This window comes from Carex rostrata, chromosome 2 (genome assembly GCF_964058835.1).
Source record: "Carex rostrata chromosome 2, lpCarRost1.2, whole genome shotgun sequence".
Classification (NCBI taxonomy): Eukaryota; Viridiplantae; Streptophyta; class Magnoliopsida; order Poales; family Cyperaceae; genus Carex; species Carex rostrata.
The window spans coordinates 14,132,974-14,195,623 of NC_135919.1; the positions used below are offsets into that span (position 1 = coordinate 14,132,974).

General features: G+C 33.3%; 7 protein-coding genes across 18 annotated transcripts; 4 read left to right on the forward strand and 3 right to left on the reverse strand.

Moving 5' to 3' along the window:
- The first annotated feature begins 6,792 nt into the window (after positions 1-6,792).
- On the forward strand, positions 6,793-24,449 carry LOC144544001 (CASP-like protein 1D1). Of its 2 annotated transcripts, XR_013508133.1 has the most exons (4): positions 6,793-7,167; positions 7,270-7,396; positions 8,285-8,582; positions 24,309-24,449. XR_013508133.1 is itself a non-coding variant. In XM_078292435.1 (3 exons), exons 1-3 carry the CDS (start codon positions 6,902-6,904, stop codon positions 8,507-8,509), a joined length of 618 nt encoding a protein of 205 aa, XP_078148561.1. In that variant the 5' UTR covers positions 6,797-6,901; the 3' UTR covers positions 8,510-8,733. The 2 variants fall into 2 exon arrangements, 1 of the variants encoding a protein (XP_078148561.1); XM_078292435.1 differs by lacking the exon at positions 24,309-24,449 and having other exon boundaries at positions 6,797-7,167; positions 8,285-8,733.
- Positions 10,967-24,449, forward strand: LOC144543968 (CASP-like protein 1D1). Of its 4 annotated transcripts, XM_078292423.1 has the most exons (4): positions 10,967-11,286; positions 11,389-11,515; positions 12,377-12,627; positions 12,678-12,738. In XM_078292423.1, exons 1-3 carry the CDS (start codon positions 11,021-11,023, stop codon positions 12,599-12,601), a joined length of 618 nt encoding a protein of 205 aa, XP_078148549.1. In that variant the 5' UTR covers positions 10,967-11,020; the 3' UTR covers positions 12,602-12,627; positions 12,678-12,738. The 4 variants fall into 4 exon arrangements, with proteins under 4 accessions (XP_078148549.1, XP_078148541.1, XP_078148559.1 ...); XM_078292415.1 differs by having other exon boundaries at positions 12,377-12,738; XM_078292433.1 differs by lacking the exons at positions 11,389-11,515; positions 12,377-12,627; positions 12,678-12,738 and adding exons at positions 23,649-23,775; positions 23,995-24,449 and having other exon boundaries at positions 10,979-11,286.
- Positions 14,585-18,795, reverse strand: LOC144543948 (kinesin-like protein KIN-8A). 4 transcript variants are annotated; one of them, XR_013508110.1, is made up of 6 exons: positions 18,403-18,795; positions 17,200-17,473; positions 16,824-16,874; positions 16,622-16,711; positions 16,178-16,337; positions 14,585-16,100 (listed from the first exon to the last, which is right to left on the reverse strand). XR_013508110.1 is itself a non-coding variant. In XM_078292409.1 (5 exons), exons 1-4 carry the CDS (start codon positions 18,449-18,451, stop codon positions 16,658-16,660), a joined length of 423 nt encoding a protein of 140 aa, XP_078148535.1. In that variant the 5' UTR covers positions 18,452-18,543; the 3' UTR covers positions 14,585-16,337; positions 16,622-16,657. The 4 variants fall into 4 exon arrangements, 3 of the variants coding, with proteins under 3 accessions (XP_078148535.1, XP_078148522.1, XP_078148531.1); XM_078292409.1 differs by having other exon boundaries at positions 14,585-16,337; positions 17,200-17,468; positions 18,403-18,543; XM_078292396.1 differs by having other exon boundaries at positions 14,587-16,337.
- A 1,896-nt stretch (positions 24,450-26,345) lies between the features above and the next one.
- LOC144544018 (CASP-like protein 1D1) lies at positions 26,346-27,420 on the forward strand. The gene is made up of 3 exons (XM_078292444.1): positions 26,346-26,632; positions 26,725-26,851; positions 26,963-27,420. Exons 1-3 carry the CDS (start codon positions 26,373-26,375, stop codon positions 27,182-27,184), a joined length of 609 nt encoding a protein of 202 aa, XP_078148570.1. The 5' UTR covers positions 26,346-26,372; the 3' UTR covers positions 27,185-27,420.
- A 4,055-nt stretch (positions 27,421-31,475) lies between these two features.
- LOC144544029 (Protein prenylyltransferase superfamily protein) lies at positions 31,476-35,605 on the reverse strand. 3 transcript variants are annotated; one of them, XM_078292456.1, is made up of 10 exons: positions 35,213-35,605; positions 34,486-34,800; positions 34,052-34,162; positions 33,881-33,971; positions 33,691-33,759; positions 33,176-33,253; positions 32,978-33,070; positions 32,659-32,709; positions 32,226-32,417; positions 31,476-31,670 (listed from the first exon to the last, which is right to left on the reverse strand). In XM_078292456.1, the coding sequence occupies exons 1-10, from the start codon at positions 35,272-35,274 to the stop codon at positions 31,551-31,553; spliced, it is 1,182 nt and encodes a 393-aa protein (XP_078148582.1). In that variant the 5' UTR covers positions 35,275-35,605; the 3' UTR covers positions 31,476-31,550. The 3 variants fall into 3 exon arrangements, with proteins under 3 accessions (XP_078148582.1, XP_078148577.1, XP_078148588.1); XM_078292451.1 differs by having other exon boundaries at positions 31,476-31,676; XM_078292462.1 differs by lacking the exon at positions 34,052-34,162 and having other exon boundaries at positions 31,476-31,676; positions 35,213-35,538.
- Positions 35,606-39,867: 4,262 nt separating this feature from the next.
- On the reverse strand, positions 39,868-40,719 carry LOC144548110 (uncharacterized; the record flags this gene model as incomplete). Its single annotated transcript, XM_078296808.1, has 2 exons — positions 39,868-40,145; positions 40,579-40,719. Coding segments are annotated over 2 exons (330 nt in total), but the record flags the coding sequence as incomplete, so codon positions are not given.
- An 8,868-nt stretch (positions 40,720-49,587) lies between these two features.
- On the forward strand, positions 49,588-59,583 carry LOC144544241 (glutamine-dependent NAD(+) synthetase-like). 3 transcript variants are annotated; one of them, XM_078292695.1, is made up of 14 exons: positions 49,588-49,819; positions 50,260-50,466; positions 50,952-51,257; positions 51,772-51,995; positions 52,288-52,391; positions 52,690-52,827; positions 53,142-53,310; positions 53,700-53,835; positions 55,079-55,217; positions 55,301-55,477; positions 58,259-58,426; positions 58,509-58,604; positions 58,691-58,819; positions 59,061-59,583. In XM_078292695.1, exons 2-14 carry the CDS (start codon positions 50,273-50,275, stop codon positions 59,292-59,294), a joined length of 2,214 nt encoding a protein of 737 aa, XP_078148821.1. In that variant the 5' UTR covers positions 49,588-49,819; positions 50,260-50,272; the 3' UTR covers positions 59,295-59,583. The 3 variants fall into 3 exon arrangements, with proteins under 3 accessions (XP_078148821.1, XP_078148812.1, XP_078148828.1); XM_078292686.1 differs by lacking the exon at positions 49,588-49,819 and having other exon boundaries at positions 49,998-50,466; XM_078292702.1 differs by lacking the exon at positions 49,588-49,819 and having other exon boundaries at positions 50,114-50,540.
- Positions 59,584-62,650: the final 3,067 nt, after the last annotated feature.

Sequence of the window (62,650 nt, forward strand, 5' to 3'; positions counted from 1 at the left end):
GCCATAAAATTAATGTATAATTTAGAAGAAAATATTATGAATACTATAAAATTAACGTTTATATTTGAGTGAACATTTTATATGATTAATTTTTATTATGTATTTGATTTCTATAATTGAAAGTCTGCATGCATTCGCCCATGCCCGTAGCAATATGTTTTGTATTTATGGATTTCTGGCTGGTAGCAGGGACTGCCACACGGAATTGCGAATTGATGACATGTAGAATCGTGCATATTTAATATTTTAAGCTATCAACTATCTCAAATCATTGAATCAATTATTAAATATTAAATATTTATTAATAAATATTTACAAATGTGTAAGATATACATATATAATTCAATGTATATAATTAGTTATTTTATTGTGTGATAATTTATTAAAATTTCTATATAATTTTTTATGTTGGATTTTATTTGATAGTATTTGTGTGTGTGTGTGTATATGTATATTGTCATAATGTTATAATTTCAGCTAAGTTATAACGAGTCAGTTTTTGAGATTTCAAAATCAGAACAATTGATCTGAACCGCTCAACATGATCTCCATATTAAAATGTGCTTGGAAACCAAAATTTATATTTTTTGAGATTTTTTTACTATTTTTTAAAATAAGTACAAAATCACTATTTTGGATAGTGAAGAATGATCTAAAAATAATCCTAATTGATACTTAAGTTTCTGGGATGAAGTTTTAAAAATAATCCTAATTGATACTTTAAGTAGAGTTTTAAGCTCCAATATTTTTAACTATGTCACATAATCGATGTTTTCATTCCTTCAATCAGTTTTTTTTTTAATTTTTTATTTCATTTCATTTCTTTATCGAATGGTTCTTTAATCAAGTGTCTTTCTCGTAATTAAAAAAATGTGTTTGGTATGTCGATGATGCTATATTACTTGTGTGTTCTGAATGTTTCTTTAATGTTTTAAGTTTGTTTGTATATAAAATTTTTCCTAATGTAAAATAATTTTCTATATTTATCTGAAAAATTAATATTACAGAGATATTTCTTTTTCCGCAGTAAGTCTGTAAAACAACACTAGTAATTTTATGATTTTTATTATAGTATTTTCATCTCGATTGAAAACTATTACTAATGCTGAGGTGACAATCACATTTTTAATTGCAAAGATATTAAGCAATTACCAATTTACAATTTATCCAAAAATATCACATTATCTTTATATTGGTTTGTAACTGATCTGGAAAAGTAGGACTCAAAATTGAAAAATACATCTCTCATTAAAATTAGAATTAATTACACAAACTAAGACGATATTAAACTAATTGAGAAATAATTGCTGAAGTTACTGATATAACAAAAACAACATTCTTTTATAATTACAAGGATGGACCCTACATTTTTTTTAATCTTTTTTTTGGGAAATTATTTCCAATCTTGTAATATTCACACTTCATCTTGTAAATACCTTTTTCTATATATAAAATTGTTAGAGGCTATTTAAACCTTCTAACTAGGGGTGAAAACGGTATGGCTAATATCCTATCCGTATTCAAAAACTTAGATGTTGGATATCTAATATCCGAATATCCGTGCGGATAAGAATACTGATATAGTTTTACATTTTAATTATCTGTATCCAAATAGTAGATATATATCATATATTTTAATATATATTATGAAAAATTTATCTTATTTACCATTATAATTAGATAAATAACATGAATTTTTTAAAAATTTAATTAATTTTTATATTATTTTAATAAATATTCAATCTGATATCCGCGCCGTTTTCACCCCTAAAAAATTTCTAACCATTAAAAAAAATAATCATACTTCATATAAATAGAATTGGACCGTTCTCTCACCAATTATTTAGCCACGTAATATGAAGAATAATCCCAACGCAAAGTCATAAGAGCCGCTGCGTGGATTCCTGTTTCCGTGCACTAGTCGCGAGTCGTGACACGAGCATATAATAATATGAACAAGATCATACCATTTACATTTGTCTGATTTGTAGCACTACATGATTGATAAGATGTACCGTCGGAGGAGTCTAGTCGTAAAATAATTTAGGATTTACTCCTTCCTTTTCTTTTCAACAAGTGTGATGAAGTGATTTTTTTTATGGTTGGCGGCAAGTTACCGTCAACAAATTTTATAAATAAAAAAGTTATATTTACATAAAATTTGTCTAGAATAATTTAATAAAATATTTACACAGCATACGAATTAAACAATTTGTCTCTCACTAATGACCTGCCATCCAAAGTTGGATTTCCTGTGTTGTTTGCAAAACCAGCATATGCTCCACTCTCCTAATTCCAGAGAATACTCTTCTATTTCTTTTCCTCCATAGTCCCCACACCCCTGCCGCCCAAATGGCGCTCCATCTTATTTTCTGGTTCTTCTGTAGACCCACATGTCCCTTGATCCAAACATCCCTGATGTTCTCTCCCCCCTTGAAGGAGATTCTGAAATGTGCCATGAGGTTAAAACAGAACCGGATCACATAGGTGCAGTTCCACAAGATGTGGTTCTTTGTTTCTACCCTGTTTGAGCCGCAAAACGTGCATCCCTACTGCACCTGACATCCTCGATAGATAAGAACATCTTGTGTCAGGATTTTCCCTTCCAACATTAGCCAGATGAAAGATTTAACTTTCATTGGTATCTTCATCCTCCAAAGGTCCTTCTGCGTCGGACATCGGATACCCGGGTTATGAAGATATTGGTATGCCGATGCACATGTGAACTGGCCCGTCTCTGTCCATCACCATGTTGTCGTGGCTGTGTCAAAGGAGCAGTTGAAGAAAGAAACGAGTTCCGCCATTCCTTTGATGAAGAAAGAACTGTTGATCATGTTTGATTGGATTTGATTTCCTGTCGTGATTCCATATAAATCCCGCACCGTTGATGCCCATAAGCCATCAGGATTTTTATGTATTTTCCAGATGAAGTGATTTTGAAATGCAATCTATATTTATTCCAAGAAACACAGTTCCATATGTTTTAAACCTGAGAAGTTATATTCTTGTTAAAATAATTCAACCAAATTTAATCCAAAATAGATTTCAATATGATTTTTGTAGGTATATATCCGTGAAAACAAAATAATGTGACCGAATTTTTATACTTGAATTTGAATGCTTGATACATGATAAAACTTCTAGCAATTGATCATTGCATAGCTTCTTTAAAATCGAGGAAGTTTAATATTCATCTTTATTTCTGAACTTTTTTTTTTTTGGATAACTTCATAGTTAAATTATGTTTTCTTTTATTGATTATTATTTTCTCCTTGTATAATTTTATATTATACTGCATTTTGATTATTGAAATTAAAATTTTTTATTGCATTTTTAGACGAGAATCTTAGTGAACAAAACTATAAAAATAGAACATGATGAATGAAACAAATAAATATTCGGAAAACAAGTAACCTGAGAAAATAATATTCATTAACAACCAAGTGATCTAAAAAAATAGAATTAATGTTGTAAATTAAAGTAATCAACATAACACAACAACATTCATCCATAACAAAGGATTTAATATTTCTATTATGCAATTGTTTATTATAATAGATCTAACATCCCGAAATTCTTAAATATACCATAACTCCAAAAAAGATAAACCAAACCACCACATTTTCTAAAAATTTCGAATTTTGACACGGCTGCATCCCCAAAATGAGGCCACTTTTCCGCGGGCCGCATCTAGGGGATGCAGCCACCTCCCCCCCCCCCCCCCCCCCCCCCCCTCTTGTGTAGTTCAATCTGAACGGAAAAAAAAAGAGTGGCCGCATCTAGGGGATGTGACCCGAAAAAGGGTGGCCGCACCTAGGGAATGCGGCGGTGTCAAAATTCGAATTTTTCAGAAATTGTAGTTGTTTGGTTTATCTTTTTTGGGAGTATGATATATTTAAAAATTTCAGTCTAACATCTATATAAATAAAAGCACTAAAGGTGAAATAGTACCGAAAAGGAACAAAATAATAAAAGTAAATTATATACATGATCCTTAAAAAGTATTATCATTTTATTATTTTGTTCATTCAAATTTCGAATTTAATATTTTGGTTTTTAAAAGTTTTCAATTTATAATAAGTCAATTGTAAGGTTAATATATATGTTCGAAAATGAATAAATTATTCAGGTGTAAGACGATTCGGAGGCTAATATTATTATCCACATTATTAGAATATAGATGATAATGTTAAATATCCATTTCATTTTCATGACGATATTTGATATTTTTTTTATCAAAAATTGTATTCACATTAAAATCCATTTCATCAAATCAGCACGACATAATATATTATACCATCATGTGAATTTACATCTACTTTTTTTGTATTCAATTTTAATAATAGAATCAGTTTTGTACGTATTGATAATTACAATACCCGAAATGATTATTCTAAATATGTTGTGAATGATTCGTGTAATTTTTGCTTTTAATACGAGGAACACGTTAGCTTAAATATGTCCATAGGCATAGAATAATTAATTCAATGGAATAGTAGATGAGATGTGCGAAGAGAAGACGCAACCCAACTCACGCGTGATCTGTGAACAGTGAACACCCAAATAAAAGCTGTATCTGTCGCCAATCGCCATTCATTCATCATTAATAAAGGTGTTTATATTTTAACGGTTCGAATGATTTAATTTAATCCGTTTCGGGTTGAATCCGATTCGATCCAACCTAATTTATTTAATTATGTTTTGTAGATTTAGTTTGAAATTCATCACTAATTATTAATTGAGTTTTGTTACACACTAACTAATTAAGATCATTATATAAAAATAATATAAGTTGGCATATATAAATTTAAAATAATTAATAAATTAATAATCCAGTTATACAGCTCAGGTTGATCCGTGATCCCTTCAGATTGGATATTTCATATTTCGTCACGATTGGAATCAAGTATGATTACGTAATAAAATATACTAATGCGAGTGTGACTAATATGCTTTCACTAGCACTTTGGCCGAAGTGCTATCGGTTTAATTTTTAAATTTCAAAATTCAAAAAGTCGATCTGAATCGTTAAATGTGATATTTATATTGAAATGTGCTTGGAGACCAAATTTTACATTTTTCTGAATTTTTTCACTATTTATTAAGCCACTTTGAAAATCGCTGATCCAACGGTGGCTTCTGATTTTACTATTTTGTTAAGTCACCGTTGAATTAGCAATATTCAAAGTGACTTAATAAATAGTAAAAAAATTCAGAAAAATGTAAAATTTGGTCTCCAAGCACATTTCAATATAGAGATTACATCTAACGGTTTAGATCGACTTTTTGAATTTTAAAATTTGAAATTTGAACCGGTAGCACTTCGACCGAAGTGCTACCGAAAGCATATTAGTCACACTCATACTAATGTCATCTGAACTCGATCAGACTATAAACGGGTGAGTATCCCCTTCGGTACTCTACGGCGTAGAATAATTTCTAGCAGAATCAAAATCATGTAGGGTCCGCATCAGGGTACCGCACATGATCTGAACTCAACTATAAACACCCGTTTCATTCATCGAATTTTTTTTATCTATGAAAAATATTATAAAATAAGGAAAAAAAAAAAGAAAAAAAGATTTTTTAATTTTTTTGATGCATAGAAGGGCCAATAGATTTTTTTTAACACTTGAAAAGATTAAAGGATCTTTTATAGTATCTTTTATAGCATCGCACTCAAAGCGACTTATTAAAATAAGTAATACAAGATAAATATTATAAAGAAATATTAGAAAGAGCAATCAAATAAAAGACTTTGAATCACAAAAAAAATTGCCCATTCAAAATTTGAATTTGAAAACATTCCACCAATTTTTCTATATAAGATACTATTTCTCAAGAATCCGTATCACCTCAGATACTTGAGGTGCAAGCTATAAATCTAGACCGTTCTTTTCATGTGGTACGAATCTCAAAGCAAACTCTATAGCTCTAACCAGCTCTGAATTGAGTTTGACCCAACTGAGCTTAATCTGGACCATCAAATTTTTTAAAATTGTACCTCAGGGACAGGTACCTGGAGACAGATCCGTATCCTCCCAGGTACCTGACTCAACACAATTGAAACAGACGGCTTAGATTTACTCTCAGCCCGTCGGAATTCGAAATAATAGAAAATACATTATTATTTGTGCTTTGAAATACGTGCCAATTCATTTTCGGACTGTCCAATTCAATTCTACTCAGTCTGAGGGGATACGAATTTCTCAAACCCATTCATCAACTATGTGCTGATAATATTATGTTGTAGAGGTCCTATCATGTGATAATATTATAATGTAGAACTCCCATCATGGCGGCACCCATCAGGGGATCTTCAAATTATTTATAAATATTTATATGAAAAAGCAATATGAACCAAATATGTTCTTTTCCAGAAAAAAAGAAAAGAAAATAGTAGATTCTTCACCTACTACAATTTTTTTTTTAATCCAAACATAATTTTTTTATTTTAATAAAAATTGGAGATCAAAATAGTCAATTAATTATTTAGTATTCATAAAAAGTTTTTCTTTTCAGATTTCAAATATGCAAATTCCTAGACAAAAGACATTACTTTTTCCACTACTTTTACAATTAATTAGATCAAAAATTGATTCTTTAAACATAAAATACTTCATCTGATCCCATCATCAATATTTAATCAAGACGTCAGCCCCGACGAAAATTAGGACTCATGCGACTAATGCAGAGAGTTCGTTGCCACTTGCAAAGAATAGCATCTCCCTTGTTTCTGGATAAGCAAGCAAACTAACTGGTCAGCGTAATTAATAACCGTAGTACTAGTTTGACCATCATCACCAAAACTTGATCTATAAATATATCATTCCTTCTTATCATGTCTCATTAATTTCTTCATAACCAAGAACTAAAACAAAAAATAGCTAGCACTTGAGACATGGCATCCATGGAGACAGAGCCAACTACAACCATGACCGAGTCGAGCAAGACTGTGCAGGAAGCTGGCTACACCCGGTCTGTAGGCCCCCCTCCTAACTATTTTCGTGTAGATTTCCTCCTAAGGCTGCTGCTTCTAGCTTCAGCCGTCTCTGCTTTGGTGGTTCTAGTCACCGGCAAGCAGACAAAACGCATAGCAACCGGACTGCCAGCGCCACTTGCTTTCGTGGAACGTGATGCCAAGTTTAACTATTCTCCTGCCTTCATGTAAGATCATCTTATTTTCATGATTAAATTTGTTTTATATTAATTATATGAGATAAACAAAATTTATTTTTTTGCTAATTTGTGTGTACACCACTTGTGTAGATATTTATTGGTGGCCCTTGCGGTGACATGTATCTACAGCATCATAACTATGCTCAGCTCTTGCGTTTTGATGTCCAAACCAGCACCCGCTGCCAAGGCCTTGTTCTGTTTAATTCTGCTTGACACAGTAAGAGAGAGTGGCATATAAGTCAAAGAAATATATTTGTTTTATGGTAATTGGTAAAATCTTTTGTGATCGTCCCGGATTTGTGTCACGTCCCGTTGAAATGTCAAGTGTCAAGTGTGAATCATTACACCTACTACAAATTTAAAATTTATACGTGCTTCACACTTGACTTGCATAAATATAATTGAGAATGGTGAGGTTTGATGTCCGTCCAGAGATGTTTGATCTGCATCATTGTATTAAGATTTACATGCACTTAATCTGCGTGAATCTTAAAGTTAACCGTGTAAATTTTGATGTGGAATAAAGCGTTCTAATCGGACATCCAACCATCCCCGATTTCATATATAGAAATGCCTCAGGCAACTCAAATTTTGAATTTAGATTCAAACCCTTTGATATATGTTTTGACACAAATATATATAGAAGAGGCTTCTTGTATTCCATTTCAGTCGGATTGCTCCGGCTTCTGATCGGATGATCTGAATTCAAACTCAAAATTTGAGTTATGTCAAAGGATGCTGATTCATGTTTTCTTTTTTAATATTTTATTGAAAATCATGAAATGACAACTGTCCAATCTAATTGTAGGAGTCTCCATCTACTTGCGTGCATGGAGACTATGATTTGAATGATTCTTATCTTTTCATTAACTTCAATATCATTTCCATTGAGTTGTTAATAAAGAGTCAACAATTGTAAATGCCAGTCTAATCAATTTATTGCAAAAAAAGTCTCAGACACTGAAAGAAACTAGCAGATAAATAAAAAAACCTTCACAATTATTGATGTTAGATTTAAACAACAACCCTTATGATTAATCAAAACTTTTCTTTTCACATTTAATTTTGCCCTCTAATTCTGATATGTTGTAAATTTCTCTTGCAGTTGATGGTAGGGATCATGGCATCTGCAACCGGAACAGCCGGCGGCATTGCCTATGTCGGGTTGAAGGGGAACTCTCACACCAACTGGAACAAAATTTGCAACACCTACGACAAGTTCTGCCGGCACATTGGCAGCAGTACGGCCGTCTCCCTCTTGGCATCCATCATTCTGGTCGCGCTCGTTTTGCTTTCTGCATACTCGCTCTCTAAGAGGAGTTACCATTGATTTATGATATCATGTTAATTTGTATATCATCTTTGGACCCCCGTGTGCATTTGTCCGTGTATTTGTTATGTAGGTGTTGACATGATTGAGATAGCATGATGTTGTATTTATATACTTTTTTTTTTGTGAACATATGTTTAGCTGCATGCGTTAGTAATTATTGTTAACTTGTGGACATCCTAGCATTGAATTAATTCTAGATTTGTATTTGGAGTTTTTTCGTATTGGCTTGTTTCTAGAGTTGTTGTTAATCTAATTATATGCTTTCACAATGTCTTGATAGAAGGAATTTACCTCATAGCCGTTGAAAGGACTGAACTTCTAAAAATTAATGTGAACACCACTAAGTTATATATACACCACTAAGTTCATAAAAGCCAAAATAAAATCACAAATATCCTAATTGTTGCATAATTTATAATTACATACCAGTATATATTGTTATAGATACAAAAGATCTCTGCTTTGTTGATTCCACTAACCTCTCCAATTACATGGTCCCCACATGATTAGTTACAAAATTACAACGCCATCATATGGTGAACAAATAGACATATTGAACTTAATTAAAAGAGAGTATATATATACAAAGAGATATGAATAAGCCCCCCTAGAAGAGCATAAATGTAAGCAATAATAACGCTTGCACCTAATGCGTCCACAGATCAATTGCTCTACTTGCATTGTCATCTTCAAAATCATTCTCCATCAAAGACTATTGCAACAAGTTCATGACTTTGAAAATAATTATTTCAACGATAATTTAAAGTTTAGAATTGGATGTGATACGGATATACAATTATGAACATTTAAGAAGAAATTAAATTAAAAAAGTTCGTAAAATTTACTTATAATTTGCAAATAACTCATAAATTCATTTTATTTGTCTTTCTCTGACAACAAAGAAATTCTCAAATTGTTCTCAAATTCTGTTAATACATCTAATATTAAGATGTTATGTTTTGTGTTTTGTTATCGTTAACTGCACTCTAGTAGCAACTTGTAATTTACATCTTATATTTCATATATGAAAGAGGCACTTGATGCCTTTTGTCAAAAAAAAAAAAAATAATTAAGATGTTATGTTATATAAGAGTTTTTATTTGAAGCACTATTGTATGACATTGGGTTGATAGCATCTTGGTAGCTACTACCAAGTTTTCAAAAAAAAAAAAAATAGCAGAAAGTGAAAGTTCTGATATATTTGCAACATAAAACATCACCACAACTAGAAATTTTTTTTAGGAAAAGACTCGTAGCTAGGCTTGCCATTTCGACGAGAATTACATGAAGAGTTGTTGTTGTTACATAGGCAGCATGCATGGAGTCCGTGTTGTAAAAAAAAGATTTTTTATTTTTATTTTTTTGATGCATAGAACCAATAGATTTCTTTTTTTTTACCACTTGAAAAGATTAAAGGATCTTTTATGGAATCTTTTCATTACTTATGTAACATGTTAGCATCACACTCAAAGAGACTTATTAAAACAAGTAATACAAGATAGATATTGTAAAGAAATATTAAAAAAGGAAAACCGAAAATAAAATACTTTGATTCACAAAAATTTTTGCCCATTCATAATTTGAATCTGAAAACATTCCACCAATTCTTCTATATTAGATACTCTTTCTCAGGAATCCGTATCACCCCAGATGCCTGAGGTGCAAGCTATAAACCTAGACCGTTCTTTTCATGTGATACGAATCTCAAAGCAGATCCCCTACAGCTCTAACCGGCTCCAAATTGAGTTTGGCCTAACTGAGATTAATCTGGACTGTCCATTTTTTTAAATTGTACCTCAGGTACCTCGGAGACACGGACTCCTTTCTCAAACCCGTTCATCAACTATATGCGGATAATATCATAATATTACATTGTAGAAGTCCTATCATGTGATAATATTATACTGTAGAACTCCCATCATGGCGGCACCCATCAGGGGATCTTCAAATTATTTATAGATATCTATATGAAAAAGCAATATGAACCAAATATGTTATTTTCCAAAAAAAAAAAAAAAAAAAAAGTAGATTCTTGTCCTACTTCAATTTTTTTTTATCCAAACATAATTTTTTTTATTTTAATAAAAATTGGAGATCAAAATACTCAATTAATTATTTAGTATATTCATAAAAAGTTTTTCGTTTCAGATTTCAAATATGCAAATTCCTAAACAAAAGACATTACTTTTACCACTACTTTTACAATTAGATCAAAAATTGATTCTTTGAACAAAAAATACTTCATCATCAATATTTAATCAACACGGCAGCCCCGACGAAAATTAGGACTCATGCGACTAACGCACTAGAGTTCGTTGCCAATTGCAAAAAATAGCAAGTCGTTCCTTGTTTTCTGGATAAGCAAGCAAATTAACTGGTCAGCGTAATTAATCACTGTAGCACTAGTTTGACCATCATCACCAAAACTTCATCTATAAATATATATATCATGTCTCATTATTTCTTCATAACCAACAACTAAAACAAAAAATAGCTAGCACTTGAGACATGGCATCCATGGAGACAGAGCCAACTACAACCGCGACCGAGTCGAGCCAGACTGTGCAGGAAGCTGGTTACACCCGGTCTGCAGGCCCGCCTCCTAACTATTTTCGTGTAGATTTCCTCCTAAGGCTACTGCTTCTAGCTTCAGCCGTCTCTGCTTTGGTGGTTTTAGTCACCGGCAAGCAGACAAAACGCATAGCAACCGGACAGCAAGCGCCATTTGCCTTCGTGGAACGCGATGCCAAGTTTAACTACTCTCCTGCCTTCATGTAAGATCATCTTATTTTCATGATTAAATTGGTTTTATATTAATTACATGAGATAAACAAATTTTATTTTTTTGTTAATTTGTGTGTACACCACTTGTGTAGATATTTGTTGGTGGCCCTTGCGGTGACATGTCTCTACAGCATCATAACTATGCTTAGCTCTTGCGTTTTCATGTTCAAACCAGCACCCGCCGCCAAGGCTTTGTTCTGTTTAATTCTGCTTGACACGGTAAGAGAGAGGGGCATATAAGTCAAAGAAATATATTTGTTTTATGGTAATTGGTAAAATCTTTTGTGATTGTCCTGGATTTGCGTCATGTCCCGTTGAAATGTCAACTCTGCAAGTGTCAAGTGTGAATCATTACACATACTGCAAATTTAAAATTTATACGTGTTTTACTCTTGACGATGTCCGTCCAGAGATGTTTGATCTGCATCAATTAAGATTTACGTGCACTTAATCTGCGTGAATCTTAAAGTTAACCGTGTAAATTTTGATGTGGAATAAAGCGTTCTAATCGGACATCCAACCATCCCCGATTTCATATATAGAAATGCCTCAGGCAACTCAAATTTTGAATTTAGATTCAAACCATTTGATATATGTTTTGACACAAATATATATAGAAGAGGCTTCTTGTATTCCATTTCAGTCGGATTGCTCCGGCTTCTGATCGGATGATCTGATCAATTCAAACTCAAAATTTGAGTTATGTCAAAGGATGCTGATTCATGTTTTGTTTTTTAATATTTTATTGCAAATCATGAAATGACAACTGTCCAATCTAATTGTAGGAGTCTCCATCTACTTGCGTGCATGGAGACTATGATTTGAATGATTCTTATCTTTTCATTAACTTCAATATCATTTCCATTGAGTTGTTAATAAAGAGTCAACAAATGTAAATGCCAGTCTAATCAATTTATTGCAAAAGTCTCAGACACTGAAAGAAACTAGCAGATAAACCAAAATACCTTCACAATTATTAATGCTAGATTTTAAACAACAACCCTGATGATTAATCAAAACTTTTCTTTTCACATTTAATTTTACCCCCTAATTCTGATATGCTGTAAATTTATCTTGCAGTTGATGGTAGGGATCATGGCATCTGCAACCGGAACAGCCGGCGGCATTGCCTATCTTGGGTTGAAGGGGAACTCTCACACCAACTGGAACAAAATTTGCAACACCTACGACAAGTTCTGTCTGCACATTGGAAGCAGTACAGCCGTCTCCCTCTTCGCATCCATCATTCTGGTCGTGCTCGTTTTGCTTTCTGCATACTCGCTCTCTAAGAGGAGTTACCATTGATTTATGATATCATGTTAATTTGTATATCATCTTTGGACCCCCTCCCCCCCCCCCGGTGTGCATTTGTCTGTGTATTTGTTATGTAGGTGTTGACATGATTGAGATAGCATGATGTTGCATTTATATACATTTTTTGTTGTTGTTAACTTGTGGACATCCTAGCATTGTATTAATTCTAGATTTGTATTTGGAGTTTTTTTTTCATATTGGCTTGTTTCTAGAGTTGTTGTTAATCTAATTATATGCTTTCACAATGTCTTGATAGAAGCAATTTGCCTCATAGCCGTTGAAAAGACTGAACTTCTAAAAATTAATATAAACACCACTAAGTTATAGATACTGTATCTAAGATACACCATTAAGTTCATAAAACCAAAATAAAATCCCAAATATCATAATTGTTTTTTTTTTTAAGGTTGGAGGCGAAGTGCCGCCAACATTTGTATTGATATTAATAAAAAGATATTTCCATATAATCTAGACAATCGAATCAACCCAAATTATGAGCCGATGTATTTAAGTAATCCTAATTGTTGCGTTATTTATAATTACATACCAGTATATATTGTTATAGATACAAAAGATATCTGCTTTGTTTATTCCACCAACCTCTCCAATTACATGGTCCCCACATGATTAGTTACAAAATTACAACGCCATCATATGGTGAGCAAATAGACTTATTGAACTTAATTAAAAGAGAGTATATATATACAAAGAGATATGAATAAGCCCCCCTAGAAGAGCATAAATGTAAGCAATAATAATGCTTGCACCTAATGCGTCCACAGATCAATTGGTCTACTTGCATTGTAATTTTCAAAAACATTCTCCATCAAAAACTATTGCAACAAGTTCATGACTTTGAAAATAATTAATTCAACGATATTTTAAAGTTTAGAATTGGATGTGGTACGGATATACAATTATGAATATTTAAGAAGAAATTAAATTTAAACAGTTCGTAAAAATTACTTATAATTTGCAAATAACTCATAAATTCATTTAATTTGTCTATCTGTATCTGACAACAAAGAAATTCGCAAATTGTTCTCAGATTCTGTTAATACATCTAATATTAAGATGTTATGTTTTGCGTTTTGTTATCGTTAACTGCACTAGTAGCAACTTGTAATTTACATCTTATATTTCATATATGAAACAGGCACCGGATGCCTTCAAAAAAATAAAAATAAATTAAGATGTTATGTTATATAACCATACATCCTCGAGTTTTTATTTAAAGCACTATTGTATGACATTGGGTTGATAGCAGAAAGTTCTGATATATTTGCAACATAAAACATCACCACAACTAGAATTTTTTATTTTTTTAGTAAAAGACCCGTAGGCTTGCCATTTCGACGAGAATTACATGAAGAGTTGCTGTTGTTACATAGGCAGCATGCATGGAGTCCGTGTTGTTAAAAAAAATATATTATTTTTTATTTTTTTGATTCATAGAACCAATAGATTTTTTTTTACCACTTGAAAAGATTAAAGGGTCTTTTATGGAATCTTTTCATTACTTATGTAACATGTTAGCATCGCACTCAAAGCGACTTATTAAAACAAAGAATACATGATAAATATTGTAAAGAAATATTAAAAAAGGGCAACCGAAAATAAAAGACTTTGATTCACAAAAAATTTTGCCCATTCAAAATTTGAATCTGAAAACATTCCACCAATTCTTCTATATAAGATATTCGTTCTCAAGAATCCGTATCACCCCATATGTCTGAGGTACAAGCTATAAATCTGGACCGTTCTTTTTCATGTGATAAGAATCTCAAAGTAGACACAGCTCTAACCGGCTTCGAATTGAGTCCTAACTGAGATTAATCTGGACCGTCCATTTTTTAAAATTGTACCTCAGGTACCTAGGGGACACGGACTCCTTTCTCAAACCCGTTCATCAACTATATGCTGATAATAATACTAGTCAAGTGCCCACGCGTTGCAGTGGGAACTAATATTATCAAATCACAGTAATTATAATATCAACTAATTATAATCTCATAAATCGATAATTGTACCCCATTACAAATAAATCAGGAGAGATCTTACAAACGTTCACAAGATCTTTTTTTTTTTTTTTTTGCATTTAAATGACCGCAGGCTTACATCCATTTTGAATACACATATTTCATTGTAAATATAAAAGATCCCCTAAAATTCATTTAAAAGCTATCATAATCCTTAAACAGCGGGTATGTAAACCCCTCATGATCCCAAAGATTTGTTGTCAGTGTAGAAGCAACACATTGATATCTTCATTTTCAACACCTTCGAGATAGCCTCCCTAATGTTGTTGTGTCAGCTTGCTATGGACAACATTCCATTGCCTTTGCTAATTCGCCAATTTCTTTCTTTTCTCATTCCACTCCATATATTGGTTCACATTTGTATCACAAATCACTTGAATAAACAAAACAAGAAAAAAATATCCCTTAGGAATGCAAAAAAAAAAAAAAACACCCATGGAGATGAGCACCCTTTCCTTCATGCCTATTTCGACCCCTGCTGTAGTGGTATTTCTACTTTTGTTAGCACCTGTAAAATTTAATGTGGTCAATAAAAGTATAGTATCGATGTATAATCAAGATACATGGAGTAGTAACAGCAGGTAATCCAAGGGCATCTAAGACACTCCTTTTAACCTATAAAATGGTAGTATCGAAGTATAATCAAGATACATGGAGTAGTAACAGCAGGTAATCCAAGGGCACTTGACCCTCTTTTTTGTGAATGAAATTTCTGATGAAGCTCACAGAGACTATACCATTTTGTTTAGTTTAGTGAATTATTATGATATCAAGGTCAACATAGTAAAATTAGAGAAGAGAGTTTTGCAGGATTTGCATATACTGTTTTGTATTGTCATAGGATGATGTCCCCGACCTATAATTTTTTAACTCTAAGTTCTGTTTGTTATTCATTTATTTTATGAAGAAAGAGGGTCAGGTCAGACCAGTTATTTTCTCTCATATAATTTTTTTGTACGTGTTTTCCTCTCTTTTTTGTCTACGTGAAAATTTCTGTCAAAATATATACTGCCACGTGTACATATTTGTAGAAAGAAAAAGTTACTTTCACTTGTTTGGAAAATTGTTTACCCTCTGATAGGAATCTATTAAACCAGTCAAAACAGGATCAGATCTATACCAATTCAGCTCAGGCTTGCACCAGCCACTCAGCTGTTGTTTACCAGAAAATCAGCTCTCCATTTTGGTAATATCACAGACAGCTTGTGTACAGCAGCATAGCAGTCTCATACCAGTACTGGTACAGGGGTAAACCAGCATTAATTTCAGTGAGAAACAGTGACTAAAGGAAAGTAGAACAAGCACAAAATTATCTCAAATCGGTCTCTTTAATTGACGAACAATCAAGTTTTTATGCTTACAAACCTGGCACCGCACACACTACATAATCAATCAATGGCTTTACAAAAAGAGATATCAAACCAGAAGAGGAGAACAAGAATCGAAGAAGGCTGCAACAAACCAACTATCGTAGTTAGATTCAACAGCCAGAAAGTATGCGGTGAAGTCTCGCAAACAAAGTACAGACCTTAGACAAGCTTGTACCGGTCTCAGTCTTTAATCTCTATATTCTCTTCTATTCTTTTCTTTCTTTGCTCTCTCACAAACAGTGGTTAGAACTAAGAGGAGGTGCAACTCTCAAGCTTGTTGAAAATGGTTGCACCGATCGTAAACGGACGTCCATTAACCTTAAAAAATAACAGTTACATGACAGCACATGGGGAAACACAACAAGCAGCTCAATTTACCCTCTATTAAAAAAAAGAGGGAGGCATTTCATTTGTTAATAGAGGGTAAATTGGGTAATTTATAAATTTAAAATGAGTTTTAATAGAAAAGTCTATGAATTGGGTAAATTTGTGAGTTTTTGAGGGGTATACATGAAATTTCCCAAAAAAATTAGATTATTATGGCATTATTGTTGTACTGGCATTTATTTCATATGGGGAAGTAAGATGTAGGTAATTATTACCTGTAAGATAGCATGAGAATGTGAGGCCTTGTTGACTCAGGTTGGTTCGGTGGTATGGTTTTGGTTGCCCTGCTGAAGCAACCTAATCACCTGTTTCAGATGCGGTATTTAGTTAGACAAACTACACTATGCACCATCTTTATAAGATTTTCTAAGATATTTTGAAATTTGAATAGAGCAACAAGCTAGGATAATAAATAACCTCATGAGTTAAGAACGCCCTATATTGAGTGAGACCAGCTGCAACAATTCCCTGAAATAATAAAAAACAAGTTTGCATAAACACCCTGAAGAAATAACAGATATACATGTCTACTTGTTGAATCTCCTTCTAATTATGCAAGTAACCGCAAAAGATCAAGCCATTTGCAGACATGACATTATAATTCTAAGTTTGTCTATTTTCTATGCTTCTTTTAACAGTAAATAAGTAGTCACAGATTCCAGAATATACAACAAGGAATATACCAGTTAAACAAAATATAGCTAACAAAATGTACCTGGAAAGCAGGTTAGGTTTTGTAGCATAATGTACCAGTCAAGAAAGCATAATCAAATAGTGCCAAGTTCCAATTTACCTGTTTATCACCACGAAGTACCAGAGGCCGGCCAGGTGACAATAAATCCCTGACAGTCTCATTACACACCTCCAAATAAGAGAGACTGACGGAGTGGGCTTCGTCGAGACTGCGTTCGCGTATCTTCGCAAAGAGGTCCTTGATAGCAAGAACCATCACCCCAGGGTTATCCGTTATACCCAGCATTGTGTATGTCTTCCCAGCTCCTGTAGACCCATAGCAGAATACTGTACCATTTTGACCCTGCAGCACCCGCTCCACCAGTGCTACTGTCCTGCATTATAATGAATTAAGAATAATAAGAAAAAGAAAAAGAAAAAGTTTCTGGTGCAAGACCCTAGAAATTCCTAAAAAAAACATCATACAATATTTCAGCTGCAAAATTCTCCGGCACTCCACAATATAACCCTTAATTTTACTTAAATTTCTCAACAAAAATAGCATTTTTACGTTAATTTCACTTTATATTCACTAATTATAGATAACAACTTAACTATAAAGAGCACCCAATTTTAATCCTTATTCCCATAACTTCGTACTGTAAATCCCATGAGCTCCAATAGGTCTAACACAACTTCACCTCAATTTCACTTGAATATAACTTGTATTCTTATAATAGATTGCCACAAAAGCTGACTCTAAAACAACGGAAAGGAAAAGAAGCAAGATACCAAGAACAAAAATCTTATGCAAACGAAGGCCAGCTGATTTGGGGGTTACCGTTGAGAGTTCCAGTTCAATTGATGAAGAAGAGTTACCGGTCAGCAGGGTCAAGAAGTTGGGGCAGCAAGGAATTAAAACTGACAACTGGGTCCCACTCGCACAGAACCAGAGAGAAACTGGAGAGAAGACGGGAGATGAAAAGTAGTGAACCGTTCAAGCGACATTTTTCAGGTTTTGTTAGAGGTGGTTACGCCAGCTCAAGCGCCTATCGCTGACATGGCAACACCAGAATAATTTCATACTTTCTGTAATCAATTTTATTACTTTTCTTTACTTTTTACTACGCCTATATAAGGCAATTGCTCCTATGGAGTTGTATGCAGAATTTTGATAATGAATTAGTCGAATTGCTTCGAGCATTCGTACGTTGGTTGCAGCTGGCACCTTCGTTTTTATCTCAAATTACTCTTTCTCTTATCTCAAGTTTGATTCTTTCTGTGATTTTATACATAAACGAGATCTAAGCTCGTTGCATCTTACGTGGTAGCATAAACCTCCTCTTGACCAGTTGAGTCGGGAAATGTTGCATCAAAACAGAAATGCCGACCTCGCACTCTCTTCAACCTTAAATAGTCATTTTCTGAAGCAAATTCAGTTAAATAAACCTCCTTTCTGTTAACAATTCTTACACAGCTCCTTGACCCAGCCTCCTCCTCTTTCTTAGAAAGCATGAGATTGATTTCTTAAGCAGAGAGAAAGTCGGTGAGGCGATCGCAGAAAACAAGCAGCAGATCGAGGTCTCTCTCTTTCCGTTTTAAGGAAACTGAAAGTCGGTAAGAATGTAAAGCCGGCGGAGGAGGAGGAGGAGGAGGGAGGTCGACGCACAGCACATGGCGCCGCCTCCATCTCTACGCCTTGTTTTTGTTTTCGCGGGGAAGGAGAGTGAAAAAGGGAGCACAGGGAAGGAAAAAAGAGAGAAAAGTGACGCGTATCGGAGAAGGAGAAAGAAGTGGGAACGCACAGTAACAGAGGAAAAAATGAAAATATGTGGCGAGTCTCAATGGTTAAAGTATGTTTTATATTGAAACGGGTAATCTTATAGTTAATTTTATGCTTCTACACATAAGACTGTATAGAAACAAAAGGTATAAAATCAAACAGTGATCAATCGATGAGATTAATTCAATGTGAGCTGTGATTTTCTCTGAGAAGAAAGCCTCCTCATACCTCTAAAAATTCAGTGTGTTATTATATGAGTACTGATACTGATATTATAGAAGTCCTATCCTGCAATGTTATTAGAACTGAATCGGAGGTCGACCTGATAAAGTTTCGGGTGGTGGTTCTAGACATTTGCTAACGGGTAACCCGTGACCCGTTACGGGTAACGGGTAGGACGGGTAAAGGGGTAGGTCGGGTACGGGTAAAACCCGTAACGGGTAGACGGGTAAAACCCGTAACGGGTAGACGGGTAATTGGGCCAAAACCTATATCCGGTCCGTTTATTACCCGTACCCGTCGCGGGTTGACGGGTACGGGTCCGGTCCGCCCGTTTTTTTTTTTTTTTTTTTTTTTTTTTTCTGTTTTTTCTGTTTTTTTCTGTTTTTTTCAAAAAAATTCAAATTTTTTTGAAGTGAAACGGGTCGGGTACGGGTAACGGGTACGGGTATGCGAGTAGATGGGTACGAGTAACGGGTAACGGGTACGGGTATGCGGGTAGATGGGTACGGGTAGGCGGGTACGGGTTGGCGGGTAGACGGGTACAACGGGTTATTTTTTAAATCATGTTATCCGGTCCGTTTATTACCCGTACCCGTCTACCCGGGCAACGGGTACGGGTACCACGGGTAACGGGTACGGGCCGGGCAAAACGGGTTCTACCCGTTCCGGGTTTAGCAAATGCCTAGGTGGTTCACTGATTAGACTAGTGGATCAACTGGTTCAACTATTGATTTTTTATATGTATATATTTCTGAGATATAAGTATAAATTCACACATACATATTAAATAATATAATATAAAAATAAATTTGTGAATTAATCAAAAGTTTCTTCCACAAATATAATAAAACTACTCATTTTATCGACAAATGACAATGATTTTTTTTTACGGAGAGAAACATATAGCATTCCAATATTTTAAAATTTTGTACAATAAGTTTACTAAAATATTAAGATATATAAATTTAGGGCTTTCAATAATTTTTGTACAATAAGTTTACTAAAATATTAAAGATATATAAATTTAGGGCTTTCAATATCAAATATTGCAAAAATATAAGTATTGTTCAAGTTCTTGAATAAACAAATTGGACTTTCAGTTACAAATTTTATAAAAATGTTAATAATAAGATAATAGCAAATATTGTTTCAAGGTGTGTATGTACACATTATCATGTCTATTTGAATAATTGTGGGGTATATAATTCTTGATTGACTTTGTTATAATATGCGTTTGGATGCTCAAAGAATAGAGCTATTCTCAGAATAGCGGAGCTATTCTTAGAAGAGGGTCATCCAAACGTGAAACGAAGATTAAGAATAGCTCCGGATTAGCTCTATTCCGCTATTCCGTGAAAACGTTGGGTTAGCGATTTAGCACCCGCAAGAATAGCGATTTAGCACCCGCTGGCCTTTGCTATTCCTAACATACAATCCAAATAACATTTCTACAAATCCGGAATAGCCAAAGTTAGTGCTATTCTTGAATCTCTTGGGTTAGCACTATTCTCAATCACTAATCCAAAAATCGCTATTCTTGAGCTATTCCTTGCACTATTAGATGACAGAAAAGTATGCATTTCTTTTTCCTGACATGTGACTAAAAGTCATGCATCTAAGACTCTAGTCTAGTTTATTACGCCAGAGAACATGTGACCTAGCGTTTTTCCTCTTTAGTTTTTACTATTTAGGGCGTGTTCGATTGTATTGGTTTTTATGGGAAAAAACAAAAAATAGCTATTTGTTCCCAAGGCTGTTGGGCAGCTTCGTATTTTTTCACTTAAAATTTCTCATTTTACCTTCCAGCAATACTATTTTCATAGGAAAAAAACAAATTCAGTTGGAGCTCCATTTTTTCTTCCCAATCTCTCTCTTTCCTCTCTTTACTCCACTCACTGCTCTCCACGTCAAAATCAACATTATTTTAGAGACAATCTCTCTCTCATCTCTGTCATAGTTTACAATATAATAATCAATTAATGCAATGAGAAGCTATGTATATAAAAAGTTCCACTTTTTTTTATATAATCTTTGTGGGACTAAACTTAGAGGAGGGTTCAAATGCACATAAATTTTTGTGCACCCTATCTTTTATCTCCGTTTTCAAAATCAAAACAGTCAATCCGAACCGTTAGAAGTGATCTATATATTAAGATGTGCTTGGAGATCAAATTTTACATTTTTTGAAATTTTTTTACTATTTATTAAGCCACTTTGAAAATCACTAATCCAATGGTCCAGAAAATATAAAATCAGCCATTTTCAATGTGGCTTAATAAATAGTAAAAAAATTTCAAAAAATGTAAAATTTGGTCTCCAAGCACATCTTAATATATAGATCGCATCTAATGATTCGGATTGACTATTCGGACTTTGAAAATGAAGAAAAATGATTTGAAATATATGATGCATTTGAGTGCACAAAAATTTGGATGCATTTGAACCGTCCTCCTAAACTTATTAGTCCAGATTCGAACAACATTACATTCTAAATTACATATTTACATTTAAAGACTATAATGATATTACCTTTTTTTTCTTTTATAAAGTATGCAATATAAAGTAGAAAATATCCAGTACACATAAAAAAAAGAGTTAAATTCTAATATTTAATACCAAGATTTCAAATATTATGAGATGGTTCATGCTCCCATATTAAATTGGTCCTTAATTATATTTTTTAAGATCATACAAGTATTGATGCTTTACAATTATCGTCCAAGTTTTAGAAGATATTTATATGTTAAAGATCTAAACTTTTTTATATTCAATTGTACGAGATTATACGAGATTGGATTATACAGGATTGTATGATATAAATATATTTATTTAATTACATTATTTATAATTTTATTAATAAAGAAAATTGTATTATTTATATAATCTATTTACTTATTTGCATTATTTTAATCTAATTAATAAGTAAAGTTATGTTATAAAATAATAATTAATAAGTAATGTTATGTTATGCTATTATTTAATCTATTTATTGAATTGCATTATTGATAATTTTATTAATAAAGAAAATTGTATAATATCAAATATTTTAGAATAAAATAGAATTTCTCATAATTAATCCCATGGTATAACCGAACACTCATTTAAGCACATTCTCATAAATAATCCTGTACTTACCCGCTATTATGGGTTCCCGCTTTTTCAAAAGTGGGTTCCCATCCCCGTTAGATCCCATATCGTATAATCCTGTGACATCCGACCATGGGTTCTTTGGGCCACTGGGTCTGGTTTTAGATAAAACCGGCCGGTTTAATTGAAAATATCTTGTTTGATTGCACATCCGATCTTAGCAACAAACCAAACCGGAAACAAGTCCGGTTTCGGTTTATTCCGGCCGGACCGTCCGGTCCGATCTGGTTTTAATAACAATGCTATAATGTGATAATATTATACTGTAGAATTCATCACGGCGGCACCCATCGAGTCCGCATCGTCTGCATTAGAGTATCTTTTGAGTTAATAGATATCGGCCGTCTGATTGTAAACGGAACCCATCCGGCTCCCGTCTAAAACATAGGGGGTCTTCAATATTAGTGCGTATTTAATTCGCACGAATATTAAAGCTTATCGGACGGTTCTGATGTATTAACTCAAAAGATTCCTTTTTGAGTTAACGCAGAGGATACGAATTCGCACCCATCAGGGGATAAGCAATATGAACCAAATATGTTATTTTCCAAAAAAATTAGTAGATTCTTCTCCTACTTCAATTTTTTTAATCCAAACATGATTTTTTTATTTTAATAAAAATTGGAGATCAAAATACTCAATTAATTATTTAGTATTCATAAAAAAAGAATTCTTTTCAGATTTCAAATATGCAAATTCCTAAACAAAAGACATTACTTTTACCACTATTACAATTAGATCAAAAATTGATTAATTCTTTAAACATAAAATACTTCATCATCAATATTTAATCAAGACGTCAGCTAGCCCCGACGAAAATTAGGACTCATGCTACTAATGCACTAGAGTTCGTTGCCACTTGCAAAAAATAGCATGTTCCTTGTTTCTGGATAAGCAAGCAAACTAACTGGTCAGCGTAATTAATCACCGACGTACTACTTTGACCATCATCACCAAAAATTCCATCTATAAATATATCATGCCTTCTTATCATGTCTCATTAATTTCTTCAGAACCAACAACTAAACAAAAAAATAGCTAGCACTTGAGACATGGCATCCATGGAGACAGAGCCAACTACAACCACGACCGAGTCGAGCAAGACGGTGCAGGAAGCTGGCTACACCCGGTCTGCGGGCCCGCCTCCTAACTATTTTCGTGTAGATTTCCTCCTAAGGCTGCTGCTTCTAGCTTCAGCCGTCTCTGCTTTGGTGGTTCTAGTCACCGGAAAGCAGACAAAACGCATAGCAACCGGACTGCCAGCGCCATTTGCTTTCGTGGAACGTGATGCCAAGTTTAACTATTCTCCTGCCTTCATGTAAGATCATCTTATTTTCATGATTAATTGGTTTTATATTAATTACATGAGATAAACAAAATATATTTTTTGCTAATTGGTGTGTACACCACTTGTGTAGATATTTGTTGGTGGCCCTCGCGGTGACATGTCTCTACAGCATCATAACTATGCTCAGCTCTTGCGTTTTCATGTCCAAACCAGCACCCGCCACCAAGACTTTGTTCTGTTTACTTCTGCTTGACATGGTAAGAGAGAGGGGCATATAAGTCAAAGAAATATATTTGTTTTATTGGTAAAGTCTTTTGTGATCGTCCCGGATTTGCGTTACGTAGCGTTGAAATGTCAACTCTGCAAGTGTCAAGTGTGAATCATTACACCTACTGCAAATTTAAAATTTTACGTGTTTCATACTTGACATAAATTTTTGCCCTCTAATTCTTATATGTTGTAAATTTCTCTTGCAGTTGATGGTAGGGATCATGGCATCTGCAACCGGAACAGCCGGCGGCATTGCCTATCTTGGGTTGAAGGGGAACTCTCACACCAACTGGAACAAAATTTGCAACAAGTACGACAAGTTCTGCCGGCACATTGGCAGCAGTACGGCCGTCTCCCTCTTCGCATCCATCATTCTGGTCGCGCTCGTTTTGCTTTCTGCATACTCGCTCTCTAAGAGGAGTTACCATTGATTTATGATATCATGTTAATTTGTATATCATCTTTGGACCCCCCCCCCCCCCCCCCCCGGTGTGCATTTGTCCGTGTATTTGTTATGTAGGTGTTGACATGATTGAGATAGCATGATGTTGTATTTATATACCTTTTTTTTTTGTGAACATATGTTTAGCTGCATGCGTTAGTAATTATTGTTAACTTGTGGACATCCTAGCATTGAATTAATTCTAGATTTGTATTTGGAGTTTTTTCGTATTGGCTTGTTTCTAGAGTTGTTGTTAATCTAATTATATGCTTTCACAATGTCTTGATAGAAGCAATTTACCTCATGGCCGTTGAAAGGACTGAAATTCTAAAAATTAATATAAACACCACTAAGTTATAGATACGCCACTAAGTTCATAAAAACCAAAATAAAATCCTAAATATCCTAATTGTTGCATAATTTATAATTACATACCAGTATATATATATTGTTATAGATACAAAAGATCTCTGCTTTGCTTATTCCACTAACCTCTTCAATTACATGGTCCCCACATGTTTAGTTACAAAATTACAACGCCATCATATGGTGAACAAATAGACCTATTGAAATTAATTAAAAGAGAGTATATACAAAGAGATGAGAATAAGCCCCCTAGAAGAGCATAAATGTAAGCAATAATAACGCTTGCACCTAATGCGTCCACAGATCAATTGCTCTACTTGCATTGTCATCTTCAAAATCATTCTCCATCAAAGACTATTGCAACAAGTTCATGACTTTGAAAATAATTAATTCAACGATATTTTAAAGTTTAGAATTGGATGTGATACGGATATACAATTATGAGCATTTAAGAATAAATTAAATTAAAAAAGTTCGTAAAATTTACTTATAATTTGCAAATAACTCATAAATTCATTTAATTTGTCTATCTCTGACAACAAACAAATTCGCAAATTGTTCGCAAATTCTGTTAATACATCTAATCTTAAGATGTTATGTTATATAACCATATATCCTCAAGTTTTTATTTAAAACAAACATAAAACATCACCGCAACTAGAAATTTTTTTTTTAGTAAAAGACCTGTAGGCTTGCCATTTCAACGAGAATTACATGAAGAGTTGTTGTTGTCATGTATGGAGTCCGTGTCCCCCAGAGGTACAATTGAAAATAATGGACAGTCCAGATTAATTTCAGCTAGCTCAAACTCAATTCAGACCCTATTGAGACTGTAGGAGGTCTGCTTTGAGATTCATGTCACCTTGAAAGAACGGTTCAGATTCATGACTTGCACCTCAGGTATCTGGGGTGATACTGATTCGCATGCATGAGCATCTCCCAAGCTCATCAGGAGTTCGTGTCGCTCAGCTCTCTGAGGTGCAATTTAAAAAAAAAAAAAACAGACGACTTAGATTAATTCAAGCTGAATCAAACTTAATTCGGTGCCTATTAAAACTATATAGAGTCTGCTTTGAGATTCGTGCCGAGTTGAAAAAACAGTTTGGATTTATCACTTGCAACCTAGGTATTTGAACGAGTGTCTTTTCTGGTATGTGTAAAAAACCGTTGAAATTCTTCTACCTTACGAGTGATGTGTCTACATTTGAAAATTTGAAAATAATTTTATATAGAGTCAAGCGGTCAAAAGACGTTCAAAAAATGAATGTATTAATTAATTTATAATCATTTTAATTTTGACCACTTGACTTTATAATAAATTAATTTAAAACTTTAAAATGTTCTCACGTAAACACATCACTCGTAAAGTAAAAAGATTTCAATGGTTCAAATTTGTTATTTAAAATAAATTCAATAGAATTTATAGTTGAATTCACAAATAAACTTGATGAACTTACCCTAGTTCTACTCTAAAGTGTGTATCCTAGCCACATTTGCAAGTGAATGGGCCTCCCAGTTGTAGTGTCGAAGAATATTTTGAGCACCTTATTTTTCTGAACATGCCCAATTGTCCAGTCCGATTGAATCATGGAATTTAATGGGCCATAACAGATCAGGCCCATCTAACTGTAAGAGGCTGAATTGTTATTTTGAGCACCTCATTTTTCCGAAAGGGAAAAAGATGCAAAGCAGCCTCAGTTCACAAAAATCCAGAAAACTCTCTCTATATATAACCACATCTGTTCTACTGGGAAGAAAAAAAAAAAAGTAGAAGGAATGGCCTCTACAGAGATGACTACCACACAAGATACTCTTAAGACCATGCCAGAATCTGGCTATCCCACTTTTGACAGGCCGCCTCCGAATTACTTCCGTGTCCATTTCTATCTGAGGCTTCTGCTCCTAGCTTCAGCTGTCTCTGCCTTGGTGGTGCTTGTCACCAGTAAGGAGACTAAAGTCATTGCCGTGATCCCTGAACCGACTGGTGCCATGCAGATCACTCGTGATGCAAAATTCAACTATACACCAGCTCTTATGTAAATTAATTTCTCTTAAATCATATAATAACTTAAGTCATATTTGTTCAAATATGGAAATATCTAATTGATGTTTTCTTTGTGCTTTATAGATACCTATTGGTGGCACTTGCAGTTACATCTTTGTACAGCTTCAAAACAATGTTATTCTCTCGCTCTGTCATGTCAAGGCCAGTTCCATCTGCAAAGATTTTTTTCAGTCTAATTCTCTTAGACCTTGTATGTAACACAAATTGAATATCAATGGAAACTTCTTAATTTAGCAAGAGCAACTCAATCAAACAAGTTTCAAATATTTGAAATGAAAAAATTTATTATTTTGTCTTGCAGATTATGGCTTCCATCATGGCTTCGGCAGTAGGCACGGCAGGTGGGGTCGGATATCTGGGTCTGAAAGGCAACACCCACACAAACTGGACCAAATTTTGCAATATCTATGGGAAATTCTGCCGGTATATTGCCGCAAGTATCATTGTGTCACTCGTTGCTTCGATCATCCTTGTTCTTCTCGTTGTTTTATCCGCATATTCTCTATATAAGAGAAGCCATTGATCCTTGACAGAATATATATGCTCAAGGATTATATATATACTTGTAATGTTTAGTAAGTATGAATGGTTATGGTGTTGGTTAATAGTTAGTTGTGAGTTGTGACATATATAGTATTTGAACTTGCAGAGTAGAAAAGGTGTGCTTTGTTATAAATTCATGGACCTTAGTTAACAATGTAATTAAAGTATTTGCATGACAAAATATTGATATATTCTTGCTAGTTTTCAGTTGGTAAATCTAATTTGTTGTCATTTGTTATCCTATGTTACACCTTTTACAGAGGTTTGATATAGGGAATAGTTCTATCAACATGTACAGTATATGTGCACATGAAAATAATTACAAACTCCACGAAATTACATCCCTATTAACCTAATACACTTAATTTTTCATCCAAAGATTCAAATAATTCGGATATATAATTGTTTGTCAGATTATAATTGATTATTGTTAATCTACAATTCGTTATTTATCAAAAGCATATAATACCAGGCAATTAATTAATGATGGAACTGCAAGTAATATTTACATCACTATAACACCTGTTCTAACTCGGAATGAAATCCTTTTCTCTTCAAATTTCCTACTCTTCCTTCCTGCTATCCTCTCTATCTCTCTCCTCTTTATCTCTCTATCTTTTCTCTCCTCTCTCTCTCCTCTTTTAAAGAGAGAGATAGAGACAGCTGCACAGATTCGTATCCTTCTAACTGAGCCTACCACTATAGTCTATATATATTTACATCACCATTAATTTTCAACTAGCGTAGATACCAGAGCACTATATATAACCGCTGCCTGATCCGGTCCAGTTATTATCTCTGAATTCCTATCCAAATCGCTTCTGGTTATTAATTTACATCACTATAACCATATGTACTCATTTATACCAAAAATTATCCATCAACTTGTGAATTTAATGCAACAACCATATTTAATTACTCATTTAATCGTCTCTATAAGTGTTGTAAAAACGGCCTTAACAACTGTTTAATCGGTAACGGCGGTCACGAATACACTTAACGGATGACTGTTTGCGGATGAAAACAATTAATCGGCCGTTTTACCATTTAATCGTCCTTTTATTCTGTTTATTCCAATTTATTTTAGTAAATATTTTTTTTTACATTGACTTTTTTTTATGTGATAGTGTGTGATAATAAGTTTTATAAATCATGTATTGTAGTTTTATTTGTGCTTGGACATACATTCAATATTTTTATATATTTTTTTTTCTTACTTAATTACTTTAAAATTTATTAATTATTCTTTTATTTATTTATCATATATTTTTCTTACTGATTACTGATGTAATTTTTTTAATTAGTACGACATATTCTTGTTATCATGAACTAAATTTAGTGATTTTATGTTGGAATGCTTCATTTATTTCACATAATATGTTATTAGTATTTGAAAAAAGTTTAACTCTTAAATTTATTTTTTCATTAAATAAATGTGTTACTAACACATGTAAAGTGGTTATGCGTTAAAAAAATAAGTGTAGTATCAGGTTATAATAATAAAATTAAGTTAAATTAAGTTTATTTGATAAGTTTAATGAGTTAAATAAATTATGATATATATACATAAATTTAATAAAAACGTTAAATTGTCCACATAATTCTGATTAATCGGTCGCATACCGATTAATCGTTTGGCAGTACCCTGTCTATCCGACGACCGCATACCGTTATTTACAACACTGGTCTGTATATTTCTAGTTGCTTAATCAGTTGCATGTCGTGATACCGGAGAACAACTAATTAAATTAGAATTCTTCTGCTTGATGTGTCCATAATAAAGAAGTAGAAAAGCAAAATTTTAAAAATGAAACAATGGATTATATTTCTGGATTGTAATGATTGATTTGGGTTATGTGCAACCCTATCTACAAATCTTAATAAGAAATTTTCAAAGGAATGAAGATTGAAATCCACGTAAATTAAAAAAGAATAGCATCATTTTGAGAAACCTCGGAACATAGCAACGACGTTGTAATCACAACGTCCGTGACGCATTTTTTTTATGCGGACGATTGTACATATAACGTCCAATTTTTTTTCTTTTTGTAGAATTATTTATCAAATATATTTGCATTTGTGAATTATCTTCTTGAAATATTTGCAGAAGGTCGAATACTTGCGCTTTGTCTTATGCTAAAAAGTAAGAATATTATAAATTTCAAAATGCTTCTTATTTTCTTTTACAGTTCCACCACTTGCCTTAAAATTTATGTTTACTGAAAGTGAAAATTGTTATAAGTAATAATTTTTAAATATATCAAAAATTTCATTCATGAATAATTTGCAAATAACATTTTTTTGAACATAATGTTACTTTAATTGGAAAAAAATGTCTAATTAATTTTTTATTTTATTTCCTAATGACTGAAATAGACATGTTTACATTAAAAAAAATATTAATGTTATGAATAGTAGCGTCCACTCTAAAAAAAACATTAGCACTGTTAACAATAGCATTCGCATAAAAAAAAATGAACACTATAAACAATAATGTGCGTATAGGAGCGGATTTAATAAGGAGATATGATGGTCAATTGAATCACATTCTTTTCAAAAGCATATGATTTTGTTATATAGTTCAAAATAAAATATTATAATTTCTGTAAAATTGACCTTTATATTTTTTGTGAAAGCAAAGTTTCTATAACTTAAAATTCTGTCTCTATCCTGCGCACTTGTAATAATAATAATAAAAAAAAGCGGGTCACATCGTTCAATATTTTTTCCAAAAAATTTCCGAAATGATGCTATTATTATTTTTCTTCAAATGCTACAGATAAGATAATCTAATGTTGAAGCACAACAAAGCGATGTGACTCGAGCTGAGAGGAAAATTCCTTCATAAACTTACAAAGCTTATCCTGGCCACTGATAGGCGGACTTTCTCTCTCGTTCCATTTCCACGAAAGATATTTTGCAACCTTTGTCATACTTTGAGATAAAAACAAAAGCCAGATGGCGAGAATATGGAAAATTCGGTGAAATCGGATTTAATTTTACTTGGTAGGAATAGGAGTCTAGGAGGCAGCTTGAAAAGTAAACAATTATAAGAGTGGTTCCGTTTTAATGTTTTATTGTGGCTGCATGAGTGCGATCGCAATTGTGGCCCACCAAATGCCCCATTATGCTGTCTAAGCCTAACAAAACAAACAACTCTGGAAAACTCTAATTGCTCGAATGAGTGATGCTATGGTACTATACACTGTTCACATTGGTTCACTTTATAGAGTAGAACTAGGGTGTTCTTAAGTTCACCAAGGAGTGTTATTAAGTTCATCAAGTTTTTTGATGAATTTAAGTTTAAAATTTATTGAATTTGTTTCAAATGACGAATTCAGACTGTTAAAATCTGTCTACTTTACAAGTGATGTGTCTACATGTGAAAATTTTAACATTTGAGTTAAATCAGTATCACCAGGTTCTTTGATGAACTCAAGTCTAAAAATCCATTGAATTTGTTTTAAATGACGAATCCGAACTGTTAAAATCTGTCTACTTTACGAGTGATGTGTCTACATGTGAAAATTTTAAACATTTGAGTTAAATTAGTATAAAATCAAGCGGTCAAAATTAGAAGGTTAATAAATTAATTTTAATATGTTCATTTTTTGAATTTTTTTGATCACTTGTCTCTATGCAAAATTAATTTTAAAATTAAAAAAAATAATATGTAGACGCATCACTCGTAAGGTAGACGGGTTTCGACGGTTCGAATTTGTCATTTAAAGCCGATTTAATATATTTTAGACTTGAGTTCACTCCACTTTATATATATATATATATATTTGAGATAGGTAGAAGGTCACTATTTTTATAATGGTTAGATTGATTTTCTACCTATTTAAAAAATAGTAAAAAAAATTTTAAGTACTATAAATTTGATGTACAACTTCATTTTCATATGGTAATCATGTTGAATGATTCAGACCGACAATTTGACTTTGTAAACGGGGATATTGATCCAAAATATGGACCAATGTGAGGTATACATAGTACCACAGCCTCACTCTTGCTTGGATTAGTGGAGTGACCAGAAAACAATTGTTTTGAAGTAAAAAAATGACATATAACAGTGTATTTTTCGTTCAAGAAAAAATAACAGTATATTTTAAAGAAAAAAATTAAAATTATCACAAAATTTAGTATTGGCACTAAACTCTTATTTTTTCATTTGTCATGATAATGATAATAAATTATATTGATGAAAATCCGTGTTTGAACAAATACAAGTTCCTAAGAAATTAGCACGCTTCCTGCAGATATCTATATAAGCACTGAATTGATGCAGAAAGATTTTCACTATTTTTCTTTCAAGAAAACGAAGTTAATTACAAAACCAGGGTTCAAATGCCCATACTTTGCCAAAACAAAGTCTTCTCTGGAGAAATCTTCACCAATAAGGAAGTTACATCCCCAGCTTCTCTTAATCTCCCATGAATTTCATATCGAATCTGGGGAGCTGCCTGCAACTCCAAAAAAATTGTACATATATGAATAAAAAAAAAAAAAAACGAAATAGTGTAAGTGGGAGTTTATATGCAGCGCTATAAAAGAAGCAATATCACCCGTAGTCATAACTAGGAATTATCAAATGTACTGCTATAAACATGACTTGCCTACTGTAAGACAATACCCCTTAACATTCTTTTTAACATGTTCCAAATAAATTAAAGAAAAATTGGTGTTCTTTTGCAGAAATTAAGAAAGGATGTCCATAGAATTTTCAGAGAGCCATGGGGGATAAGATCTATTAATGTTGCATGGTTAAATATCAAAATTTTACATTAGCAGGAAGTAATTTACATAATAACATACTAGTCTTAAAATATTTGGATATTATAATTTCTTTTACTTTCTATTTTTTTGTTGCAGTTATTTGTTGGATTGCAGCATATAATTTTCTTTTTTTACAAGTCTTGGATATATAAGTTATGTCCTTCTTGCATTTAGTTCAAAAAAAGTTCTCAAGATATTTCAAGGCTCTGATGGTACAGCAAGAGATAAAAAAGTTGATGCACCTTTGATAACCAAAGAAAATAAGCAGCAGCAAGGTAAGCCTGAGCTAAGATGTCGTTAAACTCATCTGGTGAGGAAACCAAACAGGTTTTCACAAGTTGCATTTCTCGATCCAAAAACATATTCAATTTTGAGTCATTTGCAAATTTGTTTATCCAGCAGTGTGAAAGGAAACGGCGATGAATCCACAAGGCCTAAAATTAGTCATATGTAAAATGGAGAATATTCAAGCAATTTCAATTATTCTACAACCAAGCTTTTGTTTACAATTATCTTTCAAGTTTCAATGATTTCAGTAAGTGCAATTCTTACCTTATATACTAATTTTCAATTAGTCATATGTAACTATCGCTTATAAGTCTTAGTACAACCCCAAAAAAAAAAAAAAAGTTTTCCGGGACATTTAATAAAATATCATAACGATACAAAACTAACCTCTCTCCCAACATAGCGCCTGATAAGCAACTCATTCCACTCGAGCTCACCCTGACAATACACTTCTGTTAGGTTACAAATTTGGCATTTTCTCATAAAGACTAAAGAATCAATTTTTAAATATTTACAAAGGGCCAATCTAAGGACAGTAACTTTAAAAGAATTTTCGACATCTCTTTTATCTAAGGTCTTCTATAGAGGGACGAGGCACAACATCCAAAGATGTCATAAGTTCCATTTTTCAACATGAGCTCGCTTTGTAAAAATAATTCCAAGTATGTCATTTTTTTTTTTTGGAAGTTGCAATCTCAAGACTTACTTCTAGGAAGGAACAAGTGTGAGATTCTTCATTAAAAGAAGTATCTTCAGCTTTTCCTGTAGAATTGTTTTGCAGTACTCTAACCAGCAAGCGCTGTGCATAGAAGTGCCCAATAATGTGAAATAAAAATATAAAGCATGATATATTCTTTGATTAAAAAAAAGGAGTGCACCTAGCAGGTAATTGTTTGAGACTAACCCTTCTGAAATGGAAGCAGCTATTATCAGCAACATGCAGTTCAGCCCATTTTCTCAACTTGCTCAACTCATCAAGAACCTTTTAAACAAATTAATATTTACAATTAGGCATTTCAAAAAGTAGAGAAATAGTTTTGTCCTTCGCACAAAGTCTTATTATCTATGTTATTTTCTCATTTGAGAAATTATTAGGCATTGATATTTAGAGAATGCGCTAAAGAAAAGGTGGGAATTGGTTGAAACGAAAGAAATTTGTTCTTGACCTGGATAGCGAAGATTTGTACTTGTTACAAGGATAAGGTTTAGAAAATTGACTCATTGATGGTGTTAATATATTTAGAGCAATTAGGACATCTCTATCTTTTTATAACATCCATCTGGTGCTTACTTCCATTATGTTCGTGAGGGACTGACTTTACAAATACTGCAAAAGATGGCTGTTTTTGAATAATATCAACAAATATGGGTGTTCTGTTGCATAAAAAGCAAAACAAAAAAAAAATGCTAGAAAATAACCTGTTGAGTTGTCATGTAACTAACAAGCCAGCACCAATGATTCCATGCACGGTAATTCATCTTGAATTTCTATACAATATGAGAAAATTGGACAAATGATTTTGACTATTATGGAGCAAAATAGAAGGATTTTGCAAACCAGATAACAAACAAAATATTCTTGAAGCTACTTCAATGAGTTGTTTCAAACCTCACATATTTTCTTCACTAGTTCAGATTCATTTCTGATGATTGCCTCTAGATTTTGAAACCTTTTTGCAATGAGCTTAATGATCCATCTCCTGCAGGTCGCAATATAAGGAAAAGATATTACTCCTATACATTGCACATACTGTTTTCCCTTTTAAAGAAAATAGTTTACCTATGGCTCCATGCACATTCACTTTTCGGTGAATAAGAAAGAATTAGTGTAGATAGTTGGAGTTCGTTCAAGAATAATGTTAAGTCATGGTGGTTTGACAGTATTAGCTTCCTGCATGAAAACAAGGGCTCGTAAAAAGATGGAAATGTATGAAACAAAACCAGTTTAGAATTTAGTGTGCATCCTTGTCATATATGGTTTTCTGTACCAATCTATACCAAGTATTTGCTAGCATCAGGCCAGAAGTTACCAGTATGGGTACAAACCAAGTAGTTATATCACAGTAGGGGAGGGCCTTTTTTCTCGAGTATTTATGCCTAAATTAGGGCTTTATCAATGAATCAATATTCCAAAGAAAAAGAAAAAAAAGTGGAGGCAGGTACTAAGATTAACCTCCCGTAACTTATGTCAAAGTTTACAAAAACATTAGCTACCTGGAATTCCAAGCAGTGGGAAAATTGGGGCTTAGAACAACAAGTGCCTTACTATGCCTCAATAGATCTATTTCACTCCCCAGAAACTCCTCAGAACCCTCTTTTGAACATGACCTCACAATTGGCTTATAGTTTCTCCTAGCACATGAATGCTTTTGAACTGCAGCTCTATAGAGGGGAGAAAGAACTTCAAAGGAGATTGCCAATTTGTGATCTTTATTCCAGAAGAAGTGAGTATTAAATTGCAGAGAATGTGAGTCAGAATTGGTATCAAGGGTTGCAAACTGAGTTGGATGTATGAAGCCTATCTCATCTCTGCATATCACAAAACAAAAGATAATTAACACATAACAAGTAAAATTTTGCACATGATTAATCTAGAACTTCAATTTTATTTTGATTATGACTGATTTTGGCATTGCTGCATATCACATAACAAAAGATAATTAATACAACAAATAAAATTTTGCACATAATTAATCAAAAACTTTAATTTATTTTGATTGACTTATTTTGGTGATAAGTTTTAGGCCCAAAAAAAAAATAAACAACCCGCTAATTAAGGTACAGGCGTACAGCTGGACCAGTAGTCCAGTGCAGAAACGTACCTCTACTGGTATACATTCAGCCAAGTGATCATTGTTTATACTATCTTCGTAATGCTCAATGTTTATGAAATACAAAACGAAATTTAAAAAAAAAAAAGATAAATCAAGTGGAGCATTACAGCTGCTCGTCGTTCTCCAAAATTTGCTCCAACTGAAGCAGGAGATCATCGCTTTCCTCCATTTTCCCCAGTCGGGTTATAGCTGAAGAGAGATTGTGAAGAGAAAAGCAACAGCGACCAACAATTAACACAAAATTGCACTCGAGATCGCAATCGGATCACATTAGCCGAGAGAGACTTTCACAAAGATGGATTCTCTAGCTTGATATCGTGTAGCAATCCCTCTCGAAAGTCGAAACCAGTCATTGGAAAGGGTAACCAAGATTAATTGACTCGATGCACTCGAGGTACAGCGGCTTGTTAGATGGTTCCGAACCTCCGACTCCCAGTGCGCAGTGCGCAGTGCGCAGACACGGAGAGGACAGTAGAGACGAAGAGAACTTTTAGGGACTCAAATTAGATCCGAACTCGTCGCAAGATTAAAGGGACTGTGCAATCCACTTCGGGTGGGTTTGATCCGGATCGGACGGTCTAAATTTAACTTCAATTTTTTAGTTTAAATCCAAGTCCGGATTCAATCTCAAATTTGAGTTACCTCATATAGTCATATGACGGCTGCGTATCCTCTGAGATATCTCAACTTTTGCGTGACCGACGTGTCCGGTGCCTATTCGGGGGTGATGTAGGGGGTCAGTATTATGTGTACTTTGAGATTCGTGTATAACGTATTTAAACAGTTGAGATTTTCCATAATGTCACGCAAAGTTTGAGATATCTCAGAGGATACGAATTCGTCATATGACCCGGACTCGAATGGCACCCTCCATTCTCAAAATTACTCTTTCTCCCTCATCATTTCATGATGCAAGTATTAACGGTCCAGATTAATTTGGTACCTCATGTGATTGAAGTAAAATAGTCAAATCAATATTTTTTGCCGTTTAAAAATTCAGTCGAATCAAATTAAAATGACTAACCGAATAATAACTGAACTATTTAAACTAAATTAAATTTCAATTTGTTCGGATGAAACAGATAAGAGAGATTAAATTTTAAAAAAAATCAAAATTCAATACATATATCAGTAATTAGTAATTTTGTAGAAATAGATATCAAAATAATATTAAATACATTGTTTAATTTTATACAAAATATGTAGATGTTTTAATATATTTAAATCAAAATAAAAAAGAGAAGCGATGAATGAACAAACAAAATATAAACCATACTAGAACTATTATAATTCGATAGATTCAGTGTAGTAAGTTTTAAAAGACCTAAACTGAACCGAAGTTTTAAACCAAAATAATTAAAATATTTAATCAAAGCAATTCATTTAAATCTAAAAACTAATTCATTTAAATCAAAATTTTCCAGTTCGATTTATAACCAATCAAATTGGACCGTTTGAACACCCTTTAATGGGCAGAGTTTTTGTTAAAGGGTTTTAAATAAATCAAGCCGGGCTTAAATCGTTCAAACTTCATCAAAATTCAAGTAGGCAAATTTGTACGGTGATTTTCAAAATAAGTAGGATGTGTAAATGAATCAGATATTAACGGGAAATAATGAAATTATATCCATATCAATTTCTATTTATATTTGGATATGAATTTGAACATGGGAGTTTTAAATACTGATGAATATATTGAACGAAAATCGGATCACACAATAAATAAATACGAATATAGTCAGAATGATTTCGAAAGAATACGGATCACCCAATAAATAAATACGAATATAGTTTGAATGTTAAGATGAAATTGTCACATATCTCACTAAAATAGAAACACATGACTCACATTAGTCATGTTTGATTGTGGGATAAAGTTAGTGAGAATTAAATTGAGTATTCTATTTAACTTTTTTTTTTATATTTTACATCTTATTTAATAGGTCTTGCGATTTAAATTAATTTATCTGTTATGGTTTAAATTAATCTATAAGAAGTAAGATGTTATAAGATGAATTTTTATTTATGACAGTGATTTCTAAAATTGAAGTGAGTGTGGATTAAGCTTAATCTATATGAAGAGGTGGAATAAATTATTCTGAATTAACTCACTTGTTATCAAGGGCGGATCCAAGATTTTAATTAGAGGTAAGTACAAAATATTAACAAAAGTACAATTTGTTTTCTAACGAATCAAAGCAGAGTAGTGGATAGGAATCTAAAAAAATCGCGACACGACCAGATATGTCATGACACGACACGGTTGCATCATGGCACATGTGACGGTTACGTGCTATGACTCGCGTGTCCTGTGTTATGACCATCTTTCGAAAATTTGGACACATCATGTGTGATCACGGTGTGATTAACGTGTCCTGATTAGTATTGTAAATAATGGTATGCAGTCGTCGAACATACAGGGTATCACCAAACGATTAATCGGGAATAATCAGCTATAATAAAAAATAATCAGCCGATTAGTCGAAAAATTCCGTAACTGTTTAGTCATTGCCAACGACTAATTGATCAATCAATCGGTATAGACAGACGATTTTTACAACACTTATTCTGACCATTCATATGCCATAACTATTGTTCCAAATTTGATCACAATAAGATACGACACGTGATCCAACTCATGGTATATATTTATGGAAGCAGCTAACAGTCCCCCAACTCCAGTCCCCCAAAAATCCCCCAACTAATTCTGTAAACATCAATACTAAATCCTGTAAACATCAATACTAAATCCTGTAAACTAATTCAACAAATCCTGTCAACATAAAACTTTCAATTCTGTGTGGTCCCCAATAACTTCCACTTTAACTACCACTTTAACCACCACTTTAACCACTTTAACTACTTTAATTAGTACCACTTTTAAACCTTTAACCAGGACCACATCTAGAAGATCTCTAACAGCTTTTCAAAACTAAAAACTAACCATAACTACATTAAAACTTTGTAAACAAAAATATGTAAAAAATATTCAAGTTTTTTTTTTCAAATTTTTTTTCAAATTTTTGTTTTCAAATTTTTTTTTCAAAACTTTATATTCAAACTTTTTATTCGGAATTTTTATTTTCCAAAATTTTTATTCGGAATTTTTTTCAAAAAAATTTTTCAAAATTTTTTTTTGAATTTTTTCTTCAAAATTTTTTTGTCTCCTTCTAGATACTACTTTTAATTATTTTGAATTATGTAAACCTTACTACATAACTCTGTAAATAGTTTCGTTTAATCCTATAAATCGGTAAAAAAAAATTCAATTTTTAATTTTTTTTCAATATTTTATTTTATTTTTCAAATTTTATTTTTTTAAAATGTAAAAAAAAAATTCGAATTTTTTTTTTCAAATTTTTTTTTCCAAATTTTTTTTTTCAATTTTTTTTTCAAATCTCATTCTAGTTACACATAGTATCCTGTGAACATACACATATATTATCCTGTAAACATACATATATTATCCTGTGAACATACACATAATATCCTATTAACATACACATATTATCCTGTGAACATACACATAGTATCATGTGAACATACACATATTATCTTGTAAACATACACATATTATCTTGTAAACATACACATATTATCCTGTGAACATACATATTGTACTTGGAATTATGGCAGTAGAAAGCGCGTCAGAACTAAGCTAAAAAGAGAAGGCTTTTATACACGGGGATTTTCGGAGGACTGTAGCCCGGGGAACGTTACCTTTCAAAGATCCCCCAACTCCAGTCCTCCAAAAATCCCCCAGATATTTTCAAAGATCCTGTAAACTAATGGAGCAAATTCGGTAAACTTCAATACTAAATCCTGTAAACTAATAAGAATGTCATGGAATTAATGCAATATTAGAAATAGGGGTTGAACTTGTCACAATAAAAGTAAAACTTGTACCTAAAATAACAGTTAAACGAATTCTATAGACATAAGTTAGAATCCTATAAATATAATTAAAGAATCCTGTAGATATAATTCACCTTCATAAATAATATTTACTAACTTACTATGTACAAATCAAAACAAACATGAAAAAAAATCTAACATAACACTACTTATAAAAGTATAACATAATAACCAGGCCCAGTACATTTGACAACTCTGCATTGCCAAATAAGGCAGTAATTAAGGATACAATGAAGGATGATCATGTCAGGTCCTTGAACAAAAAAGTTTACATAAAGAAAAAAACAAAAGAAAGAGCAAAGGTTACTCAAAGTGTCGCCTCTCCCCTGCCTGGTTAGCACCTGACTCTCTAATCACCTGCCAAAAAATAGTAAAAAAATTTCAAAAAATATAAAATTGGGTCTCTAAGCACATTTTAATATGTAGAACAAGATGAACGGTTCGGATCAACTGTTTAAACTTTGTAAACGGAGATAGAGATGTGGGGTATGGTTGGAATACAAAACTAATAGTGCATTTTAACCCTACTCTTGATTAATATAACATATTAATAATGAAAAGAAATCTTATATAAAATCTATACGAACATGGTCACTAGTTATAAGCCAAGATTACCATTACACTTTGCATTCTTTTAGCATCTTCGCAATTGACAATTGTGACTGCTAAATGGACAAGTTAAATGAAGTGTAAGAGTTGATACCAACAGGTCCATAAACCAGGAATAATTTAATACCAGTAAGTATATGCTTGAATTGAGTACCCAACAACTATGGTATCCCATCTTGGCATGGTAGTTCACTAATCCTTGATTTGAAATTGAGCACCAAAAGAAAGTGAGAAGATGTGTTAAACAAGCAAATTGATTGAGTTGATTGGGTGTGCAATTAGTCTACAATCTACATACTTCACAGGAATATTTAGTGGCATAGAATTTCAAATTCTGAAATTCAAATGCAGTAACTTCAGCCAAAGAAAAAAGAAAACTGCAATGGAATACCCTTGAAATGCTGTCTCAGTAGCAAGCAAAGCTGCCCTAAGTCTCGAAGCAACATCAGCAACACTTTCACTGCCTTCCGGTGGCATAAAATGATTTTTTTCATAAAGGGCCCACACCTCTGCATACTGTTAAATTGAAACTAATTTTAGCTACGTGTACAAAAAGTTAAAACCAAAAAAATTATCGATAAGATACCACCAGTACACCTTGTCAATAAATCTGTTTTGATTCACGTTTAAAAGAGAGTTTCATGTCTTCTGAACTTCTCAATGTGAACAAATCATTTGCAAACTTCGTTTTTCAAAGAGAACAATCGCTCATTCAAGAAAGGCTGCTGCTGCTACTACTACACGGTGCACTATATATTGAAAGCCAACTCAATGACTCACCTTATCATGTGAAAGGAGCTCAAGTGTCCGAAAATATCATTCACGCAATTCTACAATTTCTTACAAAACATTAACCCAAATCATTACCAACTGACCTCAATTTTGTGCCATAAAAACATATAAAAAGTGAACTCCATAGTGAAATATTTTGAAAACGCATTCAGTCTACACAAATAAAACTCACTTTACAACTGGAGCTATCAATTGAAATTCCCAAAACTCTAGCAACTTCTCTAGCAGTTTCTGTCGTTCTTGAAAATGGGGAATAACAAATCCGGACTCTGTCAATTGTGAAGTTCTTTTCCTCTAACTCCTATGAACTGGGATGAAGTTGGTGCTCAATTAGCAAACAACACAGTATGGTTAAGTCTAACTGACAAACCTGATTCTTCTAGGGGCATAGAATTTCTTACTTTAGATACATGAAACCTAATATGAACATACCGAGAAAGGTCAGCCGATTTGCATGTGCCTGAAATTTGTACCTAAACCCCTTATACAGAGAAGGTCAGGACTTGGGAAATTAGCAGGATCTCGTGCTGCCTCGAGCAACTGTATGTGTGTCAATGCATCTTCAGGTCTCTCCACAGTAAAATCCATTGCATAACTACAGGCATTTCAACAAACAAGTTATAAGCATGATTTTTCTTCTTCTTTAATTTCACATTCTCTTTGACATTTATATAGCGAGAAGGTAATGAAACTCTAATTTAAATTTTACTGTCAAATTCAAAGGGATTGAACTAAAAAACACGAAATATCTGCGAAACATAAAAAAATCTGATGCCTCAAACATGTGAAGCAGGATTTGCCGTGGCAGAAGCAGCTGCAGCATTAAGGAAGGAGAGCAATCCACTAGCGTTGAGGAAGGATTTTCCATGGTAGAAGTCCGGGGATTTTCGGGGGATTAGTAGACGGGGGACAATACCTTTTCTCATAATTTATAAGCAGGCATTGCAGAATACGATAAGAAAATCCCGGCACGTCTGGAGTTTGCATCTGCTGCCATATTACCCAATGAAATGAAATTAGCAGCGTATAGAGCTGCATTGTGTCAGTGACCCAATAACAACTGATGCCCTTGGATTTTATGGCAGCAGTATTGATGGAGCTATGCAAACCAGCCTCTGTCATAGAAGACCTGCCACTAACAGACTACCTAGTGGTGAATTGAATCCAAAACCATGCTATATACACTCTAGCGATGAATCCTGTAAATCTAATGTAAGAATCATGTAATGAACCAGTAAAAACAGACTAAATGCATCAGATTAGAAGAGGATGATCACAGAGTCAGAAGTTAACTTCCTTTTTTGAAGTCAACAAATATCTTTCATCTATTCTCATTTTGACAGGTGATCTAGAATACAACATGCTAAATACCACTGTACAAAATTTTCCATTTATAGGGACTTTGGTGATTTTAAACTGATTTTTTAATATCAAACTGACAAAAACAAAAAAGGTGTAAAATATTGTTCGCTGGCCTATGAACTGCCCCTCACAAATCCATAGGTTTCATAGAGTTCCTAGTCTTCATAAATTTTTGATATTTTTTTAGCATACAATACATTAATTGACCATCATTTTCAGATAAAGAACTAAAAATATGGTGTAGCCAATTGCTCACAATAATTTTCTAAAGTTTAGATGTTTATAATGGGCAAAACAGTCAACATAATATACTCTATGCCAAAATTAATGAAATAAATATATAAAAATCATGAAAAAATCACAAATGTGTATGCAAAGACATCAGGGACATAACTCTAGACTCTACAGTTCATGTGTACAAAAAAAATCTGAGAACTGAACTGAAATATGAAAGATAACCCTTCAATCCCTCGTGCATGCCTCACCTTAAACATTTTTTTATTTCAATTTCAATTAGTGTACTATATGTGTGGTATGGAGTTAACTATGCTATACATGTATGTTAAGAGAATAAATGAAAATAACTTACCAGATGCAAGATTTTACAACGATGCAGAGGGTACATACCAGTGCTGGCTGTGCCTTCCATATTGTGAACAAAATAATATTTGATACCAATTGCAGTCTCCTAGTTATTGTGATACTTAAGATATATTTCATATATTTGTTGTTATAAATTTGATGCTAACTGTTGCACGTGTATGGCTTGATTCAATTAGTTTTGGAATATGATGCCATTATGGGGAAGGGGGGTCAATGATACAACCATAACAATGAATAATGAGCATAAAAGGGTAAGAAGAACACTTGCTATTCAAAGTCAAAGTTTGCCAGTAATAAGAAAGCAAGTCAGATCAAAATTGGATTAGGCTCTATCTCATTTACTTTGGAAATAAATAGAAGCTTAAACACTCTGATATTAAGAAAATTCTGGTGGAATAATTGTTACAATAAAACCAATTCTGATTGAAATAACTACCCTGATTTCTTTGTGAGACCTATATAGGATGATAAAGATGAAGTGCAAAATCAACATAGTGTTGATACTAACACATTATCAACAATCAAATGAGACCTATATAGTATGGAAATTCAGAACTGCAAGCTGTCGTATAAAAATTGTTCAACTTGAGTGATGAATCTACCTTCTGCAATTAAGCATCTCTTTGTAATTCAAAATTGAATTCAACCTCTAAACCTTGAGTTGCTCCTTGAACCGATTGATGAAATTATTGTCTCTGGCATCAACCTCTTCTTCAACCACCTCATGAAATCAGAAAATAGTACATATTAGATAAGTATATTTAAAATGTCATTTACACAAACACCTCATGTGCTCTAGTCTAAAATTGGAAATTTAGAGAGTAAATTACCGTCAACTGTAGATACCTCTTTAGCAATCTGAGCTCAGGTGACGATCTGTTGTCCATTGATCTAAGTGATCTGAGCTCATTGACACTGACAATAATTTCGGCGAGGTACCTGCAATGGAGAAGAGGCTAGGCAGCTAACACAACCTCTGCCTCCTCGGCGCACAACGCCGACACGACACTGTATATCCCACAACTACGCGTCACTTCCTGATCGACTTGGCGCTGCTGGGACCTTGCTTGAACAGGATCGGTGCCATCTGTAGAGAGATAAAGGGAGTAGCGAGACAGAGAGAGAGAGAGAGAGAGCTCCGATCAGTGGTGCCTGGTCTGATCGGTGGTGCCGCGCCCGATTGAGATCAGCGGAGTGGAGAGATTCGAAATGAAAATTTGTACGGGAGAGATCTGGAAAGAAAAGAAAAAGAGGATGGGGATCGGAGATTTTAAAAACCATTAAATCGCCTTAATGAATGAAGAAGGGAGGTTTATCCAGTCGGACCGTTAAAATCAGTTAGGGAGGTTTATCCAGTCGGACCGTTAAAATCCGTTAGAAGTACGTTGAAAGCGCGTCGGGGATTTTCCGGGGACTGATGGCCGGGGGATTATACCTTTTCTCTATATTTATATCCTTAGTAGTTGATATCTTTTTTCTCTTGACGAATCAACGATTTTTCTTAGCGAGGTAGTGAATCTGTCTTTTCTTCTTTTTCTTTCTTTTATGAGAATCAGTTTGAACTGACTTTCTTTTCCACGCAATTTCCTTCTACTGAACCGTAAATTAAATCCTGAGATAGGTATTATATTTTTTCAGGGTAAGACACAGTTATGAAATATTATTAGATTTTGTTTTTTTTTTTGCAAATTGAGGGATAGGCAAGTGCCTACTCCTAAATCTATTTGGGTACGCCAATGCTTGTTACTCTATCTTATTCCTATTTTACTAATCTGATTGCTCAATGTGTGAAATAAAAAGTTATTTCAACTCAGATATTAAAAATTAGCTCGCTTGTAATTCGGACAATTCAGCTCGTAACGAGTTCAAATTAAACCCAACTTTTAAAGAGCCAACAAGTTGCCACCCCCTGTATACACAGTAGCGTAGTCATAACTCTTTCGTAAGTAATAAAGTTATGCCTCCATAGCTTTAAAAAAAGCCCATTTTTGTGATGGCATCACCGCTCAAATCAGATAACGTCACTGAATGATGTCTCTCATAATACAGGGAGGTTGAAAAATAATACGACCATCAGTTTTGGAATCGACATCCTCTATATATCTCAAATTTTGAGTTGATACGTGGAAAATCTTGATCATTCAAATTTTTTACACGACTCTCAGAGCACAATAATACTGACTCCGAGCGTTCTGAATAGGCACCGAAATATCTCGTAGGATCCATACTCTAATTTTGTTTGTAATTTCAACTCAAGTGTGCCGTCTTTTAAGAGAAATCTAAATAACAGTCGAGCCCAAATTTAAGCCTAGGTTTAAGATTCAAATATAATTTACAACTTTATAATTTTATTTTAATAATTCTAGGCATATAATGTCGATGTGGGAATGTTGTATGTTCAGAAATAGATGAATTGATTGGAATATCTATTCTAGCTGACAAATAAAAATTAAGTGAAACGGAACCGAATCTCCTGCCCCCAGAGTCACTGCGGGGTGGGATCAGTTACTATTAAAGGGTTTAATTACTGTTACTGTTTTTAAATTTGGGCCCACCAACAGTAACTCTGGGGACAGGAATTTCCTGCCCCCAGGGGGGCAGACGATTCGGTCCCAAGTGGAACTGTAAAAATAAAAAAGGTGAAATTTTGTTTGAATTTTCGCAGTCAAATCTACTTTTACAAGAAGATCCCTCATCTATTTTCTATTTACTTCATAGGAATGGTAAAATAGAAAAAAAAAAAAAAATCTTTTTTAGAGATGCAATTGATTTATTTACCGATATTCTTTCACTCTTCCACTCTTTACTATTTCATTCCTCTGATTTCAATCGAATACAATCAAAATAGTGTGAAATAAAAATTTATTCAAAATTATTTTATGTCTATAGTTCTCTATGAAATAAATAGAGCACCGCGCTTCTGACTTGGTTCGCACATGGGTTTAATCAAAGCATAAAAATCTAATCCCACGCAAAGATCAATAAAAAGAATTTGCCATGACTTTTTCATAGTCATAGAGCATTTTTTTTATGGCTGACTTTTTCTCAGAACTTGTTCTTTCTTTCATTTATTTTCTTCGTAGTTTCTTTTGGGAAGGCATCAAGTACACATGAAATGGACAGCACCAAAAGTCAAAACGAGGTTAAGGTCCTCTCGATGCTTATTCGGTCGGAGCCGTTCATTCGCATTAAGATTCGTACGCATTTAATAAATACAAATTTTAAAGTTGTTTGCACGAATCATCATGCGAAATATACAAATCTGATCAGACATCGAACCAAATTTAATGTGATGCCCATTGAACAGCCACAGATTCCCCATGCGTATGCTATCATTGCTGGTCTCAACAGATCAGAATTGTTTGCTACAAACTGAACAGTCCCAGTCGGATGTAAACCTTTATAAATCCATGGATCAAGGATTCATTCAGATTCAATCTACACTATCTGATCTAAAATAAACGGCTGGAATATGCTCGGGGTTCTCCGATGATCCCCATGCAATTGGAGAGGATCCGCCAGAAATACTAACTAACTAAACCAGTTCAATATCCATTTATAAAACAATCATCTACTTGCTTAGGTTTCCTCTTCAAGTCAAAAAATTCCCTTAATCTCCAGCCTCACGCCCTCACCGCGCAGATATACAAAAGAGGAAAAGTAAGAATGTCATGTGGGGGATGTTGCGGTTGCTCATGGATCATCAAAGAACCATCTCCAGAAAAGAAGAACGAGATGGTGGAAGCAATGGCAGGGTTTCTCATCCTGATTGGGATCATTATGTTGCTAGTTGCAGTTGTCAGCACTTGTAATAGGCCGAGGGTCAGAGTTTATCGGCCTTATTATGTATTGTACTAGCTAGTTGCTAATTAATGTTGCACAGAGAAATTAATTAATCTCCTTGTTTTGCTTTTTTGAATGTTTCCATTTTGTGATTTTTATTTTTGAAGGTTGATTCTTTGATGTTTCAATAAATTGTGTGATTGCTATTGTGATTATTATGGAAATTTCTTTTTCAGTTTTGAGCTAGATCTCAATTCTTGGGTTTTTTGTAAATCAGAAATGAAGTTCAATGGTTGGTTCGTTTGTGAAGGAAGCTCAGTGAGAACCGGAACTCAGTTACCGATCGAGCTTTCATTTGAGCGGAAAGGGAAGTCCTGAGAGGTGTTATTCCTGCATTTATAGAAAACTATCATTTTGGCTTTACGATCATTTTTTTGAAAGAAAAAAAATTAAAACGCACGGTAGTTCATGTAGCAAAATAATTCATCATCGCTTCTTTAACCTCCATTAATTAATCCCAGCAAGACATACCGTTCCATTGATTACCATAATTTTTTTTGATAATTTTGACAATATTTTTTGAGTGAGTCTATGGTACTATGCATATTACGATTTGTTACCGTGCTACGGCTCTATATTCGAGTTTTCAAATTCTAACGGTCGATCCGAACCGTTCATCTTGTTCTCCATATTAATATGTGTTTGGAGACCAAATTTTATATTTTTTGAAATTTGTTTACTATTTTTTTAGATTTATTGAAAATCACTGTTTTTGGATGGTCCAGAATTTTCAGATCAAGTGATTTTCTAAATATCTAAAAAAATAGTAAAAAAATTTCAAAAAATGTAAAATTTGGTCTCCAAACACATATTAATATGGAGAACAAGATGAACGGTTCGGATCGACCGTTAGGATTTGAAAACTCAAATATAGAGCCGTAGCACGGTAACAATCCGTGATATGCATAGTACCATAGACTCACTCATATTTTTTTATAAAAAAATGAAATTAAATTTCAAGAAGTTCAAAAAATTATGATATGTTATTGGATATATAGATAATTGAATAATCAAATGATTTTATGTAATTTAAGTATGAGTTGAGCTATAGTGCATTGTAATGTATATGCATTTTTGTACATTGGACTGTAAACTGTTAATTTTGATTTTCAAACAATCGATCAAAATTGTTCAACTTGATCTTACATTACGAGTACTTGCTCCATGAGGTATGAATACTTATACGACGAGGTATGAATACTTACTTGACGAGTTTTGAATACTTGTGCGACGGACAACCCGAAAGTTCATAATGAATCTTATTTAAAAGAAAAATTTGTAGAAGACATTCGTGGTTTTAAATTCGCAAAATTTATCACAGATCGTCAAAAATATTTCTGATATTAAATAGAGAAAAAGAATCCATTTCTAAAAACGTGCAAAAGATTGATGTGTCATGAAAGAGATAAAAAAAAGTTGATATGTTCATTTTATTTTATTTTAAAAATACTTGATATCTCAAATATAAATACTTGATATATTAAATACTTGTGTACATAAGTATCTCCATTCTTATATTATGCACGTAGATGTCCTGATCCGCCAACGTCTATAATTGAAAGATGAAATTTCGGATTTAATATCAGCCCTTCAATCAAATAATCTTTTTTTTTTTTATAAAATGCATTTTTTTACGTGTAAAAATCTAAATTTAGATAGAAACATATGCGCCACACGTATTGTCACACGATATATTACAATTAAAATTGAATAGGGAACAAAATTGGAGAGAAAATCAATTTCTCTGTTTTCTTATTTCTCCTCTCCAGCTATTTTTTATTCCTTATTTTTCCTTATTCATATGTTTCATATATCATCTTTACTTCTATATTCAAGGCAATTATAGTAAAATATAACAGTGAATTATTCTTTAGAACTTCACCTCTAACTCATTAATTAATTTATATAGTTGATAGGAGATTTTTTACCTCCTATCATTTTTGTGTAAAATACTTTCTAATATTTTTATCTTGATGCAATTTTTCTTAATTTTTGAAATTATTTAAAAAATGCATATGATTGCTGGGGAGAATATAATTGAGATTATTAGGCACACAATCAATTTGCTTTTCTTTTTAATAATGAATTTCCTACTAACAGTATATGGCTGCTTCTTTTTATTCAAATTTATGAAATTAATTTACATCTATTTTTAGATTTTTAATAGATTTTGTTGAAATGATGATGTTTTTTATTCGTTTTTTTAGTAAATGCAGGGTTACTTTCTTATAAGAAGTCGACATCTCTTTTAGGCATAAAAGCTCTTGCCAATTATGTGCACACAAAGAGGCATAAGTTGGAGATCTATAGTGATGCAGGGTATGTTATTATGTTCCTTAAATATGTTATTTGAACAATTTAATTGTATTAGACATTAATTTTAAAAATTAGTTCATCTTTATTACATTCATCTTATGTTGGTCAGTACTAGACATGTAAGTATAATCATAGGTCAAGGTACTTAAAATCCTAAATCAACAAAACCATCAACAAAAAATGTATGAAGTGTTTTTTTTTTATAAATCTAAATTTCAACTATGTAGGACTCACTTTTAATTGGGTGTGATCTCAATTCTATGAGCCAAGACATCAAGGATATACTTGGCAATTCAGAAGTTATTGCAGTAAATCGAGGTAACAAGATAATTACATTTTTTTTTGAATTTTTTGAATTTGGATATGAGTTCTGATAATTTTCATCATATAATTGCAAAAATAGATTCACTTGGTGTTCAAGGGCAAGAAGGTTCAATCTTATAATGATTTAGATTGGTTATGATTTCTTTTTATTTTTTAAATTTTAATAATTTTTGAATTGATTGATAATTATTTAATGATGTCTTCATTTCTTTCTATTTTTATATCATTTAAAAATATCATTTATCATTTAATATGTCATTTTGTTTGAGATTCTTTTATGAAAATGTCAATATATATATAAAAAACATGTTATTTACGTTTAGATTTCATTTAATATGTCATTTACAAAATATCATTTATCATTTAGTCTATTTTTTACGAAAATATGTTGTATAATTATAATATATTTCTGTTGCAACGCATTTATATTTACCAGCGTTAATTATAATTTTATTAAATATTAAACGGTCGTTCATGTATCAGTGATCATCCCCGATAATTTTGTCATCTCAACTCTCAAGCATTCATGTTTGAGGGACATAATGGAAAATTGTTACATCGACAAAGGCGCTCCCTTTGAAAAAGTACCCGCTTCCTGGAAAGTTACAGTATCGCTGGAGCATCACCACTCTTTGTTCAATAATCAATATCTATCCAATAATCCAATCGAATCGTTGTAACTTGCAAATTGCAATTGATGCTCGGGCCCGAAGAGAAACGATTCGAATTGAATTTCACTCTACAATGTATCCGAATTCAGATCCTCTGCCGCTAACTTGATCGGACCGGTCTTTTTTTCTCTTGATGTTTGTGTCGTCTCCATCGCCTCTATTAATTGAACGGCTGAGGTGGTGTCCGGCTCGCTTCAGTGCTCTACCTCTACGCCTTTTTCTCCATTCTGAGGTGGCGTCCGGCTGACAGTGCATCACTGCTTCCTGTACTTTCATCTGGTTAGTAATTGGTACTATCGAATCCTGTCTCCTTTCTTCCATGCGATATTTGTTTAAAGAACGACAACTACTGAATCACAGAGCTAATTGAATTATGAACGTAATCAAGTACTCCTTCTAATTGAATTATGAATTCAGATTGTATCAAATTCTATTTGTTCTTTAGCTGCTTTGGGTTGTGGGGCTTACTTCCTATCCTTAGTGGGAGTAGTGACTAGCGTTATGACCCAAAGAAGTTTTTGGGGTAAACTCCAACCCTTTAAAGCTTTTTATAAAAGGTCTACGGAAGGGGTTATGTGTGCACCTAGAAGGTTAGGAAAGCCAAGCAGATAAGCTACCTCAACGGCTCAACCTGAAAATAGGCAAGTGATGTGAAGCAATAGAGCTTTTTTTTTTTTTTTTTTTTCATTTTTTTTTTCATTTTTTTTCCTCCGGGGAAGACATACAGGGAAGATGAGGCTACTCAAAGTTGCAACTTGCAACCTCAACCAATGGGCCATGGATTTCGATACCAATTTGAAAAACATAAAAGAGTCAATTAGACAAGCCAAGGAGGCAGGTGCGAAAATCCGGATTGGCCCAGAGCTTGAGATCACTGGTTATGGGTGTGAAGATCATTTTTTAGAGGAAGACACCGTAAATCATGCGTGAGTCCATTTATGATACCTGATATTGATATTGTACAAGTAAGGTCCAGTTCACGGGGAGTGAACATGGTCAGGTATGACTTGCATAATTGGAGATAAATTGAGGTTTAATTGCATAATTGAGGGTTAACTAGGTGAAGTTAGATCAATCGATGCATATTACACAATATGAGCTAAAACTTAAGGTTTTAAGTGATGATTACAGCTCATGTTGGCATAAAATGAGAAAACCCTTCTCTACAAAAGTTGCTTTAAGTTATTGGTTAACCTTTTGTGGCTGAAATCAATGGTTGATTGCACAGCGTGAGGTTAAGTGAAATTAATTGCTTAGAGCAAGATATTTCAGATTTAATTGTTTAATGCAATGTTGATTAGGGCTTAACATATCTTCATGCGGAAATGACACATAATATATATTGATCCATAGATAAATATATAATATTATTTTTGTAAGATCAAGAAGTTCCTTTAAATGTTGAATGCAGCTGGGAATGCCTGGCAGAAATCTTAACCGGTGATTGGACAGAAGGCATTCTTTGTAGCATAGGTATGCCGTTGACATTTGAAAATGTACGGTATAATTGCCAAGTGTTCTGCATGAACCGCCAGATACTCATGATACGGCCAAAAATGACCCTTGCACACGATGGCAATTACCGTGAATTGAGGTGGTTCTCTGCTTGGAAGAAAAAGGAGGAGCTCCTTGACTTTGACCTGCCAGTGGATGTTGCTGAGGCCATTTCTCAGAGCAGTGTTCCTTTTGGCTATGGATATCTCAAGTTTCTCGATGTGTAAGACTAAAAGTGTAGAGAAAATGTCTATTTGAGAACTTAAAGGGCCCTTTTGTATTCTTTGTTTTTCTTTTCTGCAAGTACCAGCGTTTGTTGCACTTTGACATTTTCCAGATGTCGCTTTCAATTAAATATTGAGATTTATGCCCTTTCTGTGATAGGTCAATTTCTTGTATATTTAGAATTGAAATTAAATAAGCCAAGCAAATATTATTTGTTGTATTTTGTTTACATGAACTAATACTGAAGTAATTGCAAACAAAGCCAAAAAAATGTTGATTGCCACCGCAAATATATATGAGAATCCTTATTTTATTTGCAAAAATGGTAAATTTAGGCCTACTAGTTTTGAATATGAGCTATTAGGTGTGTATTTACCTACATGGGTATTAATGTCATACTGTTTATTACTTATATCATCTTGAAAACGAGACTAAAATCCTGATCCTGAGCATATCTACCTACATGGGTAATATTGTCATACTGTTTCTTAATTGCAACTCTTTTGTTTTAGGTTGGTTGCTGCTGAGACTTGTGAGGAGCTATTCACTGCATCACCCCCTAGGGCAGAGCTTTCATATAATGGGGTTGAGGTCTTTGTTAATGCAAGTGGGAGCCACCACCAGCTGAGAAAGCTTAATGTCAGAATCGATGCTATAAAAGCTGCTACTGTTACTTGTGGTGGTGTTTACATGTATGCTAATCAACAAGGATGTGATGGTGGCCGCCTCTATTATGGTGTGTAATTATGTCTGTTTATTTTGGTTTGTTGACATTTTGCCATTTTTTTTTCTTAATCCAGGATATTGGTAGAATGAGGTTGAATTAGATTTAAGTGTAACTCTGAAATATGGTGTGAATTGAGGAAATTTATTTTGTGGAGTCTAATTAACATTGCATAGTCCACTATTTAGTGTTGATTTTAATTTATTTTGGTCTAGAGCTGCAATTATGTGGAATTTAGGACATGCACTGTTGTCAACAGCACAAATTTGTACAATTCTAACTGGTAGGTATGGGTCCTTTTTAGATGGGTGCTGTTGCGTGACCGTGAATGGAGATGTGGTTGCTCAGGGTTCACAGTTTTCCTTGAAGGATGTAGAAGTCTTGACTGCTGTGGTTGATCTTGATGCTGTAAGAATCATGCCTTTTTAACTTAATGTGCACATGTTTCGGGGTGGGGGGGGGGGGGGGGGGGGCTCCTCACTACTTTCAAAAAAACTTTATTTGATAATCTGATGATTTATTTACAGATGCAATACCTACTTCGACTTCCTAAAACATTCTTTTTTCTTTTTCTTTTCTGACTTTTAGTTGATATTTCATCATGTAAGTGTTAAACATGAAGTTCCACAAAAAAAAAGTACATGCTGCACTTTTGTTGTAGTGTTAGTACCCTTTTTTATATCATTTTTTCATATTGTAATTATAGATATCCAGTTATCGAGGATCAAGTAGCAGTTTCAGAGAGCAAGCTAGTCGGAACACTAATACTGTCCCTTACATAAAGGTTCCTGAGAAACTGTGTCAGAAGTTCAGACTTGGTACTTGTCCGACAGCTCCAGTTGAGGTTATCTTTTGCTCTCTTTGAATTTCTAAAATTCTGAGCAACAATTACTGTAGCTGATGCCAACGTTGTACAAGGTTAGGTTCAAACAAGTATAAAAAAATCATTTGATCTGTGCTGTACCAGACTGGTACTTTGCTAATCATGTCGATACCTACTACTGGCATGTTGTATATACATCTACGAAAATCAGCTTTGTTTCTATCCTTATTTTTTGAGCAATCTATACCTGGACTCTAGCTTGCAAACTGCTGTGTTGGTAACAACCAAAGATGTCATACTAAACTTTTTAGCAATGTATGCTTTCATTTGCTTAGGTCAAGTATCACTTGCCGCAAGAAGAGATAGCATTTGGGCCAAGCTGTTGGCTGTGGGATTACTTGCGAAGAAGTGGTGCATCTGGCTTTCTGCTTCCACTATCTGGAGGTGCTGATAGTTCATCTGTTGCTGCAATAGTTGGATGCATGTGCCAGCTCGTCGTAAAAGGTAAGTGATGCAAAATTATGAATAAATCAAACTATTTCTGGATGCATGCTGGTTAAAGTTTGAACACGTGTAGAAATTAGCTGGATAATGTGGAGAAATGTATCAATAACTAAATGGTTTCGAAATTATTCGTGCAACTTCATTGTGTAAACAAGTTCCCGTTTATGTATATAAAATAAAAAGGAAGTTATTGATTATGCATTTCACTAATGCTAATTCTGGATAACGTGTTCACTGCATTTTCTTTACTTCTTTACCTTATTATTTACCTTATATTTTGCGTTGTAGACTAGTAAAATTTGTGACTATTAAGTTGCGGTCAGTATCAGCATGCAATAAGTTCAAATTTATTCATTTAAATTGTGTGGCTTACAAACCAAAATTTACAGATATAGAGAAAGGAGATGAACAAGTTAAGGCTGATGCCTTGAGGATAGGCCAATACAAGAATGGGGAATTCCCAAATAACAGCCAAGAATTCGCTAGCCGCATATTTTATACCGTTTTCATGGGGTCTGAAAACAGGTATGGAGCTAACTTTTTTTTTTTGGTTCATTAGTTGCTGAGGAAAATGATGGTTCCGAGGCACTTAAAAGTCCTTGCAATGTGAATTTATTCTATGCAGGCTTCAATGTTTGCAATTGCAAAATAGAATATAAACTACTGAATATAACTTTGACAATAACAAATATGTACTAGAAAGTACAAAAACAGTGAAATTTTGCAGAAAAACCCTTGGTTCGTACTGGAATACTCATTTTTTTACCAGAAAATATATAAATCAGTTTCTGGTTATTGAAAAGTAGTAAAACAGTATCAAAGTATTTAATTATCTTCATAGAGCCTTAGAATTTTACTAGAACTGCCAAAAATTACAAAGTAGCCCCTATTTACAGACAGCTTCATATCAGAAAAAGAACAGAATTGAATGTATTAGAGAAATCTCTAGCTTGTGCTAAAGAATTTATTTTTTTATGAAACAACCTTTATTTTACTTGGACAGCTCCGAAAACCATACTTGTATTGTAAAGAAGACTGGTTGCAAACTGTTTCAACAGCAAAAGAAGCAACACATTTAATTCTCATAAAGCGCATAGAAAGCCAAAATATAAATCAGAGATATGTTAAATCCTTTATTGTCCTCGATTGAATGGATCAGAGATATGTACCAGCACCCAAGGATTATCCAAAATTGAACTCTTGCCTCTGTGGTCAGAGAACAAAGCCTTTAGCTTCTAAACTTGGGTCTGGAGCTTTTTGTCGCTTGCAAGTATTGGCACTTGCAAAGGCAAGCGTTACTGAGTTGGGCATGTCCAGCTTAACCTCTCCGTTGAGAGGTAGACCCGAATAAGGAGATGCAGCAAGGGTTTGAAGCATTCGAATCTGGTGGTGTTGTAAAAGGACGGGTTTGGTGTGAAGGGGTGGGAAGATAGGAGCTGAAGCCATGAGTAAAATGAAGTTGCGAGGAAATTAACAGGTCTAAATACGGTGAATTGACCTTTCTGAAAACCAAAACAAAGAAGGATATGGTGAATTAGACATGGGTAAAACACCCTTTTGTTATTTTTTATGATCGGTTGATGACCGGCTACAAGGGAAAGTTAACCGGCTGTATCTTGATGGAACCTTTATTTAGAGCCTTTCAAGTAGAAAAACTGACTGAAAAAAGTTAATGACTATTGGAGTAAAGCACTTAATTGTTATCTAGTAAGTTGTTAAAAATCTTTGCATTTTCTAATAATATATATCGTTGTCATTATTTGTTCAGTTCCGAAGCCACTAGATCACGTGCAAAAGTGCTTGCCAATGAAGTTGGCTCACACCACGTGGATGTCGCCATAGATACCATAGTTTTGGCTTTTCTTAGTGTACTTAAGACTCTCTCTGGAAAACTTCCTCGCTACAAGGTATTTCTGCCTTCAAAAGTTTTCAAAGTATAAAAAATTATTCTCAGTGACATAATTATATATGTGATTTGTGAAATGTGTAGGTAGATGGGGGATCAAACACAGAGAACCTCGGTTTGCAAAACATTCAAGCTCGTGTTCGCATGGTTCTTGCCTATATGCTGTCGCTTTTCCTTCCTTGGATGTATAACAAATCTGGGTTTTATCTTGTTTTAGGCTGTTCCAATGTAGATGAAGCATTGCGTGGCTATTTGACTAAGGTATTGCCTTTTTTTTTAAAGAGAAGTCTAATTTTGGTCCCTGAACTTTTGGCAAGGAGGAAAATGTCACACTCCGCGGCCACGGGTCGTAACAGTCCCCCGCCGTAAGCATACAACACCGTGTATGCTTACAAGGCTACTCACATTTCAAACCAAACAACAAGCAATTCAAACAAGTTTCTAATATATATATCAGAGTACACAGTCTGGTCAGCATATAATACAACAAAAGTATCTCATCCGGATACCAACCACGAGGCCTACCCTAAATCTATACAACAAAAGATATCTAGGGTCATATACTGGTAAGCTACTAAGGCCTACTACTCTCGTGCCTCTCCGGAATCAGTCGCACCAATACCTGTAAAATAACGGGGAAGGTGGGGGTGAGAATAAATCCTCAGTGCGAATTTGCCACATTTGAATTATTGGACTTGCAATCAAACTCTATATTCAATAATGAAACCCAAACAACAACAATGCAAACAGTTATATAAGAAAACATAAATAACAGAATGCCACTACTCGACAACAGTTAATCAACCTGAAACACAGTTTACGGAATTTCCAAGATGAATCTCAAACACAACATATATTTTGGCTTAACTCGATTCCTAACTCAGTTCAGTAGGGCTTGTAGCAATTACAGATGTTCTTTCGAGCTGAACCTTTATCAAACCCACATCTGTAGGGTTACTGACACCTACAGATGGCCAACCGCTGGACCCTTTATCTGACACCCATCTGCAACCGCTTGGCTTAACAGTTTATTAAGATCTGGTTCAAATCATGTAAAGAAAATCCACTTTAGAATCGTTTCCAATATTCGTCATATTCAATCGACCGTTCAAATGCATTAACACGTAGGAAAATGCTACCGAGCCATAGACGTTACACAAGTCAACCACGATTTCCAATCACATATCTCATAACATAATCACCCTCCCTCGTCCCAACCGGTACTGGGAATATCGAGGGCCGTTCACCTAAGGCCATTTAGGATCCTGGGAATCCAAGTCAGCATACAGCCCGACTTGGCAAATTCATTGGATCCAAGTGCTTAACTTCGTAAATCCATTCACATACATTCACATACACAGCTCGTGGTGACTTTCAATCAAAATCAGATCACAATAGATCAACATAACCTATAACCATACCAGCATGCAAATCATTCAATTCAGATCAATTCGAGTTTAATTTGATTGGGCTATGCAAATGCTCTACGCAATTCAGTGATGCAATCAATGATATTCAACATGACAAACGAAAACACAGTTTAATTCCTGAAAATAAAGTATCAAACAAGTCCAAGAATCCCGCACCTTAGTATGACGAGCGTACCGCTTAATTTAAGGATCGGACGTCTCGTATTGTCTCGCAAGTTCTTGCTCGACCGAGCCTACACCTATATTATACGTATACTTGGTTTAATTTGGATTCAGTGGTCCATACGTTTACTTAGGGTTTGTACAGTCCTAAATCAATTATTATGTTTTGGTATCGATTCTTTTCGGTTCTTTCTTTCTTACCAAAATCTCACATAACGGTACACAATTCCATCTAGGCCCTCTAGTCTTATACTATTTCACTTTGGTAACCATCAATCACCGTTTCACTACTTTGGTTCTCGGATCAATTCGATTCACCGTTTGGTTAACCCTAATTTGGTCAAAACCTCAAATCAGCCGTTAAATGTTCTAAAAATTCACGATCAAGAGGCAACCCTACCGATTACAAGTCTAATTGGTCGGGTTAAACAAATCAAATCACGATTATGCCAACTTTCAATTTTGGCACGAAACCCTAGAAATCAGATTTCACAAATCGGAAGAAATCGGAAAAAAAGATTGACAAACAAACTAGTAAGGAGTATAGAGGAACTAGTCCTCGAGTAATTTGAACACAAATCTCGAGTTTAAAACGAGAATATGAGAAATCGAGAAAATTCGAGGTTTTGAAAGAAAGAAGGAGAGAAAGAAATACCAAATAGGAGAGTTCGGAGAGATCCTCGGCAGCTTACTCGGTTCCGATTTCGATTTCTCGCAACAATCGGAGGTTTGAAAGGAACGAAAAGTTCTCACGTTCTTTTTCTTCTCTTTGGGCGAAAATCACAAGAAAATGGGGAAAATATGAAGTGGGAGAGAGAGAGAAGCTTCAATTTGAGTTTTAGGGCAAAAATTACCCTGAATGCGGATGCCCCCATCCGCACTGCGGGTGGCTTGATCCGCACTCGATACTTAGAAAGTTTTCAGACCAAATTCAAGAAAAATCCGAGCCTAGTGCGGATGAACCCCACCCGTACTGCGGATGGACCCTTACCCGCACTGCGGATGGACCCTTACCCGCACTGCGGATGGACCCCATCCGCACTCACTACTTAGCCGATTTTGGACCAACACAGAATTTCATGAGTGCGGATGCACCCCACCCGTACTGCGGATGGACCCTTACCCGCACTGCGGATGGACACTTACCCGCACTGCGGATGGACCCCATCCGCACTGAGCCTATAAAGTTCCGAAATCTCGAAATTTCGACGCGATTTCAATTCACAATTAACTTACTTATTTAGGGAAACCTTAATTAAGGTTTAAACTTCCATTTTATTAACACAATTAACTTGATTCTTTCTTTTAAATCATTTTAATTTAATTGTAAAAATTTCATAACGTAACAGAAAAGATCAGGAGTTGAATTTGATCTATTTGATAATTGATACACATGATTGACTGGTTATAAAAAAAAATGTGCTTTTCCATTTTTGCCGGTTGTGGGAAGTATGATTGCAGTGCGGCCGACTTAAATCCCATTGGCAGTGTGAGTAAACAAGATTTGAGATCGTTTCTTCGGTGGGCTGCTGTTCATCTCCACTTTCCTTCTCTTGCTGGAGTCGAAGCTGCCCCTCCAACTGCAGAGCTAGAACCCATACGCTCTGATTACAGTCAGGTCCGTTTGATAATCCTTTTAAATTTACTTCTGGTTTTGTTATTTAACAAACTTAAATAAATGCCGATTCCTGTGCTTTTAGTTAGATGAGGTGGATATGGGCATGACATATGAGGAATTGTCCGTATATGGTAGGCTAAGGAAGATATTCCGATGTGGGCCTGTAGCTATGTACCAGGTAAGTTACCATTTTGTTTTTCATATTTATGATGATTTTGTGTTGAATATTCAATTTGCATTGGGAACATTTTTTTTCTATTGTAGTATCTATGTGCTAAATGGAAAGGGAAGTTCTCTCCATCAGAGGTGGCTGAAAAAGTAAAACATTTTTTTAGATACTACGCCATAAATCGTCACAAGATGACTGTTCTTACACCATCTTACCATGCTGAGGTGAGCTTCTTTACGACTCAAACAGTTGATAAAGTGTTAGAAAATAGATGATCAAAATGAAATCAAATTTAAATATTCCTAATAGGTTTCAACTTCAATGACTTAAATAGAATTCTAGCTCATGACATATCAAATCCAACACACATCTAAATGTTTAAGTTTAAATCTTAGTACCCGCTTCATCATACCAGTAATGTAGCGGGGAAAGTGATTTAAAATGAAACTTTGGTAAATCTTGCAGAGCTATTCGCCAGAGGACAATAGGTTTGATCTGCGGCAATTCTTGTACAACTCTAGATGGCCTTATCAGTTCTGCAAAATTGATGAGCTGGCAAAGGAGGCAGAAACAGATGACGGCCAAGTCGAAAATATCCCTGATGAAGATCTGGTGAGAGGTCCTGATGGGAATTTGGCGCAAGGAAGTGGGATGGGCGTTGTGGTTGTTGGGTCCGGCAACCCAAGTGCCGGTCTCTAAAACTAAAATTGATGGCAACATTTTTTTTTTAAAGAAATCGAAACTCCATTTTTTTTTTCATAAATCTCAGTTGTTGCTGGGTTTCTAACTTACGACCTCCTATACAGAGTGCATTGTCATAGTCGACAACCTTATATGTGGTTTTCTAATGTTGACAAGTTCAAAGACTATTTGTTTATATTGTTTCTTTTTGCTTTTTTCTTTTTAAATATAGGGCTTTTAAAATTTATTTATCAATCAATCCCTGTGAGGGTAATAAATATTCTCTTAACTAAAGAGTTATGGACGGAAAGCTGACATTTTTATTTTTACTCATTTTGTAAAATATTTTAATAAAAATAACCACAATTTTGGTAAAATTTTAAAAATAATCAAACCGTGGAATTTTTCCACGGTTTCTTTGCTAAAATTTCAAAAGTTTCGTTATGTGCCATCTGTATGGTTGCATGCAGTTTTTTTGCTAAAATTTCAAAAAAAAAGTTATATCGTAATCATTTTGTCATGACACTGCATTGTATACATGTTGGACAATAGTGATGCCTTTTTGGCATTCTTCATTTTTATTGTCGGATAAAGAGAGAAATTTTACAAATTGGTCTTTGAACAATTTTTTTTTTTTTAATTCTTAACAAAATATTCTTATTTTGTTGACTCCCCTTGTCTCCTCTCTTTCTCTCTCTCACTCCTCCATATTTACTCTTATTTATTATTTGTTTATGTAAAATATACAATGGTGATTTCATTTTGGTTTTGAATAATTTTTACTTTTTATGTGTACAAATGATTTAGAATAAAAAAATTTAAGTGTGGAATTTTATTTGCTAAAAGTATAATATTAGTGTATATGTAGAATATTTTCAACATATGAATCTTTTAAATAATTATTATAAGACATAGTATGAACTTATTTTATAAAAAAAATATCTAACATATAAATATTTTTAACGTACACATTTTATCTAGTTTATTATGTATAAAATTTCATATTCTTAGATTTCACAACTATAAGAATTTTATCACATCACATATTAAAAATAATTTAGTTAGGTACTTATGCTTCAATAAAAATATACTAATTATGTATAGGATATAATCTTAAAAAATTAAACAATAAATAACCAATGCAAGAAATATTGATTTCGAATACTGTAGTCTATAGCAATGTGGTGTAGATGGTTTGGGATACATTTTTTACACCTTCGAAGTGCATATCTTGTCCGATTAATTACCAGATTCAGCAAAGTTTAGTTTTTAATTTTTCACCATAATGTATTTATTGACGAGTCGTATTACTTGCATTGTAACTGATTCAAAGCTGCTGGCATTATTTCTTGCATTGGTTATTTATTTCTTAATTTCTTAAGATTATATCATATACATAATTAGTATATTTTTATTGAAGCATAAGTATCTCACTAAATTATATTGATAAAATTCTTATAATTGTGAAAATCAGGAATATGAAATTTTATACCGAATAAACTAGATAAAATGTCGTATGTTAAAAATATTTATATGTTAGATTTTATAAAATAAATTAATACCATGTCTTATAATAATTTTTAAAAAGACTCATATATTGGAAATATTCTTCAAACAAAAAAAAATCTACATATACACTAATACTATACTTTTTTATTTTAGCAAATAAAATTTCACACTTTTTTTTTTCTAAATCATTTATACACATAATAGATAAAAGTTATTAAAAACGTAAATAAGATCACAATTGTATATTTTTACATAAACAACAAATAACGGGAGCAAAATAGGGAGGGAGAGGGAGGGAAAGAGAGGAAACAAGTGGAGTCCACAAGAGCAATTTGTTAAGAATTTTGAAAGAGGGTATTTTATTTTATGTTTTGAAAAAGAATAGCACTTTGTAAAAAAATTCGGATCAAGAAGTTTTGCACGTGCTAAAATCCAAAAGGATGAAGGAAGTCACCAATTATTTTTATTCATAGCATTAAAAAAAAAATTGGTAGCATCATTTATTCAAAATTTTCAATAAAAGACCCGTTAAAGATTCATTATGATTCACTAGCTAGGAATAGGATGAGCCTCAATGAAAAACAAACTTGTATCATTGTATCTTTACTATTTTTGTCTTTATTATTTTTGTAAATTTTGAAAACAATAATGCTACCAATTTAATGAACACATCAATTAGATTTGATTTTTATTTTTGATGAATTGATAAAAATGTATTAAATTGTTACAAATTGACTCGGTTATTTGGATTTTTTTTTTTTTTTGACATATCTCATCTACGACTTAAACGGTTAGACCTCTATGTGATGAAAATATAATGTAAATTTTTTATAATTTTTTGTTGTTGATTTTTTCGAATCAATGTAAGTCACATAGTATGCTAGAGAGATCAAATCAGGACTACACGTTACATCATAGAAATATACAAAAACAATTTAATTACTTTTTTAGGTCAACCAAAAAGAAAAATACAAATGCCTAGCATTGCACATAAATAAGCCCGATTTTTTTATTTATATCCAAAAAAATGTATAAATTTAAAAAACTAACCAAACCGCTTGTTTTTTTTCCAAAACTACCCAAACCGGAAAAAAAAATTTCCGGTTTCAATACCAATTTCCGGAAATTGGATCCTAAATCCGGAATAATTTTTTCCGGATTTAGGATTTTTTTTTTAGGAAATTTTCTTTTTTCATTTTTCAGTTTTGATTTATAATTTATTTATTTTTTGTATTGAAGTATTACAAATATTTAATATATTTTTTAAAAAAATAGATGGAATACTATATAATTTGATTTATTCGAAAAACTGCTACAAATAATCCGGATCAACATTTTTCATGCCGGATTCTTTATGACCGTAAGAAAAATTAATATAATATAATATATGTATATGTATATGTATATGTATATGTATATGTATAGGTATATATAATATAATATATGTATATGTATATATAATATAATATATATGTTAAAATGTGCTTGCATATCAAATTTTTTATTTTTTTTAATTTTTTAACTATTTATTAAGTATTTAACAAAATCGCTATATTCATACCATTGAATCTTTGTACCCATCTTAATAAATAGTAAAAAAATTTAGAAAAATATAAAATTTGATCTGTAAGCACATTTTAAAATATCCATCATGTTGAACGGTTTGGATCGACTATTTGGACTTTGAAAACTTTGAAAATACCGATCGTTGAATGCCTACCGTTGAACGAAAACTTAAACTGAATTTTTAAGGCACTAAACGAGGGTTCCAATACCTCATATTTTTTATACCTCATCATACCTCATATTTTATATCTTCATTTTCATATATATTATATTATATATACATATATTATATTATATAT

Bases quoted from the DNA above. Each gene is read 5' to 3' on its own strand.
- LOC144543968 (XM_078292415.1), top strand. From the start codon at position 11,021: ATGGCATCCATGGAGACAGAGCCAACTACAACCGCGACCGAGTCGAGC. The intron at 11,287-11,388 runs GTAAGATCATCT...CCACTTGTGTAG, and splicing joins AACTACTCTCCTGCCTTCAT to ATATTTGTTGGTGGCCCTTG. The intron at 11,516-12,376 runs GTAAGAGAGAGG...TTTATCTTGCAG, and splicing joins GTTTAATTCTGCTTGACACG to TTGATGGTAGGGATCATGGC.
- LOC144544029 (XM_078292451.1), bottom strand. From the start codon at position 35,274: ATGGAGGAAAGCGATGATCTCCTGCTTCAGTTGGAGCAAATTTTGGAG. The intron at 32,710-32,977 runs GTAAGTCTTGAG...GTGTATTGTCAG, and splicing joins ACACTTGTTCCTTCCTAGAA to GGTGAGCTCGAGTGGAATGA. The intron at 32,418-32,658 runs GTTAGTTTTGTA...GACTAATTTTAG, and splicing joins GGCGCTATGTTGGGAGAGAG to GCCTTGTGGATTCATCGCCG.
- LOC144544001 (XM_078292435.1), top strand. From the start codon at position 6,902: ATGGCATCCATGGAGACAGAGCCAACTACAACCATGACCGAGTCGAGC. The intron at 7,168-7,269 runs GTAAGATCATCT...CCACTTGTGTAG, and splicing joins AACTATTCTCCTGCCTTCAT to ATATTTATTGGTGGCCCTTG. The intron at 7,397-8,284 runs GTAAGAGAGAGT...TTTCTCTTGCAG, and splicing joins GTTTAATTCTGCTTGACACA to TTGATGGTAGGGATCATGGC.
- LOC144543948 (XM_078292396.1), bottom strand. From the start codon at position 18,593: ATGCTTTCTAAGAAAGAGGAGGAGGCTGGGTCAAGGAGCTGTGTAAGA. The intron at 17,474-18,402 runs GTAAGATGCAAC...ATTATAATGCAG, and splicing joins GAGGAGGTTTATGCTACCAC to GACAGTAGCACTGGTGGAGC. The intron at 16,875-17,199 runs GTAAATTGGAAC...TTATTATTTCAG, and splicing joins TACTTCGTGGTGATAAACAG to GGAATTGTTGCAGCTGGTCT.
- LOC144544241 (XM_078292695.1), top strand. From the start codon at position 50,273: ATGAGGCTACTCAAAGTTGCAACTTGCAACCTCAACCAATGGGCCATG. The intron at 52,392-52,689 runs GTAAGAATCATG...TTGTAATTATAG, and splicing joins CTGTGGTTGATCTTGATGCT to ATATCCAGTTATCGAGGATC. The intron at 53,311-53,699 runs GTAAGTGATGCA...CAAAATTTACAG, and splicing joins GTGCCAGCTCGTCGTAAAAG to ATATAGAGAAAGGAGATGAA.
- LOC144544018 (XM_078292444.1), top strand. From the start codon at position 26,373: ATGGCCTCTACAGAGATGACTACCACACAAGATACTCTTAAGACCATG. The intron at 26,633-26,724 runs GTAAATTAATTT...TGTGCTTTATAG, and splicing joins AACTATACACCAGCTCTTAT to ATACCTATTGGTGGCACTTG. The intron at 26,852-26,962 runs GTATGTAACACA...TTTGTCTTGCAG, and splicing joins GTCTAATTCTCTTAGACCTT to ATTATGGCTTCCATCATGGC.